At 52.6% G+C, this 61,081-nt stretch overlaps 4 protein-coding genes across 7 annotated transcripts in view; 2 read left to right on the forward strand and 2 right to left on the reverse strand.

The window, feature by feature from the left end:
* STK35 (serine/threonine kinase 35) overlaps window positions 1-3,532 on the forward strand; it is a gene marked incomplete at its 5' end in the record, with an annotated part of 16,773 nt that extends 13,241 nt beyond the window's left edge. Inside the window, one exon of the mRNA XM_057365889.1 lies at window positions 1-3,532. This exon is cut by the window's left edge and continues 684 nt beyond it.
* Window positions 3,533-11,104: 7,572 nt separating this feature from the next.
* Window positions 11,105-14,635, forward strand: FNDC11 (fibronectin type III domain containing 11). The gene is made up of 2 exons (XM_057365890.1): window positions 11,105-11,269; window positions 13,652-14,635. Exons 1-2 carry the CDS (start codon window positions 11,105-11,107, stop codon window positions 14,633-14,635), a joined length of 1,149 nt encoding a protein of 382 aa, XP_057221873.1.
* Window positions 14,636-15,367: 732 nt separating this feature from the next.
* HELZ2 (helicase with zinc finger 2) lies at window positions 15,368-41,506 on the reverse strand. 3 transcript variants are annotated; one of them, XM_057366065.1, is made up of 20 exons: window positions 41,413-41,502; window positions 34,832-35,974; window positions 34,554-34,737; window positions 34,067-34,174; window positions 33,003-33,526; window positions 32,034-32,666; window positions 30,140-30,923; window positions 29,657-29,732; window positions 24,845-28,352; window positions 23,937-24,022; window positions 23,432-23,563; window positions 23,025-23,192; window positions 22,665-22,806; window positions 22,067-22,183; window positions 21,447-21,639; window positions 20,615-20,749; window positions 20,153-20,371; window positions 19,760-19,916; window positions 19,066-19,233; window positions 15,368-18,593 (listed from the first exon to the last, which is right to left on the reverse strand). In XM_057366065.1, exons 2-20 carry the CDS (start codon window positions 35,830-35,832, stop codon window positions 18,469-18,471), a joined length of 8,460 nt encoding a protein of 2,819 aa, XP_057222048.1. In that variant the 5' UTR covers window positions 35,833-35,974; window positions 41,413-41,502; the 3' UTR covers window positions 15,368-18,468. The 3 variants fall into 3 exon arrangements, with proteins under 3 accessions (XP_057222048.1, XP_057222047.1, XP_057222050.1); XM_057366064.1 differs by having other exon boundaries at window positions 23,432-23,569; XM_057366067.1 differs by lacking the exons at window positions 15,368-18,593; window positions 19,066-19,233; window positions 19,760-19,916; ... (2 more) ...; window positions 21,447-21,639; window positions 22,067-22,183 and having other exon boundaries at window positions 22,685-22,806; window positions 23,045-23,192; window positions 23,432-23,569; window positions 41,413-41,506.
* Window positions 41,507-45,899: 4,393 nt separating this feature from the next.
* On the reverse strand, window positions 45,900-60,718 carry GMEB2 (glucocorticoid modulatory element binding protein 2). Of its 2 annotated transcripts, none has more exons than XM_057366068.1 (10): window positions 59,946-60,718; window positions 58,722-58,889; window positions 54,234-54,331; window positions 53,445-53,575; window positions 51,900-52,003; window positions 50,479-50,636; window positions 49,204-49,275; window positions 48,526-48,663; window positions 47,876-47,998; window positions 45,900-47,700 (listed from the first exon to the last, which is right to left on the reverse strand). In XM_057366068.1, the coding sequence occupies exons 2-10, from the start codon at window positions 58,850-58,852 to the stop codon at window positions 47,054-47,056; spliced, it is 1,602 nt and encodes a 533-aa protein (XP_057222051.1). In that variant the 5' UTR covers window positions 58,853-58,889; window positions 59,946-60,718; the 3' UTR covers window positions 45,900-47,053. The 2 variants fall into 2 exon arrangements, with proteins under 2 accessions (XP_057222051.1, XP_057222052.1); XM_057366069.1 differs by having other exon boundaries at window positions 53,445-53,572; window positions 59,946-60,717.
* Between the last annotated feature and the right edge of the window lie 363 nt (window positions 60,719-61,081).

A 61,081-nucleotide genomic window follows, 5' to 3' on the forward strand; every position in this document is an offset into this window, starting at 1 on the left:
AGCTGCTGAGTACATTTTCWGATCAACATCATCTGAGTACAAGAGAAAAACAGAAAACAGTCCATGGCTCTGATCCATTTTATGCCAAATGTCAGTTGATAGGAACAATGCTGTAGAGAGAAGGAGGTTTGGCCTTAATGGCTCATGGGCTGGATTCTAGCCTCCCACAGGACACTTTTCCCTTCTAGCTRATGATCTCCAGGAAGCAAAAGGCAATGCTGCTGTTCAGGGTGGGTTACAATACAACACAGGAGATTGGAACCTCAGGCTGAGCAGTTAATACTCTATTTCCTTGCTTATATTTAAAGCAAAACTCCTATTGTGGGGCTGCCCTGTGTTGATGATCTTTTGACTTTGCTCACTGTAAATGCAATGTAAAGCACCACCTCTTCTCACCCTGCAGCTTCTGAACCACCTTGAACGTTTTCTCAGCAGGTGAAATCAGCCAGCAGTGGTTTGGGAAATGGGCTGGTCTGACCCAGCATCACTCCAGAGCTGCTGGGATGCTCAGTCTGGAGCTGGCCATAGCCACRGGCAGGAGAGGGTGCCCTTGTTCCTGGGTATGGGGATTGCTSCTTGCCTGCAGTTTTCCTCTGCCATCACTGGAAAGGTTCCTAACTTGCAGCAGCTCCATGTATCTCATGTATCTATTTTGCTGACCACACAGGAATGACTAGAAATGGAGGAAATTCAGGTGGGCTGGGGAGAGCTAGAACAGGAAAAGGATGGAGGGGCTTCTTTCTACTTTTCCAGGACACAAAGCTGAAGCTGTGGCTGCAGGAAGGCCTGGTCCTCTCAGGAGGACCAGGAGGCTTTAGACCAGCTGTCTGTGACTTGTGAAGGTTTGGACAGCACAAATGCAGCACCAAGCCCTTGTTTTCACACTACTCTTGTCTTTGTCCCTAGGGATGCTTCTGTGGGCTGCAGCTGGGTGGGATTCCTGCAGCTTCCTGTGCTGCATCCCACAGGAAAGGGAGAGTGAACCCTGTAGCTCACAAGTGCAGTGTTAGTGCCCTGATCATTGGACCATCCTTCCTCCACCTGGCAGAGCCTTTGCTCCTGACTGTTACAGCTGTTCTAACTGAACCCTGGCCTGAATGAGTGGAGTAAGAGGGCTTTGTCCTCCCAGCCCTGGWTTTCCCTGCTGGAAAGGCACTTCAGCAGGCATCACTTTGCAGTTGAAGGGAGCTTCCTAGCAGGAGGAATACCAAGTCTGATAGGCAGGAGGTGAAGCTGGAAGGTAGTGAGTGGGTTGTTCTGCTCCTCTCGAGACAGGAGCAAGTCCAGCAGGCCCTGGGAGGGTCAGCCCTCTTGGTCCAGTGGTGTTTCAGGCCATCTTCAAACCACACGTCTCCACCTCAGCTTTTGCATTGCAGATGTGTTTTTCAAGCAGCTTGATGTTAGTGAGCTAGACCGTAGTGCCTTACTTAGGATTTAGCAAACACTTCCAAGGAGGAGTCCTAAGGCTGCTAGCCTTTGGCCAACGTGGATGTTTCCCTGATTAGTTTGTACTTTTAAAAGCATTTCTCTCTGATGATTTTGCTGCTGTTTGTGCTCAACTCCCCAGACTATACAGGAACCTGCCTCGTGTTTACAGCTCCCCACATCTCTCCTCCAGTTACTTTGGTCTAGACCAGCACTCCCTGTAGAACAAGATGGGAACGGGGAACAGCTCAAACCTGCATATGCTGTGGGATGGAGAATGTGTAGGCTTCTCTTCCCAGGTGGGTCTATTGGGCCTCACCTGCCCAGCTCCTGCAGGCCAGACTTCCTCTGCTGTGGATGTTTGGCACTAGGATGTGCYGCTGGGAAAATCCAAGCTTAAGAAAGCGGCACCAAGCCTGTGGCCCATTTCCCAGCCCAGGGCCACACTGTCTCTGTCTTTTCCTGGCTGCAGTGAAGCTGAGCATCCAGGTGCTGGAGGTAGCTGGTTAGTGTGGGGGGAGCCAAGCCCTCCTTGCAGAACTCTCCAGGCTCACGTGGCCCCAGATGGTGCCCATGCCAGGGGAACGATTGTATGAAACTGTTTACTTCTGATTTTGCTGTTTACAAGAGGGATGTGGGGTGGGTGGGGGGAACAAGCCAAGCCTCAGGAGGATTGGGAAACGTGTTATCTGCACCAGCCTGCAGCAAGGCCAACACCACCGGCATCATGCAGGTGTCACGGGGATCTCCCGGCCAGCTTTGGTCCATGGGGAGGAAAGCAGAGGTGGCTCTAGCCTAGAGGGGTTAGATTAGCTCCCCTATGTCCCCTTGCTGCTGTGTTTGAGGTTCAGCAGTGCTAGTGACAGATAAGAGTTACCCCTGTGGTCTTCCTTTACTCCTCAGGACCCAGCTCCTTCACATATCACAGGCTCCCAGAGCCTTTTTGGAGCAATAAGATGTAAAACAAGCATTACCATCGTTGTGGAAATCCTCCGTTGTGTGCAGTGTCTGTCTCCTCCATATGCAGTACGAGTCTGGGTTTAAGCCTGCCAAGGTCACAGGGCAGCTGCTTCAGGGCACAAACTGGGATTYGTTTCCCTGGGCTTTCTGCAGGTCAGGAGAACAGGGAAACGCTGCTGCTTTCCTTCCTTACCCCAGGCCTGTGCTGCCCAAGCCTCACACTACAGCTGGCCGGGGCAAGGGTGCTCCTGGTCCCCTTTTTGGTGATGCTGGCAGGGGATGGGTGTGTGGGGCTCAGCACCGTGCTCCACTCCTCACAGCCCCCATCCCATCAGCCAGGGCAGCACTGGGAAAGCAGAGCCCCCGTTCCCTTGGCACTGGGACACAGATGATGCTTGTGCCACTGGCGTGGGAAGAGTGCCAGTGGCTCCTGTGCTCCTTAGCTGGTTACAGGCACATCCCAGCGTGTGGCCCTTCATGTCCAGGCACATTTCACACTTCACAGCAGGGTGTCTGGGKTGGTGGGTGTAGCTGGAAGTGCAGGGAGCTGCTCTCTTCCAGCTGTGATCTGCCAGATCATTTCTCTGCAGCCTGCCCAAATGCTTTTAGCCCTGAGAGTGTGTCTAGGCTGCTGGAAGAGCTCACAGGGGCCACATGGGAGTGCCTGGTGTCCCATCCTGGTTCCTGTTCCCTTCACAGCAGCTGCCCAGTCCAGCACAGGCCTCCAGCTCGCTCACCCAGTAGAACACGGCAGCTTTGCAGGGTGAGCTGCTTTGCTACCACACCACCGGGGTGCTGGRTGAGCCCCAGGACAGGGGCACCCTGCCCCAGCCCTGCTGTGGGCTCACCTTGCTCCCACAGCCCCTGTGCTGAGCTAGCAAGAGCAGAAGGCTTAAACCCAGACTCTAAATAAAGATAATATTAGTTAATGAATCTGTATTTTTTTTTTGCACAGAAGCTGGTAATCTAGGACCTACATGTGAACAACTTTATATAAGTATTTTTTGTACTTGGTTTACTTGGGTTGRTATGAAACGTTCTATTTAAGTTCTTTGAACACTGTGGATCCCCTGATGTGTATGAATGGCAGAGGCTTTGTAAATTAAGGGACGTTTGTGTGAATAAAGCTATTTGATGGGGTTGAAAAGCCACACACAACTTTAAACGTGAGCTCTGTGTCTTTGTCTTCGGCTCTGCTGGCAGCAGTGGGGTTGGAAGGGTGTCCTTGGCAGACCAAGTGTGCAGACCAAGGCCCAAAAGTACCTCTGGCTCCATCCTGGAGGGCAGGTCTGGCTAAGCCTGAGCTGGAGCTGGGCTAGCTGTACTGACCTCAGGGCTTAGGGCACTAAACCAAGGCACCCTGGCCAGTGCCAACCTGAATGTGGCTCCCTAGCATGTGGCACTTGTGGCCCTTTATCCTTGCCCTGGATTAGGATTAGCCCTGTTCTTGATGCAGACACCAAGCAGGCCATGGTGATTAGTGGGACAGGCAGGCTCTGTCTCTGCCTGCACAGAATMACCTCCCTATYRTGCCCCTGCCCTCTGTCCTGCCCCTTCCTCCCCATCTTGCCACATCCCTGGTGGCCCCATGGTTCAGGAGCCAGAGAGRACAAGCAGCCCCTCACCCAGCTGCCCACTCTGGAGGTGGCTGCAAACCCCACAAGRAAAATGCCCAGCAGAACTGCCACTATAGCAGCCACAAACAATTTCTCCCTTTGCACARATCCTCTGCCCCAAATCCCAGATGACCAAGCTGGTCACAGCAGCTGGGCCCCCCATACCACAACTGCCATCCGTGATGGGAAAAGCACGACAAGGCTGAGCTACATCCTGCAGCCACGAGAATGGGTGATGTCCACAGGTGCCCAGCAGCTTGGGGCCACTCGTGCCGGCGTGGGACACGGGATGTCCCGGCACCCGGGGCCGTGCTCCGCCCTTTGCCAGCCCTTGCGTAACGGCCCCGCAGCCTCGCACGACCCGCGGAGCCGCAGCGCCCGCGCTGGGACGTGCTGGGCAGCCAGTCCTCCRCTCCTGCTCCCCCTGCGGCACCGCCGGCCGCCTGGCCGTGGGCTCCCCCCGCACCGCCGTCAGCATTGTGCTCCTTAATCGCTGCCGACAGGCACCTAAAATGGATGTTTTCAGCCCAGTGGGGCCGCAGGGAGGCTGCTCGACCAGAGCCGGAGCGATGTCGAGGGGCCAGAGCAGCCCCACTCACCGGCTGGCAAGGGGGACCCAAGCTGTGTTTCCTTCCCCTTCCTGCTGGGTTATCGCAGACATTGACTGCACAGCACCCACTGTGAGGGGCAGCCCGGGGTGTTTAAACATCTCCCCCAGTGCTGCCCAGAGCATCCTGCCTGCAGGCAGGGAAGGGACTGCATCGGCTCCAGTCACACTGGCCCCCAGTGCAGGACAAACCCCAAGACTGTTCCTGTCCTGCAGAGATTGGCTGTSCTACACTGCTGACCCCCACCAAATACAGTCACCCCCAAAATCTGTCACAAATGCTACTGCACCTCCAAGAACACTTCTGCTCTTGTCACTTCCCCCTGGTTTCATMTACACCAGTGAAAAGGATCGTGTTGTCTCCAGGCCCATGGCATCTCGCTCTTCTCTGTGAACAGACACAAAATGTGCTCTGTGGTCCCCCATAGCCCCTGGCCCCAGCTCAGCTCTTGCAAATGGGGGAAACTGTACCCCTGCAGGAGCATGGGGTGGGAGCCCTGCACACCTCACGTGTGCTGCAGGTAAGAAGCCAATAAGGGCAGGTGACCACACAGCACAGCCGAAAAGCACCATTAATGAGAGAAGCTGATGTCAGTCACCAGGAGAGATGTTTCACTCAGGATTTGCTCCCCGGAGACCTGCTATTTCACATGCAAAGAGGTTTGCTGAACTCCACAAAGGCACTTCAAGCACTTCAAGCTGACAGAATACCTCAGCAGCCCCACCTGCCCTGTGGTCCCTGGGGACCAGGACTGGAGCACGGCAGAGCTGCACATGGTAAAGGCCATGGCCAGGCAGCAGGGCCAGGGTGGGAAAGGCAAGGACAGCCCYGGCAGCCACCATGGCCATGAGGCCCATCACAGTCCCGAGTGCCAGCACCAGCCTCACCTGGAGRGATTGAACCTCAGAGCAGAGGTGAGGTGCTGCAGCCATGGCTTTGCTCTTCCTCTCTGCTTGCACACAGAATCATTTTCAAGAGCCTCCTCTCCACGGAGGCTGAAGCACTAAGTCATTCATCACAAAATCTAAGTCCATATTTCTTTTAAGATCTCTTGAGCTCCTCAAGCAGCAGCCACTTCAGCAGCCCTCTGTGGGCCAGAGCRACACCAGCTGCTGCTTGAGCTGGTGGGAGGAGAGCAAGGTCCATTCTATCGGCACAGGACATTCATTTGCCTCATCCCCGCACTGATGAATTGCTCCACTTGCCCGTGTCAGGCTCCAGCACAGCAGAGGATGAACAGCTAAAGCAGCACTAAGCCCACACACTCCATTGAGCTGGGAGATGACTCAGTCAAGGCTCTCYGTGCAGGCGGAGGTGACAATGAACACAAGGGACAAAAGCCGAGAGAGCAGGGGCTCTGCTCTTCCCACTGACCACTATGAGGCAGAAGTCTGGACCCTCCTCGCCTTCTGTCCCCGGCTCAGTGGGGACAGTCAGAGGGGTCCTTGGACAGCCCAGCCCCAGTGCTTTGCCACACAGCACACAAGGCCATGCATGGTACCAGGCTTAAATACCTTTTATCCCATTGCACACATTATCCCAACAGCTCTCCAGCTCAGACAGAAGCAGTGCAGCCCCCGGTGTGTGCGGGATGGCTGGGGCCTCCCCGTCCCTCCTTCCCCAGAACCTGCCCAGGGGAACCAGGGGATGGAGCAGGGGGAGCTGTATCGACCAAACCACCTCCTGATTCCACCCAAGGCTTCAGAAAATGTAATTTTTGCCTGCAATCTGTCTCGAATGCAGGATGCAATCTGCCCACCCCACGCACACCCCACCTGCCTCTCCCCACAATAGGGACTGCGCGTGGCAGCAGCAGCAGCTTCACCCAGAGCCACTTCGGGTCAGTCTCTGTTCCGTGAACAAAAGCTGCTTCCCCAGCTCATTTCCTGACCAAACTGATGGCCTGTGCTCCCCCTAGGGACCCAGCACTYGCTAGGAAAGAGCAAAGGAGGGAATTAAGAACTATTTCCTCTGTCAGTGATAAGATCTCTAAACAAGCTTCTCAGCCAAGAACTTAATTTTTTTTTAATTTTATTTTATAGGTTTTGCAAGGAAATTTTGTTCTCCAGAATTGCATCCGCCTCCAACCCTACTTAGAGCTGCCAAAGCCTGCACTTCCCCCGGGACCAGCCTGCAAGCAGCAGAGATGGATGGGATGACACGGGCATGACTTCACCCTTCTGTCCTGGGAGCTGCCAGGATTCCCAGAGGATCCCTGCTTTGGCCTCGTGCTGCAGCCCCAGCAGCCCCTCTGGATCACCCCCATCAGATGACAGCCATGAGATCATGGGGTGCCAAAGCCCCTGCCCCATCCCTGGGGCTGGATGAAACCCCAGGGAGAGCATCCCTCAAAGCAGCAGCAAAGCCCAACATCACTCCAGGCTTTGACTCTCCCTCCGCACAAATCCAGCCCTACAGTCGCTCCTGTTTAACCCAGGAAGTGTCTGGTCTTATGAAAGATGCTCGTGCCCCCTCTGAAAACCCTTCTGGGAATCGGTGAGGGCACTAAAATGGCTGTGCAGGGTTCAGCTCCCCTTCTCCACAAACCCAAGCAGGTCGTTATCTTCTGTGAGCTTCAATCTCCACTTGTGACACAGACACGTCCCAGTCCTGGCCCTGTGTCTGGGGAACACAAGCAAATGTTCCTCAAACCACTGTAGTCTTCAAGAAATAAAAGCCTGTGCTTTGCTCCTGCCCTGGGGGTTTGCAGCCCCCCTTGCTTGGAGGCTGTTGTGGGATCAAACACTTCAGGCTGATTTATCCACTGGAGATGGAAGCCCAGACAGATGGGAGGGAGCACGAGCCCAGCTGGGTGATAAATCACAGCAGGGCAGCTTTGCCTGCCTTGCTCTGCGGCTGTGCCGGTCACCGCGTTCCCAGCGGGATCGATGCTCCAGCCCTGGGCTGTGTCCATGTCCCGTATCCTGGGGAGGGCACACATCCAGCTCCCCAGGCAATGTCCCGTATCCCGGGGAGGGCACACATCCAGCTCCCCAGGCAATGTCCCGTATCCCAGGGAGGGCACACATCCAGCTCCCCAGGCACACTGCACCCCGGCATTATCCTGGCTGTGCTCCCTGCCAGGCACAGCCCAAAGCAGGGACCCACCCCAGGTGGTGACCAGCAAACAAAGGTGCACACTMAGCAAGTTTGCTCTAACACATCCAAGGAAACGTGACCCTGTTGGGAAGTTTCCTGGAAAAAYGGGGAAGCACACTCTCTGCTGTATGGGCCTGCCAGCAAGGATTGTCTTGTGGGATCTGGGACAGGGCAAGCTGCCTTGAACTTGTGCTCAAGGGCATCTGTCTTGCAAAGMTCAGCACAGCACAAGGAGATCGGAACGGGCTTTTGATGAGCTTCCAGCAAGATAAAGGAGCTTCCCTGACCCTGCTCCATCTCCCTGAGCGAGATCATCAATAAACCAGCTCTGCTGCAGCCTGCGGCTCAGATGGCTGTCAACTCTCCTGTCCACATGTGTCGGGTGCTTAAATTAATGCCACCTCTGGAGAAAGGAGGGGTGCCCGGCCCAGGGGTCCCCTTTGGTGCCAAAACCTGTCCATGCTGTCCATCAGCAGGGGAGGAAAGAGAAGCCTAACTGGCAACTACTCCGGAGGAAATGTAACAGATTGCGGGGCTGGGCTCAAACCAAGGAAGATTTTCGCCCCAAACAAACCTCCAAACCCCCAAATATATTGAGCTGCTCTGCAAACAGCCTCTACAAACTCTGGCAGATCCAGGTTTGGGGCTCCCTCCTCGGGTGCCATTAGTRAGTGTAATGAGCTGGAGATAATTGCTGCCTCGGGGACACAATTAACTCTTTCCTGCCCTGGTCCAGCTGGGGCATTTCCATCCCATGAGAGCAATTCCCTCCCTCCTTCCCCCGGGCTCCTTAGAAAACTTCCATTCCTCTTCCTTCTCAAAGTGAGCCTCTGAATCAGAGTCTGACGAAYGCCACGAGTTCACTGATGTGTGGCTGTGATTTAGAGTTGTAATATATTTGGAATGTATAATTTATTTCAGGTATCTGAGGCACCAGTGAAACTGGAAGCAGGCAGTGAGTAAATCAGTCATACGCTTGTGATGATGGGGGCTGCAGCCTTTATGTTGCTYTGAAAATCCTGCTTCCATGAAGCCAGGTGAACATGATGAACGACGGGTACTGTTTGGGGCTGCAGGGATCAATGGGGGACCCCAGAGGAGAAGATGATGTTGGGAGACTTTAATGACACTGCTGCCACTGGGACACAAGCTCTCAGTGAAAGGTTGTGTTGAAAGCAGAAAGGTCAGTGTTGCACAGCCCCCTGTCCCGGGACAGGGATCACCTTGAACCAGGTACTGCCCAAAGAGCTGCTCCAAACCTGGCACCCACCTCCACCCACCAGGTACCGCCTGGAAGCAGCAGAAGAGGAACCAGGCACAAAGTCCACCCTCCTCCTTACCTCTGTGGTGGTTGCCTTCAACAGCAAATCGCTGTTTCGGAAATGTAGAAGATGTGAAATATGAAGACAGAAATTGCCAGCGACTTTTAATTTGGGTTCTGCCAATTTTTCTGTTCCAGCTATTGATTTTCCATAAAGATTAATCCCTGCTCACAGCCCTCTCTGACAGGCACTGTCTGGATGTTTTGCTTACCCTGAATGTGGAAATATATGTTTTATTAAGTGTCAGAGCTCACTAATGAGAAGAAGGAGGAAAATCAATTGTCTGCTTATATCTTGATCTCAGACAGGACTAACAAGTTCTTTATTTTGATGCTGTGGACAGGATGGGCAGAGTGACRAACAGAGTGACAATGGCTGTCAGCTCTGCCACAGAGACAGCTCAGCTGATGAGGGAGCAAAGGGGTACATGGTGTTGAATTCTTCAAACACATTTGTATGTATATTAATTCAAAGATATTCATAGAACGCTATAAAATCCTATAATTGAATTGATCCCTGATACAAAGTGATGGAAAACACTAAGAATTCAGCTGCAGACTTTGGGCAGATTTATTCTCCTATCCCTAAAACTAAGGAAACATCTTGGCCAGCTGCTCAGGGTAGGGACAGCCAAAGGGATTCCATTTTTTCATGCTAATTTTGGGATTCGGGTTAGCTTTTATGGCAATAGAAGTACAAACAAGCTCAGTGCAAGCCTCTGCACAACTCCAGCCATCAAGCCCGTTTCAAACATTCTCCATGCTGTGCTCATAGAAGGTGCTCAGGTGGAACGAGATGAGCATTAAGGTCCCTTCCAGACCAAGCCATCCTGTGGTTCTGTGATTCCATGATTCCTCCTTGGCATCTGGCAAAGRGCCTAGCTGGAACAGGAGGAAAGGTAAGCTGCACAAGACTCTTCTCATACCCTCAGACCACCAGGGCTGATTGGAAAATACAGCTCCACTTCCCAGCACACACAGTCCAAACAACAGGATCAAGACCCATGATGTGAGCATGAACATTCATTTCCTTCAGAAACTTYGCGTAATTATCAAATTCTGATCTCTGCAGGCCCTCCTCACAAACCAARGCTACCAGCCTGCTTTCACTCATATTTGTTATCCTTGTCTGTTAGAGAATCACACCTGACAATTGTATAGTTAATCTCTTGGCAGCTGTGAAATGAAACGGTAAGCTCTGGCTGCCTTGAGAAGATGCATTGATTTCTTAAAATGACAGATCGCCTCCTCCCTTGATATTCAAGCAGGAGCTCYGGGCTGGCGTTATGGATCCTGCCTGTCATTCAATTAAAAAACCTTAGCAGAGATGCTCCAGCTGAGCGCACCAGACAGCATTAAGGCTAAGCCCTGACCCRAAGATTTAATAGCAGGGAGTATGAAGGAACCTTCAGCCCCAGAAGTCTTATCCACTTTTTCTGACGAGATCACCAGTAGTGGTATGGAGCTTGCCACTGTTAACCAGACAAGCCACTCTCTTCCCCGCAGTAACAGCTGACTGGGCAGCCAGGTCCCATAGGAAAGCAGAGCAGGAAAATCCCTTCTTCCCCAGAAGGAGGTTTGCTGCACTTAATGGAGCATTTTACATCCTATTTCAACACAGCTCTTTCATAAGGATTATATGTTTAACAAACTCTTGACACTGTGAAACAGCCTCAGTCTCGCTGTGGAGAGTCAAAGCCCTGGTGTCCGGCCTCACATGGACTTTCCAAGATTCTCCCTCAAAAAGCAAATAAGCCAACATTTACAGCAATGCCATAAAGCCCAGCAGGCTTTTTTCTGAGATTTAGATTAGACAATAGGAAGAAATTCTTCCCTGTGAGGGTGCTGAGKCCCTGGCACAGRTTGCCCAGAGAAGCTGTGGCTGCCCYRTCCCTGGCAGTGTCCAAGGYCAGATTGAACAGGGCTGGGASCAACCTGGTCCAGTGGAAGGTGTCCCTGCCCATGGCAGGGCGTGGAGCAAGGTGACCTTCCAGCCCAAGTCACTCTGTGAACTTATGATTCCATGGGTCAATCATTCTGYTCTCCATCTTCCCTGGTTCCACCGTCCCACTGTGATGCAGCAGCGGGCACCGAGCGCCGCTGTGGGGCTGCCCCGTGTCACCCCCATGTCACCGCCGTGTCACCGCTTCACAGGCGCAGCAGACACGTCTCGTTGCACGGGCAGAGCAGACCCGCTCCTCCCACGACGCCCGGTGTCACCGAGCCTGAAGCCTCCGAAGGTACGGGGGACCGCGGCCGGGCGGGGCGGGGAGCGCCTGGGAAGGACATTACGGGGATTTACTGCCATCGCTGCCTGTGGCTGGGGCGTGGAACGGGACGAGCTTTAAGRTCTTTCCAACCCRAATTATTCTGTGAATTACGGAGGGGGAGGGCATGAAACACTCCAGGGGTTGTCCTGGTTCGGCCGCAGCTCTCCGGGCCTGGGGGTCGCCGTGGCAACGGCCGTGTCCTGCGGGGCCGGGCCGGGCCGGGCCGGGCCGGGCCGCGGGTGGATCCTGCCGGGCCACACCGGGACCAGAGGGGACCAGAGCTCCTGGACACAGCTCCCGGGGCCTGACGAGCTCCTGGACACAGCTCCCGGGGCCTGACGAGGTGGGTCGGGACCCGGGGGAGGCAGCCCTTGGGTTTCTCTTTGACTGCTCCAAGCCTGATCTGGATGAACACAACCCCTTCCTTGGGCCATGCAGCCCCTCCTGGCTGCAAACAGAGCATCAGTGCAGGGAATACAGCCAGCCCTCCCTGGCAGAAAAAAAAAAAATAAAGGGGGATGTAAAAATATGGGGAAAAAAGCAAGGGAAAACAAGCACAATGACAGCTCGGTCTGTGGGCAAACACATTGCTCGGCAGAGCCAAATCCCTCCAAGAGTGGGGAATGTCACCTGGCGCATGTGCTGGCCCTGCTGCTTCCTACGCGATGCCGGGAGCTGGCACTGCTTTGGTTTAGGTCGTTTGTTATTGTGGAAAGAAAAAAAAGTGAAAAGGAAATGCATCTTGTTTTTCTTTTAGTTGACAGCTCWCTTGGAGGATAAAGTTGTAAATGAGTGACTTACTATAAACGGTGGTGCAGCTCAGGGCCAGACAGCTGAAAGGCTTAAAACGCTTGGAATTCCTATGAGGAAGTGTTATTAGCTCTGTTATGAATTTAGGGAAAATGAGGCCAAGAAAAATGGCTTTGTCAAGTAGATCTCACCATCTAGCTTCTACAGGGCATGTAAGAATTAAGATATCCCAGTTAGTTTCAGAATTCTTTATTTATTTTGTTTCCAAATCAAGCGTGTTCAGCTTGTGAAAGCCACTTAAATGTCCAGCTGGGTTCTCATTACAATATCACTGTCAACAGGGACACAGGCATTTATTCAGCTAATTGCTGTTTATGGTAAGCTGTATGAGCCACAGGCACTTCAGCTAAAGCTCAACAGAGAAACACCTTCCACCTTGGCACAGATGGCACTGCCAGCCAGGGTACATCTTTGCCAGTAAATGAAGTATAAAATCATCCCAGAGTGGTTTGAGTTGGAAAGGACCTCAAAGCTCATCTCATTCCAATGCCCTGCCATGGRCAGGSACACCTTCCATGAGACCAGGTTGCTCCAAGCACCATCCAACMTGGCCTGGAACACCTCCAGGTAAGGKGGCAGCCACAGCTTCTCTGTGCAGCCTGTGCCAGTGCCTCACCACCCTCATAGGGAAGAATTTCTTCCTAATATCCAATCTAACCCTGTCCTCTGTCAGGTTGAGGCCATTCCCCYTTTYCCTGTCACTCCAGGCCCTTGTAAACAGCTCAGATGAAGCCAGCAGAAGTGATGCTGCGAGAACCACTGCCTAAACACCTYCACAGCAAACTGTTACCTGTTTACAGATTCCTTACATGTGTCATTCTCTTACTGTACAGAAAACAAGCAGACCTCATGGTCTGAGGTGATGCAAACTAAAACCAAAGATAGGGAAGGCAGCAYATCACTGAAAACATTGTCAGGTTATCACTGTCAATCCACTGGTGAAGGTAGAGTTGCAGGGGAAACGGTGCCTTTCCTCTTAGGATCTGACGTGAGGTGGCACTCGGTGCATCCCTTTGTTCTGCCTGCTGCATTCTAGCTCACGTGGGGGCAGAGGGTTAATTTGAATCACCAAGGTGATTATGTAGCTGTAGGAACTGGCTGAGAAGATGGGCCCCAAACCTCAACAGCCTGGCAGATTACAAAGAGAGAAGAATAGACATCTCCAGAGAGGCAGAAGAWCGGAAAGAAATTGCTTACAGGAGTACAAAGGCAGCTAATTAGAATGAAACGAGATAATAAGATAGGGAGAAATTTTGGCAGAGTGTATCAGAGAATAGTTCCTGTCAGTGAATCTATTAAGTAGAGGTAGAACCTCTCAAGGGCRGGTAGAGGGAGACCAGTTGGAATAYATATAAGCTGACGATACAAAGCATTCAAAACTGTACAACTGTAAAGGAAAATTCCTCTGGAACTACATCTAGTCTGWCAGTTCTTTATAAGCTAAGCTTTAATTAAGAGGGGAGAGCCCCAGCCGTGATTGCACTCCCTCACAGATGCTTTTCCTTTGGTTCTTAATGTCATTATTGCTGCTTTACTACACAGCACCCAAGCTTTGGAAACATGGCTGAGGTTTTGCATGAGACTGAAACCAGTTCGGACAGTACCGCACCCGGAGAAGAACAGGACAACAATGCCAGTTTGGAACAGTACCTGAGACACAAAAATCTTGTTCTGGATTTCCTGCGCTCCGACCTGAACCCCCACCACCTCCAATACCACTGGAACAAAGTTCATCTTCTGAAGAAGTGTTACTTTTACTTGAAGTTTGAGCCCAGACAYGTGTGCGTGAGAGACCAAAACAATATGATGATTTTCGCTGACATCTTGCAAATAGCAAACCCCTGCCAACTCCAGAAGATCAAGAAGGTGGGAAAAAAACAGACTGAAGTCCAGCTGGCACTTTTAACTGAGCTGTTGGAACAGTTGGAACGAGGTCGGGAGGAGCTGAGCCGTTATGTACAGATCTGTGACGTGGAGACTTTCCTCTCCCAGTGGGACTTTAATATAAAGAGAGTRCTCAGGCTCTCTATGTTTTTCAATAAGCTCATTGCCTTGGAAGAGCCAAGAAAGCTCCATGTCAAGCACAGTTTGGTGTCACAGATACATCTTGGAGGTGCTCTACACCCTCCCATTAGTTTTTCTCTCTATACGAAGAAGCCGCCGATTTTTGATCGGATAGAATCGTTTGCATGCGAGACCTGGGCCCAGCTCAAGTGGTTCACTGAAAGTCAAGAGTCACACCTTGAGCGATGGCAACTGGAGATCAAGCTAGTGACAGATGACAGTCAGACAGAACCAGGATATGGCCGGACCCAGGAAGTCATTTCCAACCCGTGTGTAATCAACCACCTGCAGCCTGGTAGGTTGTATGARTTCAAAGTGAGGAGATCCGACACTCACACGCTCGTCTACTCGCAGTGGCACGACTGCATTATATTGAAGACAAAAACTGACCCTGTTGAAGACGTCAAGGAAGCCTCCAATCGCAGCATGAGGCGGGTCACAAGAACGACTCCCACACTTTAATGGTTTAATGAAAAAGATGGATAAGAGTAATTAAAAATAAATTGTTTAAACAGTTAGCATAAAATCAAACTCGTTCTGTTTTCAACAGCAGTTTTACAGGCGCCTTTCCCAAAATCTTTCCAAGTTAGCAGTAACCTATTCAAATTTTTTTCCACAGTATAACGTCCTTAGGCAGCATTTGGGACCCAACACTTGTGTCCCACTGCCAGAGCTGGCAGGTGGGAGCAGCCAGAACCAGGAAGTCTTGCAGGACGCCTCTGATGCAGAGCACAGGAGACAGAAGCACCTCCACCATCCAGTGCTTTCCATCCACTGAAGGATGCTCAGTGTCAGCTTCTTCCAATGTTTTGGCTTTTTATCGTCTTTCCTCCAAAATACCTGAATTGAACTCTAAGCTCTTCAAATCATCCACCCAAACTTATCTCCATCACTGGCTACTCTCATCCTCTACACCCTGTGCTTTATAGGTACCTAAGCATAACTTCACTCCTCTAAAATGCATGAAAAGATCACTTTAATTAAAAAAAACAACCAAAACCCAACAATAAATAATCCCCAAGCCTCCCAACAAACAGGAAAGGGCAAGACATCCACACGAYCAATATGCAGAAAATTATTTTTCTGCCACAAAATGCAGTTAATGTTAATTTTCTTTTTTACCATTTGGTTCAGTCYAAACAGAGCTATCCCCCACAACTCGTAACCAAAACATCACAAAACAGACTTTTTAGTATTAAAATTTATTATTTAAATAAATTCAAATCATTTTTACAATTATGGCTTAAATATCAAAAAAGGAATGTTGAGGTTCATTCTTATAAACAGTCAAAGCAGGTAAAAATATTTGTATCCAAAAGGTCATTGAGGTTTGCTGCAAGTCACAGACATACAAAAGATAAAAACCTGCCACATTTCAAGTTCTTTAATTCACACTTCATGACACATGACATTTCAGTTCTATTTTTTAAAAAAACAACAATTTATTGCAGTAAATTGATTGTCCTACACAGATCTGTCCAAATCCTCAAAAACAGTCCAGCTGGCCAAGGAGAGGTTTCCTGGGACCMCATGGCTCATCCCAGGCTGATGCTGGGCACACCCCTGGCTGCCTGCACAGGTTCCCCTTGTTCAGTTTGAGCTCGAGCTCTAGCTAGCKCCGAGGAAATTAAGTTAATCCTGTTAGATGTACTGACATTTGTGTCCTGCAGCCATGTGCTTTTGTCTTTGTRGAGAACACAGAGCCTGTGACCGGACAAATGCCCCAGGCACCACATTGCCAGGGTGTTCCTACTGGGAGTACCAAAAGTTTGGTATTTTAAGAATATGTGCTCAAACATAAAATTCTTTCAAAAGTAAATTCAAATTTCACTTGCATGCAAATGAAACCAAGCTAATTTGAATTTTTTTCCTCTATCAGTTTCTATGATTCTCTCCACGAGCATAAGGACAAGAACATGACACTCAGCTGTCACTACAGTCTATAAAAAGTTTAATTGCACTTTCTGTTATCCCTGACTATTGCATGACCAGCTCTCCAGGAACCTGCTCACAGCACCAGCAGTCCAAGGGCCCAGCCTGGCTGTAGCTACTGTTTGGGTACATTTCCTAATCATCAGTTATAAAATACATCCTCAGAGGAAAAGAAATAACATGTATATTGTCTTGCAACACAAGAGGTGACCAAGCAAAGCATTTCAATCTACCTCCTCGGAGTAGAAATGAACACTTTTTTCCCACTGAGGACAAAGGGAGTTGTTTTACAAGGACTCTTTMTTGGCCAAACCCCCTCCAAGAGCACTGACTAAGCCACTACACCTGGGGTGAGTCTCCTCATTTGTGTTACATATATGAAATAACCAGCACAAAACCTAAAGGAGAAAACACTTCAGTTACAGGAGATCATGAAAACGAGACCCACTGGTTCTAAAGGAACCAAGGTGGCTTTGTGAAATGGAAGCTGGCACCATGATAAAATAATTATCCCAACAATTCCAGCATTTTCTGCAATTCTCCGTATCATCTCCGAGCTCGGTGATTGCATTTCAGTAGTCCACAGAATGATCCCCAGACAATCTTATTTTTGAATTGCAGTAAYATTTGCTAATCAGCCTGGTGTAGAATCTTTTAAGATCCCACCCAGGATAACTCCAAAGAGGAACAATGAATTTTACACCTTACCAGCTTTTATCAAGCATCTTTAGAACCAGCAGGAGATACTTCCTATGGGTTTTATCCCTCATGGAATTACTAGCCATATGCCCATTATTATGCTTCAGTAGGACAAGAGCAAGCYTGCGTGATCTTTGGCATACAGCTCAAACCCCCCGAAGGCAGATGTGAAGGAGGGTAGTTTAAAACTAGGAAGAGAACAACAAAACTTCTCCATARGTTCTGGAGTCAAGTCTAACACTGAGTCATGAACAGAAACACAGCGTTAAATGGAAACTTCTCCAGACACAATGCTTTCCTATTGCACATTCCTCCACACTGGAAAGAKCCACACTGGATTTCAGTTGCAAACTGGACAAAATTCCTCCTGCCATCRCGCTGTGAAACCACAGGAATTCACGCCAAGGAAAACTGGTGTCCCAGCACAGTACAGACTGATTGCATCTCAGATCCATCCCACATAAACACCTAAGGACAGCCAAGCATGTGGTTTGGGGAGAGCTGAGGCAGGCACTTCATACATTCAGAACTGAAATGAGATAAAAGATGCCCTCCCTCAAAACTGTCATGCTTCCAAAAGCAGCTTCATGATTCTCAGAGGGCACCACTTCACCACAATACATCACTACCAGCCACATGTCGCTGGGTGGAAGTGGCCCCTCTGCTGAACCACAGCTTCCAGCTCACAGCAGTTTGGCTACAGAAAATATAAAAATACATTATACACGTACACGCCATGGTGCACTTATCAAACCTCCTTCACTGCTCTTAAAAACTCAGGCCATAAGGCTGTGAAACAAATTCACAGAGTTAAAAGTTAATAAATTAGAAGCAGCTTTAAAAAAAATATGGGGTAGGACATGGGGGAGCTAAACAGGAGATTTCAAATAAAATTCTGAACAGTTTAAAATGGGCTSACAAATCCCAACATTTCCTAGTAGGAGTGGTCCCTGTTTTTCATTACCTTTATGGTGGTGAGGACAACCTCCTTCGTACAAAGAACACGTAAATCTATTTACAAAATCACCTTGGCCTTGGCGCTGCAATATTTACACGCTCAGAGAACAGCGTTTTGGCTAAACAAAGAGTGCTGCATGCATCTCTCTTTGCTTTCCTCCTTCACTTAAAAAAAAAGAAAAAAGTAAAAAATGAGACGTCTTAAAAATCCCCCATCCTTGGATTTAAAATGAAAGGCAGTACTCAGATGCTTTGGTCCTCCATGGCAAACATCAACTTGCYGCGTCGCTCCACTGCGTGCAGTCATTCCAGCCCGATGACTGGAATGTGCATTTGATCCCCAAAGTACAACCCCGACAGCTGGACTCAATATTTGGTCCCCACAAACTGCAGCTGCAGTGGCAGGTAGGATGAGGGTTCTGCTGAGCAGCTTGCAGTTACAAAAATAGTATAATTTTCASTAAAGTTATGTGCCCGTCATCTTATCTCCAACGCTTTTTGGTTTGCTAGAATTGAAAGTTCCTGCCCAAGGCTGCACTGATTAGAACCACCCCAGGATGCTGAAGCAGACGCTGAAGCTGAGTTGTCGTGGTGCGGGAAGCTCCCAGATCCCCCGCTGCATTTGGCTCCGTAGGTCACTGAATAATGGAAAGATTCGGTCCTTCCCAAGGCACACATGATGCAGTCCAGGCAGAGAGGGCCCATCCTCACCGGCTGAGGGCTGAGGACCTCCTGACACGAATCTCATGAGCTGCAGTGCAGCARTTGTGCTGGTAGTAATGCTGGACCAGTCTCCTCCACAAAGGGTTGCACTCCAGGAGGTACCGGTTCCCTGTGGGTGCAGGGATGGGGACAGCGGGTTAGTGGCCAGAAGGGGCTTGGCTGATACTATTTTTGTCTATAAGCTCCAGCTAATGGGGCTTGGTCCCTTGCAGGGACAAATCTATGAAATCCTGGCTCCCTTTTCCAAGCTGTCATTTCTGTGAGCAGCTTCCCTACACACCACAGCCTACATCTGCATGATTAGGAGCAAAATGAGCAGCCAGATTTTTGTTAGGAGAGAGCTCTAGCATGAAAGCAACAGAAACAACATGGTCCACAACAAAGATTCAGAAAAACTAACTATACTTGCGGTATTCAAGCTGTAAATGAGCTCTGCTTTGTTCAAATTGCCCAGTTTCAAAACCCCAGACTAAAGGGCAGAAGAAAAAAGCAAGACCACTGGTTGTACTAGCTGGGATCACCACTCCTTTATCTGAGAATCCCATTCCCCTGCAGTCCTGTGCATGGTCCAAGACACCCACCTATGATGCAGAGTCCTTCCTTAGCACGTGTGATGCCAACATTGATCTGGTTTGGGTCAGTAATAAACCCCAGGTATTTTTTCTGCCAGCTCTTTGTGGGCTTCCTATCAATCTCAGACCGGGGGCAGGACCGTACAGTAGACAGGATCACATATCTCCATTCACTTCCTAGAAAGTGGAATAAAAAAAAAAAAAAAAAAAAAGAGGTTTTTTTTAGAAAGAAGCATCTGGCCATTCCTCCACCCCACAGGACACTAATTTCTCCATTGCCAACCTCATGTTTCTCCAGATTTGGAGGCCTTTGGATTCTTGGTTGTTGCTCTCCAAAGAGACAGAATATCTTTTGGCAATTCTCCAATACCCTTATCAGATACAGAATCACAGAATCAGAGAATCAGAGAATGGCTTCATTTGGAATGGACATTCTGTGTTCCAACCTCCCTGACAATGGCAGGGAACTTTTCATTAGAAATCTTCCACTAGAGATCCTGCACTTTCCTGCCTTCAGCAGCCTCGCCCTGCCCAAGCACTCCAGAGGCTTCCAAAGGATTTATTATAACAAGTCACCCAGAAATCAGGCCTTCCGTGGCTGAAACGACCCTGGAGACAGGGTTTGCTCGAAGACTGTATGTGAGCAGCTCCTCAGGAAGGCAGGAGGGGACAAACCCAGCCCTCYCCTCTGGTGTCCCCTCACCTTGGCTCTTCATGATGGTGCAGACGGTCACTCCGCGGATGCCCTCCCTCAGCAGCCCCTTGTTGATCTCGGACACCTGGGCGCTGTAGGGGCTCAGSACGGCGATGCTGTCCGGCCGGATGGTGCCATCTAGTGTCAGCTGCTTGGCTATCTTCACCTGCAGAGACAGACCAGAGTCCGGCTCACCTGGGAGCGGGGAGGAGGGAACAGACCCCGTACCCCTCCCCAGGGCAGTGACTGCGCCTGCCCTACATCTGCCTCTCCCAGGGGTGTCCTGGTGTGCTCCAGACCCGGGAGACACTGCTGATCTTTAGATCTTTATCATCCCTCCTCAATTCCAGCACAACACGCTCCCTTCTGCATCACAAGCAGTTCCCCAGGATCCCTCCTCACCGCGTGCGCCGCTTCCTCCAGGTTGGCTTTGGAGTTCTCGTTTCCTTCCTCAGTGGAAATCATGAGGGARTGCTCCTTCCCTTCCACGTGCCCGAAGATGATGGGGCAGCAGCTGTTATCTCTGTGGTAGAGCACACTGGGGTTCCGAAGAAGCTGTGAATACGTTTTCAGCTGCCCATCATAGAACTCCTGAGATGGGAAGGCGCAAATGCTTGCGTGCTTCCAAAGAAAAGGGGAGAAACTGAGGTCAGTGAAATCCAAGGAATTTCTCAGCCTGCAGCATCTTTCTGGGCAGGCTTCACCCACAATGCCATTGTGCTGGAGCTGGCACTGGTATATTCCTAGATAAAATCTTGTATCTAGGAAGAGAAGGCACTAATAGAGAATATCTGATGCTCAAGGTAAGCCCTGATAGGAGCATTTKGTGTGATGGAGAGGAGACAATCCAYGRGAGGGCCTCACCATGCGGTACTGCGTGTCCAGCATCCACGCCTGTCTCCGGTAGCGCTCGAAGAGAGACATCTCCATGCCAAGAGTCTTGCAGACATCGTTGGTAACCACTGGCCGCAGCTGTTTGTGGTCTCCCAGCAAAACAACCTGGAAGGGAGAGCAGACACCTCAGCTGCAAAGGCCAGCAGCTCTTTGAAAGGCTGTGCATAGATATTTGGTGCTAATTATTTATCTTATGGTTATAGCAACTTCAGTCAAAGACCACACTGGACATGATATCAAGATCCTGTCCTAGATAATGTTTCTATCTGATGGGAGGAAAGCAAAGAACCATAGAATTCTAGAATGGCAGAAYGGTTTGGGTTGGAAGGAACCTTAAAGCTCATCTGGTTTCATCCCCATGCCATGGGTAGGGACACCTTCCACTAGAACAGGTTGTCCCAATCCTATCCAACCTGTGCCAGGGCCTCTCCACCCTCACARGGAAGAATTTTTCCCTAATATCCAATCTAACTCTGCCCTCTGTCAGTGTGAAGCCTTTCCCCCTTGTCCTGTCACCATTATCCAAAGTCCCTCTCCAGTGCTCTTGGAGCCCCTTTAGGCACCAAGAGGGGCTCTAATGTCTTCCTGGACCCTTTCCTCCAGGTTGAATGACTCCAACTATGTGTATGTGTCTTGCCACATTAATACTTTGTACCTGAGGCAGAACATATTTTTGGTAGCAGCAATTACCACCATATAAAAAAATCACAAACCTTAAAACCTAATAGGTCTTGGAATAGCAGCACGGTAAAGGATGGAAGAGGTTTGAGAGCCCACAGACACATCTTTGGCAGGGACATACCTTCTCAGCATGGCCGTGGCAGACCAAGGGGATGAGGGTCTCAGGCTCTGTGGACATGGCACACTCGTCCACAATTATCTGTCTGACATTGAGCTTCTCCAGGGCGCCGGCAGATGACACGGAGCAGGTACACAGGATGACATCGTGACGTGCCAGCTCATATGCACGAGCATGTGTCAACAAATCTTTGTACCTGGAGTTGATACACAAAACACCAGGTTGTGCGTAAGGGGAACATCTCCAGATTCCTCATGCAGGAACCAGGCAGAGCCTGTGCTTTCCCAAATGATTATGGCTTCACCTCCCTCCTCAGTATGAGCTGATGTTCCCAGAAAAGGGCTTGGGATGGGCACTGTTGGAAATGAACCTGTTTGTCCTGAACCCAACAGGATAAGGGGTCAGAGTAAAGGATTCAAGGGTCACAWAAGCATAATAGGAATTTTGGTCCAGATGGACAACAGCACCAGTGCAGAAGTGATGCAGAGGCTCTGTGCTGTACCGCTAACCTTGAGCTCATCAATTTAAATTGTTATTCCAAACATACAGCTTATGAATCTGTGCTTCAGAGGTGACACACAGCCAAAGTCAGCCATCTCTCACCAGGGTCTCTTCTTACTCACGTCTTTATTTCTGCTTCTGTGATCTCCTCTCTGTTCCTCACCCGAGTATCAAAGTGACAGATCTCCCTCCAGAAAGGGTTGGGTGCCCGCCGGATGCGATGATGCAGGATTATTTCACTGAGTAAAGAGTCAATATGTAAATATTTTCCCTGAACAYTGAAACTAGAGTGATTTCTTCTACAGTGAAGCAGACCACGAAAACTGCCTATGTGGAGAAACCCCTTTAGCTAAAAAAAAAAAACAACTCACAACCAAACTTTCCCATCTTTGTAGACCCAATAATTCAACCTCGAGGACACAAAATACAACTGTTTCCCTTTAGCAAGAAGGAATGAAGTCAGAGATATTCAGGACTATTCCAAAAGGAGATGAAAATATCTTGGGACTTTTCAACAACCTGGATTTCCTGACTAGGTGCTACATTAGACTGCACACCTTCACTTGAAAAAATTAATTACAAATTAATTAGAAAGCTTATTAATAGTGCTGCTCTGCAGCAGTGGGGTGAAACTGTATTGGGTCCGTCTTCTTCATGGTTATTGATGCAAAGCCACCTCTCCCCAGCACCCTCAGGGCCCATAGGGCCATGCCGTCCTACCTGAGCTCATGCTTTGGCTTTGCATCCCTCAGGGATTTACGGGAGATGTTCCGGTTGCTCCCCGGGTATGGGAATTCCAACGTCTCAATGGCCTCCCCATAAACCCTCAGCGGTTTCAGGTCCTTCCTCTTCAGCAGCATCTCTGGGGAAGGAGGGCAGGTGAGCTCAGACAGCACCAGGCACTGGTGATGCTCATGCCTGTCTCTYCCTGCCCCTCACTCATCATCCCATCTCTCCTGGTCCTCGCCCTGCAGTGCAGGGTCTTCTGTAAGGACCAGCCCCGCTTTCTGCCCCTCCACCCTGTGTGTTCTCCCTCCCATCCCTACCACCCATTTCAGGGGCTTAAAAGATGGTAGTTACCAGCAACAACATCAACAGACTTGTTGGATGGGCCGCAGTACAAGATGCACTTTCTCYTCTTGTGCTTTTCCTCTTCCAGCCATGGTGTTTTGTCCTTCTCAACACTCTCCTCATTCAATTTATGGAACCAGTAGACAATGTGAGTTCCAACAACGGTCTTTCCTGTGCCTAGAAAAAATAAGGATCATGCTGAGAACATTTTAACACAACACTCATGTTCTGGATCAGTATCCAGCTGATCAGCCATGAAATAAAATCAAGAACGGAGAGGACTGCCTTGCATAGCTGTGGGTGATGCCAACCCACGCTCCCTTCCCCTGGCTCACTGAGGGTGCCATGGAAGGCAGCAGATCAACTCTCACCGGTCATTCATGCTACAGCAGGTGTGTTTTGCTGTCCACCCTTACCTGGTGGGCCTTGGATGAGCGTGAAGGATTTTCTCAGAGCATCCAGAACAGCCTTGTTCTGACTCTGGTTAAGTTTCCTGTTGCTGCCGGGGAGATCAAAGGATTTTTGCTGCAGGAGTCTGGATGTTTTCACTGTTACAGCAAAGAGCCAAAAAATATATTTAAAGGTTACTGAGGTCAGCACAAAAGTGATGCAGCAGGAGGGTGCTGCAGGTACCTAGTGATGATGGTCCATTACAGGATCACCTAGAAGTAATCCTTGTCCCATGCCAAGACACTCTGTCCCTAAACCATCTCTGTGAGTTCTGGGGATGAMAACCTCAGCCGTGCCAGCCACCAGCAGGGCATCCCAAATTTCACAGCAGCTCCTGTCATCCCCTTGTCAGGGGAACCTCCTGGTGTGGGAGCATCACCCCTATGGCAAGAGCCCACWGAAACTGCCAGGGCACCTGCCTGGCCAGAAGCAAGTAGTCACAAGGTAAGAAAAACTAATATTTGTACTTACATTTTTCAGGAGGTTCATGGCCAAGGGCAATGCTTTTAGCAAGGTCAGAAGCATGCTTGAGCTTCCAAAGTGCTTTTTCTTTCCGTCTGACAGACAAGGAAAAATAAGAATGAATGGAATGTACCATAAAATAGCAGAAGTTGTAATACAGCTTTGCACAACTGCCTTACTTATTCCTTCTCTCTGCTTTGGTGKTGCATTAACTGCTTCCACAAAGAGCTTAAAGCACCAATAACTTAAACTTATTCTGCTCCTCTGTATCTGGGACAATTTCTCAACTGACTGAARAGCTGAGCCTGCAAAGATGCTGAGAACCAGCACAGCTCCTGTCCCAACTCTGTTTTATTATGGCCCACCCCTTTTACTGGATTAGCTACCAATTTTTCCTGTAATTCATGATGCAAAAGGAAGCACATTCTGCCTCGAGAAAGCTACAACATTGTGGGTGTGAGCAGCCCATGCTGTGCACAAGGAAGAGCAAATCAGACATCAGCTCTGATTTAAAAAGAGCAGAACTTGCTTTGCAGCAACAACAAAGGGAAATGRTTTGGAAATTAGGGAGCTCTTCCACTGAGCAAACCCCACTCCAGGGCTTCACTTGGCATTTCATAACACATATTGCAGCAACCCAGCAACATAAGCAGGTGCTCAGGGAAATTTCAGCACCTTCTCCTATCTCCCCATTCTCAGGCACAGCCAGAAGAGCATGAAACCCTCTGGTGAACAGACCTGAGGAGWGCTGCCACACCCCACAAAGACCCACAGCCCAACAGTATGGCCAGCCAGAGAAAGGGTAAGGGCAGGTTTTTCAGGGGATCAGCCCCAGCAGTGAGGAAAGTCCATGGGGTGCACCAGAGGGRTCCTGTGGGAAGCCAGGTTAACCAGAGCACACTGCTGAGCCCACTTACATGTCTGGCAGCATCTTTGGRATGAGCTCCACCGTGAACCTGGCAGAAGCCTGTGAGATCTCCACAGGGATATTCTCCATAGACATATAGTGGACGTAAAAGTTCATAGTCTGCTGACCAGACCTGTCTGACTTCTCGTTGTCACTGAAATCCTCTGTGACCCCATGAGCTACCCAGGTATAGGTATCAGGATCAACCAGAAGTTTGTTCTCTGATTTGTCCTTGTCAAGCAAAGACAGGTTCTGGAGGCCGTGGCTAAGGCATTCCTCATTGCTCTKGAGGCTCTTGGAAAGTTTCAACCCACCTAAGCGAATGCACAGGTAACAGTGGCATAAGTCCACTTCGATGGAGCAGTCTACCAACCACTTCTTGTTCAGCTCAATGCTCCCTTGCAGCTGTCCTTTGCTTGTCCTTTGCTTTGCCCACTTTATTTTAATGTCATGCAGGACAATCGAGTCRTTCTCAGCCACGGCACACGATGCTGACTCCATGGCACTCATGGGCATCCACACCTTGTTGTAGTCTGTCGGGCTCTTGTACCTGTCCTTGGACTGTAGCGTGGCATAGGCCGAGAAGCAGTCGATGGGCTTCTCTGTGTGCTGCAGGCACACCTCAAACCAAGGTGTCACACACCACAGCTGCACAAAGGGCACCAGGAAGCCCCGGCTGACGTCGGTGGTGAGCTGGAAGCGCAGCGTGTCACCGGCGCTCAGCTCCAGGGACAGCTCCATGTAGTGGGAGCAGGAGCTCCTCCTTACCCAGCCTATGTGCCGCTGGTACAGCTCCTTGCTCTGCTTCAGGAGGGCCGCAGCCCTGTCAAAATTCTCGTTCCTGATGGCTGTGAGCACGTCCTGCCACGTCTGGGTGTGGAAGAGGGTGACACTCTGGTCGCAGAGGGGTCCTTCTGGCAGGCTCTGCTTTTCTGTCTCTGCAGAGTACATCCTCCTCCTCCAGCTCAGCCTGATGCTGCCCCGCTGCTGGATGAACACAGGCTGCTCTATTAGCTGAAGGGACCTGTAGCTGATTCTCTGCGGATCTGGAAGGCTCTCCTTGTTCAGGGGAAAGAGKGCTTTAAAAAATCTGCTTATCTCTTCAATATCCACCACAAAGGCAATCTTCTGCAGGACTTGGCCCTTCAGCTGGCTGGCCATCTGCAGRCAGTGGACTCTCTTCTCATATGTCATCGCCTGGGTATTCTTTCTGTTGAAATCGTGACACAGAAACTCAATGTCRTCCGCAGAATAGATGAGAGGCTTCTTGCGGAGCACAGAATGAAGGTGCCGCTGGACCACAATGTCCAAGTACCGGCGGATGGGGGAGGAGGCCCAGGTGTAGGAGTCAACATGCAGGGAGTAATGGCCTGCCTTTGACTGGACAGTGGAGTTGGAGCGACAGAAATAGGAGCGGCTGAGCAGCCTCCTGAACTCCAGGGCCACGGGGGCCAGCTTTGGGTGGATGTCATCAGTGACAACAAGGTCGAGCATCTTCTGGAAGTCACAAGCATTAGCGGCTGACTGCAGCTGCTCCCAGATGGGGCCCAGAAGACTGAACTCCACATTTTTAGGAGCATCTTGTCCCGGAGGCATTTCTCCCAGGTGATGCARGAGATGGATGGACAAAGGAATGATGTGGCTGTACTTGTTTCTCATGTGTGACAGCTGTGTAAGATTTGGCTCRCACTGACACCGGAGAGGAGTGACATTTCTGGTCACCTCCTGGTTGGTGAGGAACTCAGCCACAAAACTATTGAACATGATCATTAACTCCTCTATCATCTGATGGGACCCTCTGTTACCTGGGGAGCTTTCCTCATCCAGCCGGTCATAGAAACAGTCCTCCTGCAGCCGAAACTTCCGATGGACCCTGGAGAAGTGGTAAGCCACAGCAATGCAGTCCTCCAGGCTGTCAAAACGAAGGGGCYTTGCTGCTCCCCTGTAGAAGTTCTTAATGCAGAGCTCTGCCTCTTCATAGGACAGCTGCCTGTCYGAGCAGATCACGGACATGGTGAAGATTCCCTTTAACATCTGATCAGTCCCCTTTTCTATGGTGACAAACAAGGAGATGACCCGTCGGTCTTTCTGCGGCAGGAGGCTGCAGACATCTTGGCTGATTTTGGGTGGGAACATGGACAGAGGCTCCTGCTTGGGAGCATAGTAGGTGACACCCCGCTTTTTTGCCTCCAGATCCAAGGCACTGCCTTTGGGAATGATGCCAGCTACATCAGCAATGTGGATCCCAATCTCATAGTGACGCCCGAGATCCCTAACGCTGATAGCATCGTCCAAATCCCTGGCACCTTGGGGGTCAACAGTGAAGGTCATGTAAYTCCGACAGTCCTTCAGAGCTTCCTTGGCAAAGTTTAGGCTGTTGGAGGTGTATTTGGCTGACTCTCTGGTGACAGCAGCTGGGTATTTATTCTCCAAACCATACTCCAAGGCGAGGATCTTTAAGCCTTCTTCCAAAGTCAGCGCTGCCTGCAGGATCTCTGTYACTATCCCCAAAGGGTAGTAAAACCCTTCCCTCCAGGAGATGACCTGGACACAGAAGAACTGGCTTCTCCTTGTCTCCTGGCTGATCTTCTCACAGCTGACCACTCTGTACTTCCCATTGACAAGCCTGCGGATGGGAATGGCGTTGGGTTTCTCCTTCAGCCCCGGGACAAATATTTTAGTGACCGTGGGATCGATGGGTATCATCACACGGGGATCGAATTCATCCATCATGCAGATGAAGGTCCGTTCTCTCTCGGCACGCTTCAGGATGCCCACCACCTTCCCCTGTGGGCGGTGGCTGCTGCTGTCACCCGTGCTGTTCTGCAGGATTTCCACCAGCACCTCGTCCCCAGTGAAGGCTGTCCCACAGTTCACTCTGCCTTTGATCTGGATGTTCATGGCAGGGCAGTCATTAAGGGTAAAGGCAGAAGCTCTGTCRAACCCCTCCTTGATCAGCTCACATCTCTTGTACATATTGGGGTGCATATGCAGATACTGCTGCATCRTCTGAGAAGAGAAGCTGACATATTCCTGCTTGTCCTTCCACAGGTTTGAAGCCTCGGACTTCACATTCAGCAGCCCTTCTTCAGACACTGTCACCAGTGTGTTCTTGCTCTCATCTAAGAGCTCCTGGAGGATGGGATCATCAGCATTCATGGTCTCACTGTCAGAGCTCGAGGAATCTGTGTCGCTGTCCTCCTCATACCCCTCYGGGCTCCTGCTCCAACTCTCCTTGTCACAGGCAGCCTGTTTGATCTGGGCCATTGTCAGGTTCTCTGGGAAGATGCTCCCCTTGTCGATGCACTGCTGGATGAATCGTTTCCACACCTTGCTGCACTGACCGTGGGAGCACAAGGCCACAGCGTCCCCCACTGCAACCACCAGTGACTGAGCCCGGGTCATGATGGTGTTGAGCACTCTGGCCTCATTGAAGAACTCGAGGTGGTGGGAGGCTGAGACGCGCAGGCTCTCGCTGGTGTGGACCGTGCTGATGATGATGACCCGAAACTCCCGCCCTGTATCAGAGGGGACAAGGGAGAAGTCACTCATGAGAACCCAACAGAGTAGACCCTGTCTAGCTGCCACCCATCTATGCTGTGCTACGTGGCCATGGACTGATGTAACCTCAKTTGGCTGAAATGTGGGAGTCACCTGATGTCAACAAAGCAGCTCTTGGGGATCATGAGATCCTCCACACATGAACCAGGGTGGACCCCACAAACCACCACCACCCACACACCAGGGATGGAAGGGCAGTGTGGACATGGGGCAAAGGCAGAGCACWGGTGCAGTGCAGCCATGAGCACCCATGGAATAGCCCAGTGTGACCCGTGCCACCAGCAGCCCCTCTTTGCAGGTAGAATTTGCTGTGAATCCCAAACTCCCTGAGGAACCGAGGGTCTTGCAGGAACATATGCAGTGATCATTTACATGGATCCCTCTCCCCTCAAGAAGAGCTCTGCTGATCACACAACAAATAACAACCAACAAGAGGCATCCTAATGATGTCAGAGYTGGGAAGAGATGCAGAGAAAGGGTGTGGAGATAAAACCACCCCCTGGGGTCAGTTACTCTCACCACGAGGAGTCCCAGCTGCACAATAAAAAAGATAATGAAAACATGGATGAGTCATAAACTAAGTCCTTGAGGACAAAGCCAGCCTTATCCCTCTCTTGTGATCCAGAGCAGGAGACTCCTCCTCTAGTGAGCTGTTCTGTGATTGGCACCCACAGGCCATCCTGGTTTCAATTCCCTTCTGTCACTGCCTCCCTTGCTTGTACTTAGGGCTTCACATGATTCACACATACTCAAGTCTCTGAGGTGGCACTTACAGGGTTTTTACCCTCCTACAAAGGCACGTCCATATATCTGAAATGAGTTGACAGTTGGGTGYAGATTTAATTCAGTGTGAAATCTTATTCACTCAGGAAAAGACAAAATCAAAGAACTACCAACCAGAAGGGGATGGAAATCTGCCAAAGGACTTCTAGGCACTCCCTCCTAGTTGGTAATACGTGGACTGCAGTGGTAGCAGAGACACTGAGAGGGCAGGGGAGCTCTGCCTGGCAGCTCCTCCCAGAGAGGWATTTTTCCATGAGAACAGCCGATATTTTGCATTTTAGCAAGGAGGAAAATGTAAAGATGTTGGAAAATCCTCTGCTAATGCCCCAGTGTCTCCTCCTTTTGCCTGTTGCACAGGGGCTGTTGCTGCTATGGACCCTGCTGTCCGCCAGCATGACTGCAAAAGCTGTGTGTGACTCGCACATGGAAGACCCCAAAACACAGCCAGGCATGAGGGACTGTTGCACAAGACACAAACCTGGCAAATTTTCATAGTTTTCCACCACCACTTCTTGTAGCTGCTTTTTCCTCAGCTCTTGTCTTATTGCAGAAACCTGGTAAGAAAAAAAGAGGCACAACTGAACTTAGCTTGGAAACACCCTCCACCAAACRCCAGGGTCCCTCACCCTGCCCAGCTGCAGGTTCCCCAAATTATTTGGCAGCAGCCACACATCCTGGGCTGATTTCAGCCAGAGCTTCCACTGCTCTGTCATTAACATGCCCAGAAGGTGCTGATAGAAGTTTAGCTAAGCCATCCCACCATCTCTGCTCCAACCAACCAGGACACGCTACCTAAATGGAGAGTGCCTTAAAAAAACACTGAAGGCACGTGAGACTCCAGATTTCCTATCTTTACTAGCACAAATAATCACAAGCAGATTAAAAKGTCTTCCTTAGGGAGTGTTTAGTCAGCAGTGCAGGCATAGCCCCCTCAGGTGGAATGCAGGATTCCCCTACACACCTGCATCCCATGGGAGACCACACAGATCCTCTTCAGATCCTGGACACCCCACTTATCTGGCCACCTCTGATARATCTCCTTCACTTTCTCAATCACTTGTACTATCTCGGAGGCGTTGTGCCAAGAAATCATGGAGATGTCCTTTTCAGCCACACCAGACACGTGGCAGAACACAAGGGGATAAATTTCGGGATGGGGTGGGATGGTCCCACTGGCTTGGATAGCGTTGCCTTTGCCAATGTAGAAGTGCTTGGAGACAAACTCGATGATGCCAGCAGTGGAACGGTAATTCTCATTGAAGATGATCCTGCTCTTCTTGGCCACGTCATGCCTGTCCTTCTGGTAGAACTGAAAGAGCCGGTTCAAGAGGGTGTGATCAGCAGATTCCCCRCTCCCAACACAGAACAGCTTCGGGGTTATCTGCATGTGGTCCCCAGCCAGGACAATCCGGGTCTCAAAAGTGGCGTAGGAGAGCGGAACCAGAGCTTCACACTCCAGCATCTGCGCGGCCTCGTCGATCATGATGTGGGTGAAGTAACCTCGGGGGACCTTCAAGTCCTTGGATAGCATGGAGGTGGTGATAATGATGTGGTGCTTGTCGATCTCGGCCTGCGTGGGGTAGCGGAAGGAGCGCTGGTCCGGCGAGAGGCAGCAGTACATCTGGATGATGGGGTCTGTCATGCTGACGGGCCGGTCGGGGTAGACAATCCGCAGGGGAACAGCCCACGGATGCCCCGTGGTCACGTAGTTGTGAAAATACTCCCGGATGTAAATGTCGGCAGCGCTGGAGGGGAGCAAAAGGGAAAAGCRTCAATGAATTGTTGGTGCTGTTCCTAAATTCTGCAGCACAAAGTGGTCTCCTGTCATTCCCCAACACACGTGCAGTTTTTCTCCTGGCTCTGGTGACACCACGCTTGTCACAGCAGACATTCACAACTGCACAAAGGAACCGGTGTGGATGCAGCCATCAATTCCCAGCCTCTTTCAAGAGGTTTAAAACAAGAGCTGGTACTTGAGAATGGGACATCTCTTGACACTCACACAGAAAAGTGCATTGTGAACAACAAAACCTGTGGCCCTGTTCTGTCCAGGGCCAAGTGACAAGGAGCTGTCCTCTGACAGCAAAGCATCCCCATCCCCGGGTGAGACAAGACCTGCAGGAGAAGTTTCTGTGCAAGCAAACAGCCTGGAACAGGCTAAGATTAGCAGTCACCATCTATTATGCATTAAAAACTGAGGCAGTGGCAGCCTGCAGGATCCGATGTGGACATTCTTTTCAGTGTCACTGCTCTAATTTTAACAGTCTTGGCCTGGTTTCTCCGGAGGCAGATCCAATGGCATTCAGACCAGATCTGTACTTTCTCTTCCCCAAACTCTCCCTGGAAAAGTCAATAGATTGGGATGTGCACAGACCCCAAAGCACAATATCATCCCAGCATGGTCAGGCAACAGCTCTCTGCTTCTTGCAGTACACAGTAAAGGCTGGAGAGAAYTGTCTCTCCAGCCCCATTTCCATTTCATACTGAGGCAGGAATATGTTAAGTGTTAAAGGCCAGGTTGGACAGGGCTTGGAGCAACCTGGTCTAGGGGAAGGGTTTGGAACAAGACAAGTTGTAATGTCCCTTCCAACCCAAATCATTCTGGGATTCTGGGATTCTGTGTTTCCTCTTCCACAAAGACTTCCACCTATGCCAGGCTTCTTCCTAGCATGAACTGCTACAGCAGTTTAAGAAGTATTCAATAATAACYACTAAAAACTAATTTATTTAAACAAGCAATTGAGGCGCACACTGAGAAAAGGGCAGTTYGCCTCTGGCTCATACACCCTGGCTCCCCCTCATCCCCTCAGTGAGCAATGCTTGCCCACAGTTCTCGTTGCCTCCTCCCTGCTGACCTGTTTGTGTGAGTGCAGATCAGCACCCGTGCGTTGGGCTGCTTGAGGATCTCCAAGGTGGCCATGGCCAAGGTGAASGTCTTCCCTGTGCCAAAAGGCCCGTAGATGAGCAGAGGTGGGACCTGCCGGCTGGTGGTCTGCTGGCCTGTGATGTAGGAGATGGCTTGTTTCTGCTTGCTGTTCCCTTCCTGTGGGGACCCAAGCGAGTAGGGGATGGAGCAACTGGCGACATCTGGCAGGACCAGCTTCTCATCCAACAGGCTGTCCACAGCCTGGTGCCACTGCCGGAACAGCAGCTGGTCGATTTGGAACTGGATCTCCACCTTGTGGGAGGTGTTTGCCTTGAAGTTCAGCTCCRAGCAGCATCTGCTCGGTATCTGTAGCCAGATGGTCTTCTCCGTGGTGGCTTTATGCTCCACAATAACTTCATAAACCCGATTGTCCACAGGTGGGTCGAGTGCCAGGAAGGCGGTGGGCACAGACCTGCTCAGCAGGTACCCCTCGTCCGTGTCTGGTGAGAGGTTGTAGGGGGTAGGCACTTCAGCAAACAGTTCCCCAGACACAGCAAACTTCATCCCCATGAAGCGGTTCTGCAGCATCGGGGTCAGTGAGATGAGCACACRCAGGTTGAGTCTGGAAGGAGGAAACACCCAAATGAAGAGCAGAAAATGGATGTGTCAGTTCCTGAGCCCACCCCAGCAGAGAGGGGATCGCCACCTATGCCCAGAGAGGGTYTGCCAGCCCCCTGAGCACATACAGACACAAACCATGCCCTAGCTAATCCACAGCCACAGCATGAGACCCAGCAGCCATCCCACTTGGAAGTTTTCCAATTTTCTGGGAAGGCACCCAAAGATTCAACCCAGAATGGACAGAAGACCCCAGGAGCAGCATGGCCCCAAGGGTTGGCAAGAGGTTCATGGTCCCTTGTGAGGGAGAACCCCAGAGGGGTTCGTATCTGGCACTTACTTGGCAATCAGAGCTTGCTCAGCCTCTTCCTCACGGAAGAGGAAGCTGTGCATCCTCTCCCGATAGTTGAGCCGGGTGATGGGATTGTCCGCACYGCTCTTACTCTGGTAATCCAGCCCCAGGGTGGGAGGTTTGTACTTGGCCAGCAGAGCCACATCTTCCCCAGTCTTTGGCACGCCGGGAATGATGATCCGGTTSCCCCGATCCCAGCGCACGAAGTTGACGGGGCGGCTGCTGTCCCTGGTGCCGGGGACGTGCTGGGGCGTCTCCCGCCGGCCCACCTTCACCTTGATCTTCTGCATGAGGACGGGGCGTTGGCCGAAGTCAAACACCACCCACTGCTCGAAGACRCCCAGGGTGCAGCACTCCATGCTGACCTCCACCAGCACGGCACGGGGCGAGGAGGACACGGTGGCYGCGTGCTCCCCACGGATGTACTGCAGGCCCCGGGAAAGCCCATTCCCCGAGAAGTAGAAGTTGACTCCAGGCTCCCACTTCAGCAGGGCCACGTGCTGCAGATGCATCTGCCATTGAGGAGAAGACAGGGACACAGTGAGGGCAGCCCACGGGAAGAGCTCAGCAGCTAGTGAGGTGCTCCAGCAGCATTTCCTAGAAAAAGCTGCTGCAGGAACCAAACACTGTGTCAGTCTCACCACAGCTTATTCTTCATGCAACCCCACAGCAATTKCTTTAAGGTCTCAGAGAACCTCTGGTATCAGTTTAATATCAACCAGTGTGCAGTAAATAGGAAATCTGCTTTGGAGAGGGCAGGGTTTTGCCCCCAACATCCACAAAATCCCAGGCAGGAAAGCAGCTGAATGTTGTTATTTGTGATGATACGTGGAGAGGTGTTGAGAGCAGCCAGGTCAGCCCCAGCCCCACAAGACAGGAGACACAGTGGCTGCAGACTGAGTACACAGCCCCAGTGCAGGAACCACCTGAGCAGATCCTGAATACCCAACACATGTCCTCATTTCAACATGCCCAAATCCCTGTCCTTCTGCCCCTTGCAGAAATAATAAAAATCCCCAACCAAAGAAAACCTTCCAAAAGACTGAGCTTACCTGAGAGTGGACCTTGAACTTCCATTGGTATTTCTTCTTCCTGTCCTCCAGCTGCACTTGCAGAGGCTGCTCACACACAACCTGGACACCCTCGACATGCTCAGACATCTGTGGGGAGGCACGAGAGGAGAGGSACTGAAGGCAGCATCTCTGGGACACACCTCAGAGCCCTCCACAGTGCCATCTTCATCCTTGCCTTTACGCTACATCCTCCCAAGAGGGATCAAGAGTACATCCTGATATTCCTCACCCACTGCTGCTCCGTGTCCCCGCACAGCAGCCTTGGGAAGTGAGAGGACCCACGGCACAGCTTGGGTACCCCGAGCAGGCTCTCAGGTTGCCGTCTCCAAAGAGATGGAGGAAGGAGGATGCCATGTCCCTTTTTGTGTCCCCATTAGGAAGGTGAGCTCTGTTCCCAAGCTCACACACCAGAGGATTCCTGTGACGCGCTGGACCAAAGCGCTCCCACCCTGTGCCCGCCACTCACAATCAACACCTCGTTGGAGCACGTCCGATACTCAGCAAGGAGCCGGTCCTGGTAGGACAAGAGCCCGTCCTTCAGGGCTTGCTTCTTCTTCTTCGCCGAAACCTTCACCCTCTGGATCCACTCCTGCAGCTCCTCTTCGGAATGAGCCTTGGTGCAGCTGTTCCCCATTTCACACACCTCCGCTCTGTCGGGAGAGAGGTGTCCCAGGTGCCACCCGTGCCYGGTGGCATGGGGATCCTCAGGGATGCCCCTGCCCTCTTCCCTGCTGGATGCCTTACCTGCTGCACAGCGAGAACTTGGTCAGCCCGAGCGGCGGCGCACGGTGCACCCACTGCACGGAGCTGTCGGCCGAGAGCATGTGCACGTGTTCGACGGAGGAGCAGTGGTTCTCAAAGCTCTCCTGCGAGCTAAAGGTCACCAGGCAGATCCGGCAGTAGAAGCACACGGACGCGGGTGTCTCCGGCTCGCCGTTGGTGCTGCCGGCGCCCACAGGAGGCAGCAGCTCGGAGCGCAGCAAYCCGTGCTCCCTCTCGGCCTCCCACACGGCCATCTCCACGTCACTGTGGGCGAACCGGCAGCGCTGCGGGCCGTGCCTGCAGGGCTGGCCCCGGGACACGAACCGGCAATAGTTGAGGGTTTCCATGAACTCGGGGCAGGGCCGGATGGCCGTGTACTGCTGCTTCCTGTGGCTGTCCAGCACCGCGTGYACCAGGAGCGGGTCCCAGCTGCGGTGGGACTCGCAGAGCCGCCCGCGGCCGCCCACCGTGATGCGCTGGGGGCAGCCGAAAAAGCAACGCTTGCAGATCTCCTGGAAGTGTCCCCCAAACTCGCTGGCGATGTCAGCGGCGGCACCGGCAGTGAGGTGGGGAGAACTGGCAGAGTGGCTCCCCAGCTGTGCTTGCAGCACCGCCGCCTTCAGCCAGCGCCGCTCCAGCTTGTGCTCCTTCTCAAAGTTCCAGACCGTGGCCTCCTCGGCGCTCCAGGCGAAGGTGCACTGGTTCTTGTGCCTGCTGCAGCCCTGCCCCATCACGTAGTACCTGCAGACGGCGTAGTGTGCCGGGTTGGGGAAGCCGGGCCGCCGGGACACYTTCCTCCACGCCGTGCTCCGGCGGCTGCGGTGCCGCGCCAGCAGGATCTCGTACATGCACTTGTGCTCCACCTCCCGCGGGTGGTAGGTGATCTCGTTCTCCTTCAYGCTGCACTTGGAGCAGACCAGGAGCAGCTCCAGCTTCTGCTGGAGGCTGTCCAGTGGCACCTTCGGGCCTTTGGCTGTCGGCATCTTTGGTGGTGGCTTGAGCGGAGCAAAATTACCGGCGGGAAGATCTTAGAAGGCGATGCCGGTGGGAGGAGGTGCCATGGGGTGAGTGGCCTTGTCCTAGCTCACTGCATACCTGCCGGCCATCGGTGCGAGCTCACAAAGCCTGACAAGGAACAAGGAACAAGWGACTTAGCAGGAAATATCAGACAATCCTTGGCTGGGTGCACATAGAGGCATCGGCACAGCCRGGAACCTCACCCAGGCACCCTAAGCCACGGCACCCAAGTGCCTCCCCTGTCTCCCCCAGCTCTATTCCCCCACCAGACCGGGTCCCAGGGCACTGTGTCCCATGGGAATCAGGCTGCTGAGTAGTGCTGACTCCCATCAAGGCTCAGCCTGGTCCCTGCTGTCCCCKTAGACCATCAGCATTTACCATCCAACATGACAAAGCAGTGGAGACCGCTCCAGAGGGCCCAGCACAGCCCCACAGCGGCCACTGAGCTCACCCCAGACCATGATCTACATGATCCAATTTCCTCTTCTCGCTGCCAGCACCTCCCTCACCTTGGGTCCCTCTGCCAACTTTCTCTTTCTTCATCCTCTCCTCTTCCCTGAGTTGGCCAGGCAGCCCCACGCCGAGCAGGAGGAGCCCAACTCCAGCCCCTCAGCCCATCTGCCCCATAGCATGAAAGATTAATTGGAATTAATTAATGAAGCAACCACCCTCTTTGCTCCTGGGATGCAGCACCCGAGGCCGGGAGATGGGCATGCTGGAACAGGGGCCTGCCGGCATCTCTCCAGCCCACAGCTCGGTAAACATCCGGCTGGGAGAGCTCGGCCCTGGCGGCGAGCAAGGCAACTCACGGCTCACTGCCCTCTCCAGCCACCGGCTCYGGCATTTGCCATCAGTTTCCTGGGTAACCAGAGGCCAGGAGCATCCCTGGGAATGATGCTGCAGGGTTTGGTGGCTGGGCCACGTGGTCAGGGTGAAGGGAACATGCCGGGGCACATCCGTGGGCAGGGTGTGCTGCCAAGCAAAGCCACCRGCCGTGTGCTGAGCATCCAACTCAGGCTCCTGGCCAGCAGCACCATGGACTGGCTCTCTGGCAATACCAGGGAAGAGCGGGATTTACAGCTGAGGTCCAGCAGGCAGTGGAGTAGGAGGGCAAACCTTGCATTGCTCCTGCACTTTAAGAATCCTTTTCTCTCCTCTGGGATAAATGGGGTGCTGGACAAAGTGGGCAGGGGGTGCTGAGGCTGCTGCTCCAGCTGGAGCTCCAGACAACAAACACTGAGCTGGAAGTGGCCAGAGCATCACCCAAACTCCAGCACACCCTTAGAGAGGCTCCTCACCTCCCATCCCAGTGCCACAGCACCCACCTGCTGCCAAGCTGTGAAGGAATCATCTAATCCTACTTGTCTGTGTGCATCAGGTCAGGCACGTGCTTGGTGGATAAACACCCGCTCCCTTTATCTCTCAAGGCCTGGCAGCGAGCCTGGCGCAGGGCAGAGCTGCAGGTTTCCTTTTCGGAAAGCTGTGGGATTCTGTGACTCCCACGCCACCGCTGGCTTGATCAGGGTCACTGTGCCACACCACGAGCACCCAGAGCTAAATCACCCTGACTCAGCTCTGCGCCTTCACTTCCAAATCTTTATTTGAAGCACTCAGTGCAGGCTGGCAGTGAAAGAAGAGCAGTGACCCAGAGCTGGCTGGGGCTAGCAGAGAGCCAGGGTATTCCTATCCTCTGGCTGCAACAAGGTCATGATCATTAGAGTAAAACTTTCTGCAGTCCAGGGGTCAGGAGCTCTTTGTTTGTTCTGGTTCTACCACAAAAAAAAAAAAAAAAAAAAAAAAAAAAAAAAAAAAAAAAAAAAAAAAAAAATTGGAGCCACAACAGAGATTCTGGTGCTTCCTGATTGCTCACTGATGCGGGTAAAATGATTTGCACCGAAATGAAATAATTTGGGAAAAATTGATAATAAGCACGTATAAAGAGTGGAGAGGGAGTGGAACAACCCATCTCATTCCCAAGGGTATTAAGGGATGTTCCTCTGATTCCCAGCAAAGGCAGCACAGTGCTGGTGGAGGSTGCAGACCCCTGGAGCTGCTCCTGTCAAACTGCTCCAGGCTGTGAGTACCAGAAAAACCCCGGGACACTGAGAACCAGGCAGAAGTTTGGGAAGACACAGCCTGCTCCGAGGGCTGGACTGCGGGAGGGAAAAACGCTACACTTTGCGGGGCTCAAAATCCCTCCTGTCTGAGCCTGGGGAGATCGTTTGCTAGAAAGGAGCATTCCCTTTCGGCTTTCCCYGGGAGACCAGGGATAGATTGGAGCTAATCGGGACCCCGGGGCAGAGGGAGGGTCCCTCGCGGCCGTAGGTTCAGCTTGCCCCAAGGAGGGAGGGACACGGAGGGCGAGGGTGGCAGCGCGGGGCCGGCGGGGCCAGGCTGTTCCCGAATCTCCGGGACCCGGGTAAAGCTCAGCCGCCAAGAGCCTTTCAGCTCCTTTGAAGCTGGCGAGGGCAGCACGTTCCCAGTGGAACTGACATCTGCAGTTTCGGGAACACTTTGGTATCCCTCCGATAGCAGTTCCACCTTCCTTCCTCTGGAAGTCTCCTCCTCCGGCCGAGCCCTCCTGGGAAAAGCTCAGGATTTGTGCAACATCTGCGCAACACTGTAACTGGTGAAAACTCCAGCGCATCTCAGGTAAAAACACGCGGAGAGGAAGAAACCGGATCGCTGGCACTCGGCTCCGTGCAGAGAGARCCGAACTTGCCGGTCCCGGCTCGTCCAAAGCCGCAGAGCTCATGGGAGACGCGGTCCTGCAGCACCGCCGGCTCCGASCCACCCGGTTAAACGCTTAAGAACTGCCCATAAAGAGAGTTCAGGACAGCCAGGGTGCCACTGCATTCATGCCCAGGCCGGGCATCCCAGCTGGAAAAAGCTAAGAGGGAATATTCCACCTTTAAAGGGGTCAATTCCCTTGCTGTTTATATTTTTTTTAAGAAAGCGTTTGATTTTGAGCAAACTGCCAGAACATGCTCTGGGTCTGGAGGTGGGAGGGAAGAGGAAAGGGAAATGCAAACCCTGCTCAAAGTCTCTGCACAGCACCAGTGCTGACGCCAAGTTAAAGCTTTTTTCTCTCTACAGCAGTCTTATACTGGAAAATTAAAACAAACAAACACACACACACACACACACAAAAAAAAAAAAAAAAAAAAAAAAAAAAAAAAAAAAAAAAAAAAAAAAAAAAAAAAAAAAAAAAAAAAAAAAAAAAAAAAAAATATCTAAGGGAACTTTTGCAATCCAAACTCCAGTGGAGAGAAGAGGCAAGGCACGAGGAAGCTTAGGGAGGTGTGCCACAAGACAGCGTCCCACTGGGAATAAAACTGATGTCAACGGGACAAAATACAAATGTCTCAGGGAAGGTAAGAGTGGATGGGGAGCAGTATTTACCAGCAAGCCACAGACTGTGATTTACAAGCTGAATTTTGTACACTTGAAGATAAACCACCTTTTACACTGATYCTGAAAAACTCAGCCTGGCGTTTAAAGCCACTGACATCCTGATGATGGGTGACAAGTCACTGTGACAGACAGAGGCTGGTTTATCGTACCCCCAGCCCCATCTGAGCTAGTTCTGCCTCTCTCCCAATCTCACAGACCCTCCTCAGGCAGGGACACAGCCCCACGCAGTCTCTGCYCAGCACTGGCCCAGCCTTGCCACAAACCAAACCCAACCAGAGCACACCATGGCCTTGCTGATGGCATTTCCTCCACGCTCAGGAAGACGCTTTGGGTCAGGGCCGGGCCACGCTGTGTCCGAGCATCGTCCCTGGCAGGCGCCTCGCAGGGCAGCGCTGCAGCCAGAGATAATCACATTTCCCTGGAAATGGCGAGTGGAAGCACGACTGGTAGAGAATTGCTCATCGTGCCTCTGCGTCCTGATGCTCCGCACCCACGCCATTCCCACCAGGGTGAAGGCGGCCCTTCCCGAGCTCTTGGCTCGGTTAATTATTGACAGAATAATTAGGCAACGCGCTACGCTGGAGTAAGCCAAGTGCCCCTCGATCAGAGCAAGTGACGTGGATCAGGGTGCTGGGAGAGGGATGGGGACAGGGGACCATGTGCCTCGGGGGGCTGCAGCCCCRCACCCCAGTTATCCCACCCAGCCAAGCACTGGCCCTTGGAAGTGTTTGCTCAACTACAAGCACTCGGAGCAACAGTGCAAGACCATCCCAGCATCTCCAGCACCCCACGAGCGATCAGTGCAGCCAGGCTGCTGGGAGGGTTTGSAAACAGTGGAAGAGGAGATGCCTGGCAGATGCTGGCCAGTGCCATCCCATCACYTGCCATCCTCCTTCTGGCTGTACCGAAACCGCACCATTCTGGAAGCTCCCTCCTGTACAAAAACAGCCTCCGAAGTTCTTGGCGCCCCCCTCTCCCAGCCTTTTTCAACCAGACAGCTCACTCCACATCCCACCCAAGAGCCGGCACTRCCAGCCTGGCTGCTGCGGTGACAGCCGCGACACCACAGCCCGCGCGTGTGCCTGAACGGACCCTCCGGTTTGTGCAGAGACCCGAGACACGTGGACCCCCAGATGCTGCATTTGCTTTATCCAACTGCAAGAAGTTCACCGGAGCTCCCAGACCCCATCCCCGGAACTCAGAGGCGGCAGCAGGGTTATGGTATCGYTGTCGGGGATAGCCCACCGAAGGCATCACTGTGCACCCCCGGGGCTCTCTCCACCTTCCAAACGGGGCTTTGCACCTCAAAACCTGCACCCTGGCCATGACCCCCTCTCCCGAGCGTGTCCCAGCCGAGGCAGGGACGCTGTGAGCCGGGGCGGAGGCTGAGGGGGATGCGCACCCCGCACGCCTTGCAGCATCCCGTACGCTCTGCAGCACCCCACGCCTCAYTGCGGGGCTACCGGGGGCACCCTCCGTCCTGCAGCCCCCCAGGACGTTCCGCTGACCCCCCATCCCGGAACTCGCCACCTCCGCAATGCTCCCCACCGCTCTCACCGCCGCCGCCGCCGCCGCCGGGATGGGGGGACCCGCGGGGACCCGGGGACTTTCCGCCGGCGGCAGTTTCGCTTCTGGGGCCTCCCCGCATTCAAACCGGGGCCGGACTTCGCGGAAATTGCATCACGGCGGCCCCGCCCCGCCCCGCCCGCCGGCACCGGGGGGAGCAGGAGCCGGCACCGGCACGGAGCTGGCACCGGGAGGGGGGAATCGGCACCGGCACCGGCAGGAGCCCCAGCCGGCACCGGGACAGCCACCGGGTGGGGGGAGCTGACACCGGACAAGAGAGACAGGGAGCGGGGTGGGGAAACCGGCACCAGGCACCGGGGGCAAGGAGCACCAAGGGGAGCGGGCACCGGCACCCAGGGCAGCAGGAGTCGGTGGCGGTACCGGTAGCGGCACCGGCGGATCAGCACCACCCGCATCTCAGTGAACAGGACGGGCTCTCTTGGGTGTGCCACCCTCCCACCCCGGTCCCGTCCCATTCCCGCATCCCCGTGCGTCGGGGGCGCAGTCTCCCCCCCCCCGGTCCTGTCCCCAGGTGCAGAGGGGCCGCTCCCGGAGGCGCTGCTCACCAGCAGAGGGTCAGGATTCCCCGCGCTCAGATTCGGTCCAGAGCCAGGAGAGGCGGCACCGGAGTAATAATTGAATATTGAGCGGCAGCCCTGGTCCTCAGCCCGGCTCCCCCGACAGCATCGTTTTTAAGGGGGCTCGGGGTGGGGCGGGGGTAGGGGGCAGAGTGCTGCTTTCCTTTCTGTTCATCATCACTTTCGTTTTCCGTTCGATTCCCCGCCTGGCGCGGTGCACCCGCTGCAGAGCTCAGCCTCGAGCCAAAAACAAACCCAAACCCCAAATCCACCCCCGGCAGCAGCAGAGTCTCATTTGCATCGGTTTTGGTGRGGCAGCACCGACAGCCGGGGGTCARGACCCCGCACCCCATTTTGTGGGCACGGGTAACCACAGCAGCACCATCACCTGATGCTCAGCACCGAGGGGCAGGGGATCCTCAGCACCAGGGCTGTGCAGCCCCTTCTCATCCCCTTCGTGCCTCATCAAACCCATCCCTCAGCAGCTCAGCACCTCATCCCAGCACACACGGTGCTCTCCCCCCCGTGCGGTTTGGTGACGGGGCAAATTTGCGGGTAATGTGCACATAACCAACAAAACCCCGCAACCCAATTTGTCCCCAAAACACACGCACCCAAGCAAAATCCCAGGAAGTTCCTCTCAGCGCCCCAGCCCCAGGAACCCACCACAGCAGCCACATCTTACCAGCCTGGACACAAGGTTTCAGAAAGCCCTGACCTGTAAAGCAGGTGCTGTCCTCAGCATTCCCCCTTAATGGAATTATCTTCATACCAGAAGCCAGCTGCAAGCCCTGGAAACAACCAGGGRAAATTAACACACCTCTAGCTACAAGTGGCTGTAAAAAAACGCATGCACCAGTGGCAAAGTCTCCCTGCTGACAGCAACGCTGTTCAACTCTTCCATCGATTGATGGGCACGTCGTGCTTGGTGGTGCCACCTCAAYACAAAGCCAGCCTTAGCGACAAAAGGAAAGTTTTTCCTCAAAGCAAATGGGAGGAGGAAACACTGAGAACCAGCCTATGGGGCACGCCGGCCGTGGAGCAGGGAGGAAGGAGTGGCAGAGACCGGTTTCTGGCATGTTTGTCAACACAAGTGGAAGGAGGAAGGGAAATAATGTTTTTGACCTTCCTGCTTGTGCAGTCACAGCCTTTGGGTGGCTCAGGGGGAGCTCTCACCCTGCTCCCATCCAGCAGCAACCTGGGGAGCCAACAAAGGGTTTTGCCACCAAGCCCAGGCCTGTGGGTGCTGAATGGATCCCACTGGAGCAGTGGGTGCTGAATGGACTCTGCGGAACAGAGGGCACTGGATGGATCCCACCAGAGCACTTGGGTGGCTGTGGAAACCAGGCATCCTGGGCAGCAAAACCACCAGGTCACTGCAGGACCTGTGGTGGGATGGCCACCTGAACAGCTGCCAGGCTCCATGCACTCTGTGTTCTGTCAGTGAGGAGCAGGGGGTGGCTCAGCCCCACAGCAGGAGCTGACCCCATGGAGACTCCATGCTCAGTGTTCCCAGCCAGCAAAGGGCTTCCCAGCCTTGTCCTTGCAGCTGCCATGGGAACTGTTAAGGTTTGGCAGCACCCGGGCCCCATACCCGCCTGGGAATGGGTGACCAAGCCAGGCTCAGCCCTGGTATCAGAGTGTTCCATGGTGGTGGAGTGCATCCCCACTTTGTACTGCCTKTGGGCAGGAGTCATCCTCTTTGCAGCCCTGACTCTAAACCACAGCAAAGCTSTCTGTGACAGCATCAGACAGCAGGGAAAAACAAACAAAATAGCTGGAACTACTCCCCTGAGATGCCTGAGCCAGGACAGGCAGTGCCCAGCTCACCCAGGCAGAGCAGCCTTGGCACTGAGTTTTCACTCCGGTTTCACAGGTGGGATAACYGGAGGTTTCACTGATTTTACAGGTGGGATATTTCCCCTCCAGAAAAAGAAGCAAACAGCTCTCACTCTGTTACATAAAACTTCCGGCTCTGCTCAACACACAACAAGGAGCCAGAAGCAGCAGGGCAGCCCAGGGAGCAGCCGGCTCTGCTGTCCCTCCATCGCTGGCAGCAGAGCACAGGAAACCACCGTTGGAGCAGGGAGGAGGCAAAGCTGCGTCACCACATCCACAGCATTAGGGCGGGGGAGAGCCGAAACCCAGGATTTGCCGATTTTAGACTAACAAACACTAAGTCGAAAGCCCTGAGTTTCGGTTTCCATTCCTGCGGCGACACGGCCGACAGGCACGGAGCGGTTTCCCCAGGAAACCACCGCTCCTGTTCACCGGCCCAGCGCCAGACACGCCTCCCTTTGTGCCTGCACACCCCGCACTTGTCCGAGGAAGTTGCTGGGAGCTGGGAGAGCCTTCCCGCATGGATGTTGGAGCATCTCCTGTCCCGGTAACAGCCCTAACATGCAAAGGGACGCAGAGAGTGAGGAATTGGTGATTTGTCACAGCCCTCCCCTCTATAGCACCTCACAGGCAGAACCATGGCAAGGCGACTCTGAGATGCTTGGGAATAGGGAGCCTTTGCTCTTTCCCAGGTATTGCAGTCTGCTCCTGTGGATACCTGGAGGAGAAAATGCGAGTGGCTGAGTCTCCATCGCCACACAATTCAGGGGAAACCAAGAACTTGGCATGAGTCATCCTCAGCCCTTATGTAATTCTGTCTCTGGGTGCGAGTGCTCCGCGCTCGGCTGTGAGAGGAGCAACCCCGGGCTCCCCACGGGAGGAAAGGGGAGCACCCAAGGGACCCCAGGAAGSCAGTACCAGCAGCTCCAGGCTGGTAGAGTGGGTGCTAAGAACCCCAGCCCTGCCCAGAGACGACCCCAGGCTCACAGAGCAAGTTGAGCAGTGGAATCCACTACAATTTCCCATTCGTGGGGTGCACAATACCCACCGCAGCCCTGGGAGCTCGCTGTGATGGAGGGCTTGGGGGGTCCCCCTGCAGCACCCCGGTTCTCAGCGCGGTTGGCAGAGTGATCCACAGGTGGGGCGTGCTCTCCATGAACAATTCTTTACCACCCTGCTGAAAACAGGGCTGCTGGACCAAGATCTACCGCCTCACTCACAAGGGACTTCCCCCCCGGCCAGGGCATCTTGCTCAATGCCCCACSGCCGCATCCAGCCCAAGGCCACTCATCCAGACACTGATAATCTCTGTATACAACTGCAGACAACTTCCCTTCTTTGCTTTTCCTTCGCAGCCCTCATCCTACCACGAGCTGCTGACTCTGCAAGCCCTCAGCTGCCCTCGGCAGGGCGGGGAAGCAYCGCGGCACCCTCGGGAGCTGCACAGCCACCCCAGGAGAGGAGCACATCACCGGGGCATCCCTGAACATCCCAGGCGGCCTCTGGAGGGACACAGGGCTGCCCCATCGGCACCCCCATGACTGGCTGCCCCAAGAGCTGCTGCAAAGGGAGGGGAGGATTTCACCAGCCCAAATCTGCCTGCAGAGCTTTTATTGCTTGGAGAGGCTGTTTACATCTCGAGGAAGAGCTGCTTTGCAGGGCAAAGTACACCCACGCTGGGAATGCTTTGCCGGTGAGGTGATCTACAGTCTTCAGGGCAGGTAAAGGTGCACGGAGCCAAAGAACTGCTGCCTCCTGCCTGCTCTGCTCTCGCTGCCCACCGCTGCACCACACCAACACAGAGCTGACACAAATCCGTCCCACCCCATGCTCCGATGCCACCCCTCCAATACCCTTAAAGAGGAGCTAAGAGGTCTCTYCAYCTGTCCCCTTTCTATCTGGACATTYCCTCTCCAACAGCCCCCGGATAACCTGGATGAGTTTGTCCAAAGCAGAGATGGCTGGAGCAGGATCATCAGCCCACAGCTCTCCAAGGCTGGGCAAAGGCACCACAGCTTTCCAGCCCCAGCACTGCTGGGGAAAGTGCCCTTGTGGCACAGARGAATCTTCACTCACCGTCACAGCACAGGACTGGGGGAATTTGGGCTGGAAATACACCTCAGGTGTGGCTCGGTACTGCTGCTCACGCTGGAGAGGCAAAAGGCRGCTCAGGGTGATCACAACCCTTTATATGTTCTCGGTTTGACACGCTACTGCTGTCCCAAGTACAGAGATATGAAGGTGATATCTTAGCAGCAGCCAGCTGGGAGGGAAAAGTCTCTGATAAGACAGGGCTCCTCCTCCTCAAGTGCAGCCCCAGCTCAGTCTCGGCAAAAACGAAACAAAATCTAATTCAGAGGAATAGATCACTTTTCTTCCTGATTACGTGTCAGAGCTGTCCTAAACRTAGGTTAGGGACTGGTGGTTATCAGCACTGGGTGCAGCCAGGCTGTGCACGGACAATCAGACTTTGGAGCTGCATTTCAGGCTCCTTGCACACCCACGGCCAGAGGGAGCACAGAGGACACGTACATTTAGATTTAAGAAAGTGTGTTCCTGTCCTGCCTTAGCCCCATTTCACAACCCCAGCTGTCACGCCGGGACACAGAAAACACATTAAACCAGCAACATTCTTCAAAAAAAATATTTATTAGCTCAATAAAGTGACCTGTTGTTGTTGCTGTTGCCAGATCAAGTTTGGAGAAACCCCAACACTCCAAGCACCCGACTCCTTCCAGCCAGAGCCAGCACGAGACACACAGGCCCAGGGCTGGGACCTGATCAGTCACAGYGAGTGGGGTGGCTGAAGGAGAACTGGGGGTCGAGCACCCCTTACAGAACAGCTGCTTGAACCCAGCAGGGAGGGAATGGCAGCTCCCATGGGGTGCTGGGGACTGGGGACAGCAGGGTYCCCCCTCGTGAGGAAGTGTGAGCTCCTTGGAGYGTGGCTGTGGGGTTCAGCTCTGTACGCTCCGCAGCATGGCTCTGCCATGCAGAATGAGCTTCCCAACCAGGGCTTTGCTTAAAAATCACTGTTGGCTTAAAAAAAATCCCCAAAAATGGAATTTTTTTTTTTGAGAAAACTAGAAAAAGACCCAAAATCCTCAGAAGTCACAGCTCTTCTCACCCAGCCCTCTGAGTTTTCCTCTTCCCACTCCTTCCCCAGCAGACCTGGGCCACCACGACCACTGTTGCAACAGCTCCCACTTTTTCTGCCACCCAAAGCCAATGTCACACACAAAACCCAACCTCCCGGCACCTGTGCCTACGCTGCCAGAGCCCTTCCTGGCGTCAGTGATCGCACACATCCATGGAATTCCTGCTCTTGGCATCCCTCTCTGCTCCTGCAGCCCCTACGGATGGGGAGCAGCCAGCTCCCTGCACACCAGACCCCTCAGCAGCTTCCTTTTGCTGCCGCCTTCTTCTTGCTCCTGCTCACTTCTCCAATGGATACTGCTCCAGCTGTGTCTGCCAACGAGGCTGAGCTGACRACCCAGAGCAGGAAAACTATTCCAAGAGAACAGGGGAGGAAAGCTTTATAGAAAAATAAACTCTTTCTTTCTTCCCTCCTCCAAACAAGGCAGGGCATTTCTGCCTTTCCCTTCTCTGGTCATCCTTCCTCCCCCCTCCTTCCCTCTGACCTGAGCTTCCTTGCTCAGACACRAGCTGCTCTGAGTCTTGTTAGCCCGTGCCCCTCCTGACACCGCTCCTCGTCCCACAGYGCAGCCAGAGAAGAGGCAGTTCCCCCCAGAGTGGCACGGCCAGCGTCCCTCCAGGCAAGTCCCCCCTCTCACTTCTGCTCCGCCTCATCAGCCACTGCAGTCACCTCGATGGCGGCGGCAGCGTGCTCRTCCCCGGTGGCCTCAGCGGCACTAGACGGGACAGTCACGACTGTGCTCCCACTGGGAGCTATTTGTGTCACATTCTGGATGGTCGTGCCAAGTCCTGGCAGCGTCAGGAGCTGGAAGGGGCTCACCACCTTCACCACCGTGCTGCCGTCCTGGACCGCGGCYGTGCTCAGCACCGTCAGGTTGGAAGCGTCCGGGTGGATCTCCACCGTGCTGGGGAAGGTGGAGCCGGCAGAGGCCAGCACCGTGTACCCCCCCAGCAGAGGGGAGGCTGGGGAGCTGGCAGCGGGTGGCTGGGCTGGGCTCTTCCCCAGCACTGAAGGCGGGAGGGCTGAGACCACTTTGCCGAGAGGGAGGTTGGCAATCTGGGAGACCGGCACGCCGGGGGTGACRGCGAGCTGCGCCGGCTGGGACAGCACTTGGGACGTGATGGCAGCTGGTCCAGAGGTGGCCCTGGTCAGTCTGGGGCGTTTCAGAGGTGTGGGAACAGAAACGGGTGTGAGGGTCATCAGGACGTTGTTGAGATGCTGCGATTTGTGTTTCAGCTCTTTTGCTCGCTTGCGGTGCTCGTCACACTGCTGCTCCAGAGCTGCAGAGAGAGGAGGCTTGGCTCAGCCTGGATCCTGGACAAGCTTCCCAGGGCCTGTGGCAATGCCTGGTGTGGCTGGTTCAGCAAATACCAGCTTTAATGCAAACCCCACATTCCTAGCCTAAAAGGGCACTGGCAGTGATGCCTGGTGCCAACCAGTGTGTCCAGGGCGTACCTGCCAAATCCCGTGTGTACTGCTCCCTCGAGCGATCCATCTGGCACTTGTGGCTGGCCAGAACCTTCTTGACCAGATCCAGCATCCCAAAGTTCTGGACTACGTTGTTGAGTAAAACAGCATCTTAAAAACAAGACACAGAAACTTTGAGGAAGCAAAATCCCTGCACAAACTATTTGCAGCTTGGCAAAAGCCACGTGACAACAAACASGGCCAGCTGAGACAGCCAAAATCTGCCAGAGGGTAACACAAGAGGTTGGGGAAGAGGAGAAGGCAGAAGCCATGAGAAAGGGCAGCAGGTCACCAGTGTATAAACAGTCCTCTCCTGCCTAGCAGGGGTGATAAGAAATCTGCTGGCACAGTAGCTGCTTGCTGCATCGTTATTCCAATGGCCTAAATTCYACCTCAGCTCCCCAGCCAAGCACTTGTCCAGACCCAGAGCCAGCAGAGAGGAAGCCCCAGGCACACRGAATTGGAGAACTTGGGTCACCTGAAGCATCCCCAAGAGCAGCCTGCTTAGGAAGCAGCCAGAAATGAGATTTTTTTATGATGAGCTATGTCCCCATCGTGCCATCCAGATATTCCTAAGGATAAACAAATCCACAAGTCGCTCTCCTAAGATGACTGACCACGTGTGTCCAGGTCCTTACCCCCRAGCTGCAGTGGGGGATCCTGTGCTCGCTGCTGCAAGCCCTTCATGGTCTCCACCAACTCCTGGTGGAACTCATTAATCACTTCTTCCAGGAGACCAGTGTCCTTCAGACCTTGCCAAAAAGCAAAGGTGTCATCTGGAGAAAGAGAAAGCAAGGCAGAACCTCAAAATCCTTGGCAGGGTTTAATGTTAATAATCTGTTGTGTGTTCCCTGAGGATAGACCTGCAGGGGTGCAATCCTGCCAGACCTGCCAAGGTCAGGGGCCTGGGGGCAAAGCCCACCCAAAGCATGGACCCAAAGGAGGACACATGCTTCCCACCCTTGACCCACACCAACATGACACTTCGCTCCAGCAAAGTCCATTGCTCAGTGCACAGCAAGGAGAATGATTTCATGACCCCTCTGATAGATTTTTTTTTTTCCCCTAAAGCCACATTTGGCCCTGGCTTTTACATCTTAGTGCTTGGAAACAGCTCCATCCCAAGGCTGCTGCAGCCTGCCTGCACRCTGGTGGGACATAAGACAGTGCAATTCCATAAGCATCAAAGGAATAATCCCAGTGGAGGCTCATGCAAGGCTGCTCTGGTAAGACAGTCCTTCCTGCTCCTTACCCTGCTGCTTCCCTCTTTCCCCACGTCCTCCACCCAGCAAGCCCTGCGGGATCCCAGGCCATACCTCCAATGCTCGTGCTCCAATCGCTGGCATCCTCGCATGTTTCTATGGTTATTGTAGCTGGGGATCCGTTCACTGCAACCAATAGGAAAAAAGAAGAGAAAAAAATTCCCAAGTCCTGATTTTTCCCTGTATTTTCACAGGCTGTTTCCAAGGGAAGCACTCCCTTGCTGCATTCCTGTGACTTCTCCTTTATATTGCACAGGATCACATCTGTTTGAATGCAGCTCTCAATGCTGAACAGAGACACCCAAGTGGTTGCTGTGACAGCTGTACTTATTTTTCTACATTGGAGTGCAATCCCCAGGGATTACTCCTGCAACCTTTGCAGCACAGGAACACATGCCAGAGAGCAGCATTTCCCTTCCATTCTCCCCTGTGAACCAACACCACTCAGAGCAAAAGTCAGATTTAGAGTCTGATTTTTTTTTGGCAGCCCTTTTTTACCCAGCCACTGCTTGTCTGGAGGGTTTCTAAAGCCTCCAAGTGGAGAGCAGTCCCCAAATGCACAGGGATGCAGGGGGCATCCCTCCTTCCCTCCAGCTCTGCCAAATCTCAGCAGTCTTGTTACCATAGAGCCGGGGAACAGGCGTCATTCATGCCGTGCACAGGAGCGGGATGGATGGGAATCTGGCCAGAGCCCCACAGAGCTGTGCAGAGCATTTGGAATGCTCAGTTGCAGCCATTAAATCCAGTCCCTGTGCTCCTTTATTCTGCAGCACTCAGGGCTCTGGTTATTCCAGCACAGCCCAGCATCATAGGAAGTGTCTCACATCRGTGAGTTCATGTTTAACAGGAGGGYTTGGAGCAGGCAGCACTRTGCATTAGAAACAGCTTCCCCACCAGAATACCAGGATGTGGTGGATGGGTGCTCTGCAGAGCTGTCTGAGGGGCTTATCCTGTCCCACAGGCACCAGCAGGAGCATGGGGTGTGGGGCACTTTGGGGGCTGTTCTCAATGCTCAGGAGCAAAAGGAATTAAATATAGAAGTACTTCAAAATTAGAAAGCTTTCCAATGAAACAGTTGCCTGTAATTATAGGTCAAATTTAGAACATCAGAGAATGGTTTGAGCTGGAAGGGACCTCAAAACTCATCTAATTCCAACCCCCTGCCATGGGCAGGGACACCTTCCACTAGACCAGATTGCTGCCAGTGCTGTCCACCCTGACCTTGGACACTTCCAGGGATGGAGCAGCCACAGGGACCTTGGCTGTGTGGCACTCATGTGCTTTGATGCGTCAAAGGCCCTGCTGAGGGTGAGGAATAGCTGCACGTACCATCAGCAGAGGCAGGAGTCAGAGGGATGTACTCTGTCGATGTCTGGCTGGTCAGGGACACCCTGGCTCCAGTCAGGTCAATTTTGGTGCTCCGGCAGGTGTTGGAACAGACCTTTGTGTGCTGATAGAAATCCAGCTCTCCTGAGTCCATGATCTTCCTGAAAGACAGRGAGCAAGCACAAGGACAGGTACATMAACAAGAGTGAAAAGCTATTGARATGCAGCTCCTGGCAGCCTTTACCCCAAACTTCTGAGTCCCAAAAAGCCAGGAGAGCAAGCAGAGCCAACAGGAGCCCTTACTGGGACTAATTAACTTATTTCTTGAGAAAGGGGAAGAGAGAGCCCCTATGTGGTTGCACCAGCACATCCCTCTGCAGCTGCAGCTTCCAGCCAAAGGGTCAGCTGGAGTACCAGCCCTGGGTGAGACTGCAGGGAGCCTCCTCCTTCCCTTTTTGACTCTACAGCTCAAAAAGAGACAGGGCATAACCTTACTTAATAAACCAAAATCAGGTCTCTCATCTCAAGCAAAGAGGATGGCAACACCAGCACAGGGGACCTTCTCATCCAAGAATGTTCTCCAAAGCATCCTCAGGCCTTGCTGGTCAACAACCACCTGAGCTTCCCGAGATTTGCTCCCATGAGTTGCTAGGTTTGCTTTCAGACATTCCTCCTGAATTTTCCCCCTCCCCACTCAAAGCCCTGCCATGACAAATCCTAAGCCTATTATGCAAAATTTACGTGGAGTAAAAGCTGCTTAAAAGGAATATGGGAGATGCCTGCATTGAAGCAGAAGAATACAGGGAAAGGCAATGTCACCCTGTGAAAAGAGCACAAAACCGCTGACAGATCCTGAGGAAAGAGGTGATTTTTTTTTTATCCTGCCCAAAGGCAGAGACAGACTTTAATTAAATCACAATCTCAGGCTGGTGTTCAGGAGGACCATAGAAGAATTGAATTACTGTAGTTAAGACTAGAGAAGAGAAATGCTTGCAATAAAGAAGTTTGGGGTTTTTTTTGCAAGGATTTATTTAAAAGTGATGTCAAGCAGAAGTGCTGCTACCAGAGCATTAGTGATGACCAGACTGATTTCATTTGGTGGGTCATGCTGAGAATCCACAGGCAGCATGGCCTAACCACCAATGGCCACTAAAATTTCCAATGTCCTTGCATCAGCTGGAAACTGAGTGTGGCTCAAGTCCTGAAAAGACCAGAGAAATATTTCTTGCCCCAAATTATTCCCTAGGCACARGGACAGAACAAAGCCATTGGACACACCACATTTGGGGCCAGGCTGTCATTAAGACAAATGTTTAGTGGTTTGCTAGTTCCCTCAGCAGCAAAATAACCATTCCAAACGCTCTGTTCCACCCCACCACAATCCCCCAGAGAGAAGTGTCCAGAGATACAAGGAAGGGACTAACCGGAGCATGATCCCGTTCATCCGGATCGCCCGCTTCCAATCCTTCAAGGTCGACTTGCCTGCCAGGTGAACAAACTCCTTGGGGCTGATTAGGTGATCATCAAACTGCAAAAGGCAGGGGTACAACATCAGTGCCACAAGCCATAAACAAGCCAAAGGTGCACTGTGAGCAGGGTTCAGCCGGAGCCTGGTGGCGTTTCCAGGTGCCCAGCAGTGGCTGCAGTGCAGCCTCCACGTGCCACTCAACACCACCAAAACAGATGGCTGACAGGCACTCCCCACCCCAGAGGACACTGCCCACGTTAAACAGATTAAAGACAAACACTGCTGGCATGGCTGGTGAATTAACAGCTGCTCCAAGTCAAGGGTTCCGGGGTATGTGAGTTTGGAAGTGCCCAGCTCAGGCAGGAGAGCTGGGAAAACACACYCATAGCTTGTGCAAACTATCATTAACAGCAGGGAGCTGCTCACACTCCCAAACTATGGACTCGGTGAAAGCTGGGCTGCACTGGTAACACTTGGGTCCAGGGGCACATTACACCCCATAGGGGAAAGGGAATAAGTCCATTTGGTCTTTGACCTCCTGCTCCCAAGCCCAACCAGTGGTATCAGGGAACCTCTGGCCTCTCTGGCAGTGCACACCCACTGCTACTGAAAACCAGCTTCAGGGAGCTGGCACATGCTGTGACAACTCTTTCCYTTTCTTTTATTGCCCTACACACCCAGCCGTGCCTGAACCCACGTGCTGACCTAACAGCAACCTGCAGGATCATAGAATTACAGAATCACTAAGGGTGGAGAAAACCTCCAATRTACTCGAGTCCAACCATGAACCACGCAATTCTGTAAGGGAGCTGCCTTACAGCCCATTTCAAAGGATTTCCCAAATCCAGGCCTCCTCTTTTCCATGTCCATGTTGATCAACATAGCACAATTCAGCGCTGAGAAACTGCTTCTCTGGACAAGGACAAGGGCTTCAGTGCAGAGGACAGACTTTAGGTGGCAGCAGCATTACCTGCAGCAGCATCTACCCTCTGCCACAGGGATAGAGCAGGCCAYCTCTCCTGGGAAGGGCAAGGACCATCCTTTGGGAACCCAAGAAGACTCTCCTTCAGCAGGGTATTGCTTAGGCTGCGTGCAATTGCCAGCAATGACTCACTCATGGCGTGTTTCTGAACTCATGCAAATTTTAATGAGTTACCCAGAACACAGCAGCTACTCTTCAGTAGGTCCCCAGTCAATACTTTCTTCAAGCTATCAACTTTCCAACTTAGCAGACACAAGTGCCCAAATTTCTTTGGCAAGGGCCCAGAAACTTTCCAACAACACCTTAAACTGAGCCACCACCTCTCCAGCCAGAACTGTTCACCTTGGTAAAAACAAATATCAGGTACCCCAGCACCAGGAAAATGTCCTCCTTTCCCACCAYGACATGATTCTAATGCAAAGCAGCTGACCAAAGCTCACCAGAGCCAGGACAAGCCAGRTGAGCTCACAATGTGGGCAAGGGGTAATACAAGTCCAGTGAATGGCCCTCTGTTCTCACCTGCACACACTTCACATTRATTCCAGGGCACACAAACTTCCTCCAGATGAGGTTGGCTTTGCTGTCCCCGCAGGTAATGGGGTAGACAATCTCTGCCTCCAAACTGTCCTCATCTTCAGCCATCTTCACTTCTCACAGGGATCAGAGGAAGGGACAGATCAAAGAGAAACATGAGAAACAGCCCCTGATGCACATGCCCAAGGCACACATGCAGTGATAAAGTTTTGGAACTCACAAAAAAAAAAACCAAAAAAACAGGCAAAACAGCTCAGGCAGATTTACGCCAATCCAGCTGCTGTTGAGCAGAGAGAATATGAGAAGYCAACAATTCTTGATAAAAATGAAAGGGATGATGCTATTGGGTGAAGTCACCCTTGGTTTTAAAGTAAAACCGGCTTTAAAACAACTCCACCCCAGATGGTCACAATCTTGGCTCCCTAAATTCACTTCTACTTTGCAAGCAAAGCCAGCAAGTTGCTGCAAAAGTSTCATCCCCGTAGCAAGAGCCAGGGCTGGCTGGACACAGGGACTCATCCCGGACCAGGAGAGGGCAGCAGCAGCCCAGCCAGCTGCCGCCAGCTCCCTGCTGGTCACCAAGCCCCCCTGGATCCTGAGAAACATTCCTGGTACYGCTGGGAGAGCATCCCCAGGGCCACTGGGGAACATCCCCAAAATGCCAGCAGCTCTGCACAACAGTGCTGGAACTGTCCCACCCAGCACCAGCACAGGACTGCGGCTCACTGGGGTGGAGGAGATGGCACCAAGGGGCTGTGGAAGGAGCTGACCTACCTAGAACTGCTTCCTTCAGGTGTGTAGAGGCTGTGAAAGCAGCAGCAGCTGCAGCAGCTGCATTTTCAGTCTCCAGAGTGTCTTCATTGATGTCACCACTGGGAAGAGAGGCAGATGCATTCTTAAGCCATGTGGCCGTGCCACCCCCACACCCGATGCCCTGTGGAGACATTGCCTCAGATGTCCCTTGGATCACATTTTCCCACAAGAGCTAAGAGTCAGCTCTGGGTTTGGGAGGCTCAGCTCTGTTTTTCCATGTGGAGATTAAGAGCCACACAGCAGGCAGGCCCCTGTCAGCAGCCTGGCCAGCTCTCTCTGGCCTCCCCTTTAATCCCTGTGGATCTGCCTCCAGCCCAGCCCGTGCTGGAGAGCTGGCATGGAGGGATGCAGTCAGCACAGCCCCTTGCTCAGAAGTCACTGCCAACCTTTGGCAGCTTTGTCTSAGATTTCCCCAGGAAAAACATGTGTGAAACACGCTGCTGCTGTCTGGGCAATGGACTGGCTGAATCCCCTGGAATGCAGGATGCTCTGGGGAGCACGACCTCACGGAGCCACAGAGACACCATAAAAGAGTTGGACAAACCCCAACACCAGATCTGTGAGCAGAGATAACATAACATGAGCTATAAACACTTGCAATCCAGTCTCTGAGCCTCTTAAAACTTGATATATCCATGATATTCATCAATAGCTGRCTATCCTACTGCTTCCATTGTCCCTGCACTGAGATCTCCATCTTCTCAGGGTGCTTTGCCTGAGTTGCACAGTGGGTCCTGCACAGCAGCACTCCCTCGCTGTTCTCCCATCCCAGCTCTCACTGTGACAATATGGAGCCCCAAGGCTCTCCAAGGGGCATCGGTGCCCATTTAAAGGGAACAGGCACTTCTAGCTGTGATTTCAGACATGCTCCTCAGCCCTTTGGCTTTGGAGTGAAGTCCTGAAGGGAGGGACAGAAGGAGCCCACATTGGTGCCCTTATGGATCCCACCATAAGATGTGCTTTTGGTGTTGTTACTGAAGCTAGCTGCTGCAGAAAGCTTGACCTGAAGGGGCAGGGGGAGAAATAMAATTAGCTTTTCACATACTGTGRCATTTAAACTCCCTAGAAAGACTGYACAGAGAAAATAAACCTGAAACCTCCCTCAGTTTGATACCATGGGTAAATTGAAAGACAGTCCTAGTGACTCACTGGCAACCTCATATTACACCCGCGGTGCCACAGGGACAAGGAAATTCAAGAGCAACTGGTTTTTCCATTCTGGGCTCCTAACACACAGCTCCAGGGTGGAACTGCAGCTTCAAAGCATCCCTCCCCTCGGCAGCTGCAGGGCAGGTACCTGTGGGGAGCAGCACAGAGATAAGGAACAGTGTAGGCAGCAGCTCGGCCTCACCAGGTGAGTGACTTGGAGATGCTGCTCCAGAGGAGAGGGGGACAGCTCCTGTGTGACAGAMGGGAATGGACATCATGCTGCCTCTGCAGCTTACAGTGACCACCAGCCCTCCTCTGGTGTGGGGAAGGTAACGTGAAAGGACTCAAAAAGGTAAATTCTGAGCTAAGGCATTTGCACACAGGTGGTTATTACAGAAGTGGCAGTGTGACAGAAGAATTCAGTTCATTTTCATCAGTTTGCTGCTAGGTTCTTGCATTTCTCCTGGTGAAAAACCAGCAGAATGATCTCAGCAGGGTGCATGAAAAGCCCAGCACCCCACAGCCCTGACCCTGACCTTCCTCCAGATCAAGAACCTCCACCAACTTACCCCCAGAAGAAACCCCCCAGCAGAAAGTCAGCGCCTTTCAGAGCTTCYTCCAGGAGTCCATCGCATTTGCACCACTCCAAAAAATGACCAAAAGGCACAACTGGATGGGGAGGAATAATCCAGCCTACGCCTTAAACCTCCAGAGGAAAACAAACAAACCAACTCCCAGCTTGTATGAAAAAATCGAGCAACTGAAATCTGCATCTGCCATGGACATGTGGGGGAGAGAAAACCACAAAAAAGGCGAGTGTCTCTACATTTTTCTCCCATCCCATTCCAGGGAAACAGACTGAGGCAGATGCAAGAGAAAACACAAACACCTTCCAAGTCCCAGCAGTGCAGCCCCCCAGCTGGTCCTGCCTTTGCCAGTTGCCATGACGAAGGCAGGGGAGGATGGTTCTCATCTTCCTCCCCAGGAGGAYCCATAAACCAGATGGAAGGAAGAGAAGAAAGCACGTGCAGATAACTCAGTGGGCTGGCATCTCCTTTCTTTTCTGCTCCTGCCTTGCCTGGAAACTTGAGAGAGAAAAGTCTCCCTCAGAACCTTGTGCTGGGGATGCTGATCAGAAATACAAGCACAGATCCCATCCTATTGCAGACCAAAGAGAAAAGCTTCTTGCTCRTTGTTATTTTTCCATTTCCCTCAGCCTTCTCCTTAAGAACACATGAACTAATTAAGCTCTTAACAATTGGTTGTATAGAAGGTTTTTTTAATAGCAAACCCATACCCAGATGAGCACTAGAAAAAGGCACCAACCCCCAAGCTGAGCTTGGTTTCAGTGCCACATAAGGCAAGTTGAAAGCTCCCCGTGTGAGTGGTGACTGAGCCAACACAAAGGGACCCCAGCCTGTGCCTGCAGCTGCTCTCCTGACGCCAGCTGGAGCTGCAGAGCCAGGACCACTGTGGCATTGCTGCAGGAAGAGCAGAGCCTGGTGAAGGCAATTATCCAAAGCCACACAGAGACCGTGGGTGCCTTGTGCTGCCAGCCCCCACCAGCCCTACTGCCTTGCTCAGCGAGGGGAGGCAGGCAGGTTTTACTCTGTGACCCCAAAATCCACATCCTTTCCATTGACCCACCACCATCCCCAAGCAGAGGGGAAYAAAGAGCATGTCCAGAGGCCCTCCTCCAGCAAGATGCATGGAAAACTCTCAGGGAATCTCTTCATATCTGCCAAGGCATCTCTGCTCATAGCTGCGATTAAATGAAAGCATTCCTCTCTGTGCTGCATGGAGCTGTCCTGCTCCTGACAATCCAGGGGACACTGGGAGGGTGAGAAAAGGTTTCCAAAGAAAAACAGGTAGGGAACTAAGAGTGAAAGGAAACCAACCGATTGAGCCAGTSTCTGGTGTGATCATTTTCCGAGACAACACCACAATGCTGCACATGAGTCTGTAGAGGCTCAGAGCCACATTACAACCAGGAACCATTCTGCATCTGAGAGCAGCCACATCCCGAGTGTCACACCTGGCTGCTTCCCCTCAGAGGGAGACACGGGAATCTCTATGGGACAGAAAGCAAGACGAGCAGAACCCTTCTTCGCCACCATAACTGATCTTTTGGGAATTGAAAAGGTTCTTGGAAACACTCACAGATCCAGCTTGTGGAGGAAGAGCAGGGCAGATCCTGCCCATCCCAGCATCAACAAACAGCCCTTACCTCTGTCTGTCCCTGCCCATTCTGTAACAAAAATTTATCTGTTAATGGGCTTTATCTCAGTTGGAGCAGCACAGGGCTAATGGCACCCAGACTGAAACAAATCCTGTCACCTTCTGCCCTGCCCAAAGCCCCAGGGCACTGACACAAAGACATATTTGAGAAAAGGAGGCAAACATCTTGTGGAGAGCAATAAACAGCCACTGAACACCCACTTATTTCAGACAAACCTGCCCAGTTCCAGCTCCAGGTGTGAACCTGGATTTTCTGCCCACTAAAAGAACAAGGCACAAAAATGGCTCTGGGCTCTGTCCCACCCAAAAAACCATAGAGAAATAAAGCAAATAGCTCATTGCCTCAGGGGCCTTCAAGGTACCAGCCAGACTCTTTGGTCACKGCCAATCTGCCACCGAAAAGACCAGGCTTGATCAAAGAGCAGCCCCAAACCTGAAACGCCAACAAAAAAGGAAGAAACTACGCAAAGCTGCAGCACTTTACCAATCAGATATGTTCACTCTGGTTTTTTGAGCAGTGTCTCTCCATTCAGGCCTGCAAGGTTTCAAAGACACCTCTCTCACTCCTGTTGCTGGCAGTGGARGTTCCTGCAGAGCTCGGTCAAAAAAACAACCCCAAACCTCCCCACATCAGGTTCAGTTGCACCACCCTCAACCTGATATGGACAGATTCCTCTCTTAGACTTCAGAGCTTAACAAAGCCATTATAAAATAAATAGCAGAAAAACACTGATTTAGCTACTGGTGTCCTGTTTCAACCGGATTTGTGTCCACTCCAACATCCACATGCACTCACAAAAATGTATTCCGGGTTGTGGTTTTTTTCCTCCTCAAAAGAAGGAAAGCCACTTCTGCTCAGAGCTGCAGAGCCCTGRGTATGGTCCCAGGGTCAGGGAAGCTTTAAGGAGGAACCAGACACACCCCAGACACCACTGAGGTCCCCATAGTGAGCAGTGATGCAGGAGGAAGCAGTGGGGAATCAAATCCCAGCCTGGCTGACTAGAGCCACGTGTGGGAGGGTTTCCAGCACACCTCCTCAGAATGYACTGACCCATTTCTTACCCGTGCTGGGACAGGTTGGTGGTGACCAGCACTGTTTTCACCTCCTCCATGCCACCACCATCCACTGCACCATCCGGCGTGGTCACCACCACCACCTCCTCCATGTGGACGCTGACGTCCGGCGTCGCCATCGCAGCAGGAGCGGGAGAGCCCTCGGGCACCAGCTGCCTGTGGAGGAATGAGGGGAAGCTCTGTGTCAAAAGATCTCCCTGCTGAACTTAGGTATGGAAGGATAATTGGTGTGGTGGGAGCAAAGAGAAGGGACTGCAGGGACCTCACACTTATAAGGAGTGATGATTTCCTCATCCMCAAATGCTCCATCCCAGGGGGAGGGATGAGGGGAAGCTCAACCCAACACATGCTCTTCAGRCTGGGTGGGAATAATGGGCATGGGTGGCACTGGGGTGAAGGGCAGAGTGTGAAAGAGGTGCAAAAAAAAGCGTTCCTGGCATCCAACACAAACTCTATGAAGATACTCAGTCTGAAGGTGCATTTCCAAATGTATTTCAAACTATCTCACGATTTCACACTGTTGGAGGAGCTTGTCACTGTCTCCTCCACAGTAAAACAGGGACTCTTCCCTCCTCCAAAGTCACACAGGAAAAAAAACCATCAAATTAAAAAAGCACGTCAAGCCCGCAGAAACAGTGACATCTGGAAACTATTTCAAAGTGTGCATTTCTAATAAATCAGCAATAGATGCAATACAGCACTCCCTCTCTAGCTTTTGGAGCCCCTTTAGGAACTGAAAGGGGCTCTGAGGTCTCTTCAGAGCCTTCTTTCCTCTTCTCCAGCTCCCTCAGCCCATCTCCACGGCAGAAGTGCTCCAGCCCTCAGAGCATCTCCARAACCTCCTCTGTACTCCAGGCAGTGGCACAGAGCACAGCAGAGATGCCACTTGGCTCCTGCCACTTCCCCAGGCCATGGCTGGAGCAGAGCACTGACCCAGCATGTCCACTGTGACATACTCTGTGAAAACTCGACCCACAGGGACACCATGAGCTGATCTTCACCTCCACAGAGCCCACAGGGTCTATCCAAGGCAGACCAGACCCTCCATGCCAGCCCAGCACAAAGCCACCAGCAGAAGCACTTCAGTTTTTGCAGCAGCACAGATGCTCAGCTGCATTCAGTTCAACCACCCCAATTTTTGTTGTCACCCCATCCCTACCCTTGTCYTTCCTTTTGGGGTAAAACCCCTCCCACAGTAACAGCATCACTCACAATGGTCCCTGGGCCAGTACCCAGTTTCAGGATGCTCCGGACATCCTGCCCTGCATCACGGGATTGAAGTCCACGTGTGTTGCTCAGATGCCTCTGGGCAAGAACCAGTAATGAATGGAGAAAAACTGGGCTGAAAACATAAGTAATCTAAAAAGTGGCTAAAACCACATCAGGAGTGGGGCAGTGGAGAGGAACGAGGGGGATCCCAGCTCTACCAGGGGTCAGGGTGTCCATGCATGTCCTTCCTGGTGCAACTTGCAGGGTGCTAAGAGTGCACCAAGCGTTGTTGGAAAGATTTAGACTGAAGTGGGGAAAATATATAAAAGGAAGAAAAGCATTGCATAGTTGGGAGAGAGATTTTTGGGGTGCAGCATCAGGACAGCAGAGACCTGGGAGACTGCACTGGGGACAGCCAGCAAGCTGGTGAAGAGAGTGGGATGCAGTGTGGATGGAGAGAGGTACTTAGACAGGAAGGAGGGGCTCCAAGAGAGTGCAGAGAGAAAGGATGTATAGGGAGGGGGGCTTCAGGGGGGTTGAACAGAGGTGCACAGGGTGGGGGGTCGTGGGAGTGCAAGAGGGTACACATGGGTACATGGAGAGGGGAGATGGAGAGCAGCACAGGCAGCACGGGTGGAGGGGCTACACAGAGAGGGGGGCACCGGGGGACTGCAGCTGCACGGGGGTGGGGGGTACACACGGTGGGGCTGTGCATGGGTGGGGGGCTGCCCGGAAGAGGTGGTAGGGAAGCTGCAAGAGGGTGTAGAGTGGCTTCACGGAGGTGGGGAGGGGGGGAACACGAAGTGAAGCACATGGGGACACGGAGAGGGGGTGCCCGGGGGGGCTGCGGCTGCACGTTGTGGGGAGATGTGCACAGTGGGGTGCACGGTGGGGTGGGCGCTGCACGGGGAGGCTGCCCGGGGAGGGTCTCACGGGGAGCTCCCGGCGCCGAGGCGGGCAGGGGGCGGCGGGCGGGCAGGGGGTGCCCCGAGTGTCGCCGTCGTGTCCCCCCCACCCCAGCTCTCCGTTCCGGGGCGGCGCGCGGGTTCCCGGCGGGCGCGGGAGGGGTTGCGAGGGGGTGAGAGGGGCGCGTGGGCGCGCTCCCGCTGGCAGGGAGGAGGAGGAGGAGGAGGAGGAGG

Source organism: Malurus melanocephalus, unplaced genomic scaffold (genome assembly GCF_030028575.1).
Source record: "Malurus melanocephalus ecotype Western Australia unplaced genomic scaffold, MMel_1.1 scaffold_59, whole genome shotgun sequence".
Taxonomy (NCBI): Eukaryota; Metazoa; Chordata; class Aves; order Passeriformes; family Maluridae; genus Malurus; species Malurus melanocephalus.